The sequence below is a fragment of the Rhopalosiphum padi genome, chromosome 4 (genome assembly GCF_020882245.1).
Source record: "Rhopalosiphum padi isolate XX-2018 chromosome 4, ASM2088224v1, whole genome shotgun sequence".
NCBI lineage: Eukaryota > Metazoa > Arthropoda > Insecta > Hemiptera > Aphididae > Rhopalosiphum > Rhopalosiphum padi.
In genome coordinates this window covers 30,057,886-30,129,974 of record NC_083600.1, presented here as the reverse complement: position 1 = coordinate 30,129,974, position 72,089 = coordinate 30,057,886, and the positions used below count along the sequence as shown (strand labels likewise).

The window sequence follows — 72,089 nt, the reverse complement described above, 5'->3', positions numbered from 1 at the left end:
TCTGTTGTTTAATTTTTTTTTCTGCTTATTCTAACCACTCATACATGTATGTTTTAATATTTTAAAACCACAGAAAAACAAATAATTTACAATAATTAACAAATAAATATGAAAAATGAGAAGTCTACGTCTTCGGATGTTCTGATGACCAGATAGCATACGTATAAAAATTTTGAAAAAATAGTTAAGAACATTATCTCGAAGGTCCCGGAAAGATTTTTCGAATTTTAATTTAAAAACAAATTATAAATATTTTAAAATCATATTGTATTAAATTTTTTAATACGAAATTCATCGTAAACCGTTTTTTAAAAATTATATTTTGTGCGTTATCGTGGTGAAGAAACTAGTTTTGACTTTCATCAAAACTTCACAAACACGATTATGTTTGTTGCCGAAACAATATAGGCGTATAAAAACGTAAAAAAGTCAATTTTTTGTATCTAAATATTATCTGACAATAATTTTACATTTTACAAAAATGTTAATTTACTAAATATCTATTTTTTTATTTAAATGGGTATTTTATATTTTTACTTTTAACTTCAAAATATTAATTTATGGTACCACACGAAATGTAAACACACGTAATTTTTTGATACCTACATCTTGTTTGTCTTAAACATTAGGAAATTGCGATACAATTTTGCAAGCGAATCGAGCCATTTCTTTTTATTGCTACTGATACTGCAATCTGTTGAAAAAAAAACCCCATCAATAATATTTTTTTTTTTGGCCTGCTATTCATTTATATGATAGTCTTAGTACTATTAGAGATAGTTTATTAAATCGTTCAGATATTTACAAGGCACAAGCTGCGTTGTACTGATCAAGTATCGAAGTCTTCGGACAGACATAAGCTGGTGCCACTGGTGGACATAGATCGGTGGACTGAATTAACCGTTGACGATAATATTGCAAAACGTGGTAATTAAAAAAAAAAATGTATATTATATTATTATCTACGCAAATTCTTTTACTCAGTCAAAATTCTTGAAAATGTATTAAAAAATGTATACACCTAAATTGTTCTTACATATTATGTATAAAAACATTAAAAATGTAGAAAATATACTTACCTCGATTTTTTTTAAGTAAAACAATCTTAGTTCGTAAACTCGCAAACTCGTAAAAATAATTAAATAATTATAAAAAAAATCTGGAATTTCCGCATAATTTGCTTGTAAAAAAAAAAAATGCAAACAAGATTCATCCAGTTAGTAGTTTTATACCCTTTATCCATAACCCGTTGTCTATAATATTTACTCTATAGTACAGACTAGGGTGAATTCAATCTTAGCCCATAGTTCCTGTATAGATGTAATGAAATTGAAAAGAAAGAATATTTTATTTTTAATTAAAATAGTTCATAGGTACGCACTTATTGCTCGTGCTACATTTTAATCTTCCCAACGCCATCCGTATGTATGCAAACAAACTGAACAGTGAATGGAAAAGCCTATATTTTCTGTTATAAAAATTCTGCTGATTCGATTATGCATTTATTATCGAAATAATAAATTATATTATTTCAAAAACAAAATAAATAGAAACAAATAAGTACCCTAAAGGTTAAACAAAATAACTGAATACATGTTATTATGTTAAACCAAATTATTTTTCATACTGTAAAATATTCTTATTTGAATAATAACTATTAGCTAGTTAGTATAATTTAGGAGAATTTATTAGAATACATATTATTATTAGTACAGTAGTTATTTTAAATAGATAGATTTTTATCCGAAAAAAACCTTTTTTCGTTAATTCAAATAATAAACAATAAGCAACTAGCTTGGCATGCTAGCTTTTTAAACAATTTTTTGCATTTAATGAATATATTTGAAATAGATCAAAATTTATAAAGATCTAACTGAAAAATACTTTCTTTACAATAAACAAAACCTGTGTAAAGCTTCAGAACCTCACGCAAGTTTGACATAAAAAATCCATTATAATTCATATATATATAATATATATACTTAGACAAATTAATATTATTTGTCTGGTTATGATATGTACAATATTATTTATTGAACCCAAAACGTAGGTATAATAATATATAAGTTGAATGTACCTATGTAAGAAAAACTACATCATAATTTAACAGTGGCGTAACTAGGATTTACAATGCTTGTGGCAAAATATGCCGGTTTGGTTTTTCTAACAACCACATTTAACAATTTTTTTTTAAACATTACAACATATTATATAAAATATAATAAGATATTATTTAATTATCCCAATAAATTTTAAAATCAATTTCATCTATATTTTGACGATGTGTTCAATATAGTCGTTTGCTCGTGGATTTATCTTCAAAACATCATTACATCCCTAATATTTATATACTCAACGAGTTTTTGACGAAATTCAATTATATTCATACTTGTAGGAGTCACATTGCACCTATATTATAATTATTGTACTCATATTGCGTTGCATATAATACAGCTTTCGTATGAGTTGATAAAACCCGATGTATTATAGCTAAACTTTTATAAATTTATTCATATTTCAGAAGACAGATTAAAAAATATGGTATCACCATATTTTCTAAGCTACACCAAAACTAGAATAACGATAAAATTGTAGTTTACTTTTCATTAATTTCTAGTCTATACTATTTTTGTCCAATTATCATGATAAAGTAGCTTCTTCTTTTGGCACAGTAATAATTGCATTATTTTCATCCGTGGTTCAACATTTTGGGAAGAATATCTCAGAGCTTTGATATATTTGATATTTATTTTTATTTATGCAAATTATTTTCAAATCTTCCAACTACTGTAGTAATTATATGTTGAATAAATAAAAAATATTCTATAACTTATGTAACAATGTTTATGGACTTTATCTTTATGGAAGTTATAACAACAAATACGTTTGCGTCATTTCACTCATTGAATAATAAAAGTTTTTATTGTAATTCTACACTAATAGGTACGTGGTACCAACGCTGTAATTCAAGAAGTCCAAACAGATGTTTATATTAAATTAAATTGCTTCTATTTACAATACATTCCTCTAAATATAGATAAGTAAAAGAACGTATATTGAAAAACTAAGATACAATCCAACAATATAATGAATGAAAATTATTCAGTATAAAATATAAATCTAAATCTATGGCATTTAACTATACAAAAAAATCATTGACAAATGATTATCTAATAACAAATATTAATATAGAATATTATTATTTATTATAAACATTTAATTAACACAAACGTAATAACGTTTTAATAATAAATCCCGCCTCATGCGATGCTTACTGTTTTTATTGAACTAAATTTTCAGATAGTAAAATAAATAATTAAACAGTAATAAACGAATTTCAAACATAAATTATTTTATGATATGCTCCTCAACATTTTGAATGTAATACCATCGGGTAAGACTATAAAATTACAAATTATTGGATACAAAATTAAACTAATTAATCATATTTTTATGATGCACCCTAATTTCTGTCCAATTTATTTAAAATTTTTAAATAATATAAAAACTTACAACTTTACGAACTCTGTATAATAGGCATACATATATTGAATGAGCCAATAAAAATATCTTGAAAATATCCTTATAAGTTATAACGTATGATAATAATAATGAATAATAATCCGATATAATGTCGAATTCAATAAGAAAGCAATTGTAGGGAAATACAAGGCCCCTTCCACTATAATATATAATATTATATTATATTTATTTTATATAGCTGATAAAAAAAAAACAATGAAATTCAAAACAGCGTAATTTCCATAAGCCTATAAATTATAATTTCTAAATATTAATAACAATTAAAAAAAATTAACTAGCTGTATTATTATGTAATCAATAAGTTGAAAAAATACGACTACAATCAAATTAACATCGATTTATGAAATATTGACACAATTTCTAAATCATCTATTATAACAATTTATTCTTGCTATAATTCTATGTATATTTAACTAAAGGCAGTTAATAAATTCATACTACGTTTTGTTACGAATTCAAGTGAAACTCGTACGTTCACTCTTGTAACATAATTACAAATTTTAAATTCACTCGAATATTTATGTATTTTTAATAATTATTATAAGTCCGCCGGGTCGTAATTTGCCTGTCAGTATTTATTAATGTGTGATTTTTCATTTTCATCTTGTTTTCTTGCGGTACACGATAAATGGTTAAATTTGTGTAAATGTATAACGCGAGGGAGGTCACTGGTGACAGGATTATTCAACATCAGAAAACTTTAATCCCGTCACTTGTGTTAGAAAAAATATTATTTGAAATGTGCGTTTACGAAACACGAACTGTAATCTTGATTCGTTATAAAACGTTATGGTTTCCTTTTCACTAAATACCCTATTAAATTTTTAATAGAGCAAATATAAGATTTGTGATGAATTCAATTCGTGATTACTATAAACATTGATTAAGTGTTTAAAATTAAAATGATAGGAATACCTATTTAATATAATAATAATAAATTACGATTTCGTGCGGCCTTCGAGGCGTGCTATATCATAGTGCGCTACTGTTAATGTTCAACTCACAAGTGAACTCTTAAATTAGTTCTTTGTCATTACATAAAAACGAAAACTTGTTTAACATAGTAAATATAATTGAATTTTATTTTATATAATCCACGAAACGCTTTTCATATTTTTTAATGTATTCAATGTGTATTACGTGTGCTAACTTTTAGTTAGTTACAATATTGATGGTCCGTTCGATGGTAGATAATTAGAGTCTATTTATTCTGTTTAGAACCAGAAAGAAAACTCGTAACTAGTAATTTAAAAATGTTTAAAATTTGGAATTGATAAACGTTGAGTTATGTTAATTTATGAAGTTAAGGGTCCGTAATAGCCAATAGGTTAGATTAAGTTAGGTAAACGATAAATAATTTCATAATCATATATTTTGATCAGTTACATATTGCCTTAATATTAATTTTATTTTTTCTAGAATGTAAAAAAAAATTGAAATTATTTTCATAGTATTGCGTGTGAAAGGCTAACGTTTCATAATCATGTTTTGAGCTCGAGGAACTTCTCAATTTTACATATTATATATATTGTAAAGAAGTAAATCATCATATTATAACACTTATATTGAACTACATATTTGTTATATAGATTATAGATTGAATATGGAACACAACTAAATACAAAAATATATTTTACATACATTTGCATATTTAGTGTACTTCGTTGATTTTCTGAAATTTGCTTATGTAAATTAAATCTGTTTTAAAAACGTTGGTGCATTTTATATTAAAACTAAAAAAAAAGTATTATTTAAAACGTATCTTAAAAGCTATAAATAAAATTACAATTTATTAATATTTGAAAACCAGTTTCAAATAGTCAATATAGATCACTATACAGTCATGTCTACGTTAAAAATCATAAGTTTATATGCAAATTAGTTATTAAAATCATAATAATATAGCATATTATTCGATCGTTCATTATAATTTTGTGTTTCGTACAAATAATAGTATAGGTACGATGAGGTACTTCTCAAATAAATAATATTAATCAAATAACTACTATTTATTCTCAATTAATAACTCAGACAACATGGTTAAAATTATATACAATTTGCAATCATATGGTTGACTGTTAAATATTATTAATTTTGTATTTATAAATGTATAATATATACATATGTAACACACATTACATGCATTATTTTATTAATGTAAGTAAAAAAAAAAAATACTCATACAATTGTATAATATGTAATTCTGATGATAAAAACAAAATATTTATTAGAGCATAATATTTAAGTAATATTAATTAACAAATATTGGATGTCCACTATTTAATTTTTTTTTATAAATAACCATTTATAAATTTATAATGTTAACATTCCCTAAACACTATAATATGAGTTATAATATTTCTAGACATGTATACATTTTAGCAATAAATTTTAATTTACTTAAAATCGACACGAAATGATACCTACAGTTTATAATATTATAGTTTTATCCTCCATTCTAAAACTATTTATAAATTAAATTTAACTACTAACTAGTATAATATAAAAAATGATTTATTAAAAAATCAAACTTATATTTTTTGAATTATTTTGATGAATTAATTCAAATTCTGATTTTTAAATATATTAATATACTTCAAATCCATGTTTCAAAGTTATTGAGATTTTAATGTATATATATATAAAATACTTAAAACAATAACGTCTTGCGGAGATACAAACTTTTGTTTTTCAAATAAAAACCCGCCCTTTTTTACTATAAATTATTATACATATAGATATATTTTTTTGAAAATTTTAGTATACCAAATTCAAATTTTAAAGGAATAATTTCTGGGTTGTTAAAATGTATATAAAAAGTATAATTATAGTAGTTATAAATGTGGTTATTCTGTAATATTGAAACTTGCATTTGTTATTGAACTTGTTGTTATAATATTTTACAAACTGTAAATGATGATAGATTAATACAAATTTGAAATTACTAAAATGTCCAATTCATTATAGCAATATAGCCTCCATAATTTCAAACCCATTATCATAGATTTATTAACTATTATCCTTAGTACACAAAGTCAAATAATTCAAAAACTACTAATTGGAATATTGATTTTGATGTGTCAATATTTTTATAAAATAATCCACTAAATAATTTACTGAGAAAACATCAGTCCTCATTTGAAAAACAGACGTTTGTATCTCCGCAGGACACTTCTTAATTTGTACATGAAATCTCAAAAATTTGACTAATTTATTAAATACGGTCTTTAACTTTTAAATTTATTTAATAATCAAAACATCACATTTTAAATAATTGCATTATTATAGAAATAAATAATAATGCAGTGAGCATGCTTTTTTAAATCATCCTGTTTATACATACTTATAACTTATATATATATATATTAATCAATGCGATTATTTTTATTGTAATTAAATAAAAAATAAAAAATATTTCCATTAAGATAATTATAATATTTTATACAAATACAAAGTATTAAATAAACTAAATATTATGTATAATTTTATAATGTGGATACAAAACATAATAAAAACCACTTATAATAAATTAATATAAATTATAATATATTTTTTCAATGCAATGTTTATCGATATAAAATAATAAATTGATATAAAATACCGATATGATTTGACATCAAAACAGAATTTAATTTAATTGAACTACATTATATTAAATTAAATTATTAATGTTCACTTTGGTTGAATTTGTTACAGAAATTAAAACAAGTTTATAATTTATTTTATTTTATTGTTTAAATAAATATTACAAATTATTATATGGCATATTAATATTATGCTGCAAAACTCGGGAAATATTAAAAGTTAAATGATTCAATACAATGTATGTAAGTACATTATGCTTAATATATTAAAATATGTTTTATATTACTACACAATATTTTTTATATGAAATTTTTTATTTTCTAAAATTATAATAATAATCATCTCTTATTTGTTAAAATTATTAAAGTTTGAATTTAAATTTTCAAGTAATTATTTTAATACAAATATCTATGATATGCCTATATACACCTGTAGACTCATCGAATATTAATTACTCATATTCCAATAAAGTTTCGGCCAAAAAACTTTATGGTATAAAAAAATATGATTGATTTTTTTTTAATTTACCCAATATATATTCAAACTAAATTACTTAATTTAATTTTGCTGCACAGATATAAAGTTTTTTTTTTTGTACATAACACTTACACAAATATCTTTTCATCGAGCTATTATTAAATAAACAATATATTTTTTGTTATTCCAGACAAAACATTGTTAAATGAACGCATAATATTGGTTGATGTACCAACCAATTTGTATTATGTCATCAAAATATGTTTGTTGATCATTAACAACATTAGTGTTTATTAATATTAGGTATATTTGTTCTTATTTTCAAAAAAATAAAGGCACTTTTGTTTGCAGATAATTTAAAATGCATGTATTTGCACTATATGTTGTGTTGCCTTAACTAAACATTATATATAGTAAATACTGCACAGTACACATGACTGATATTTATAAAAATATTTGATAAAATCTATGCTTCATTTTTATATAATAAATATATTATGCATATTATATTTTTTATTATTTATCGTTCTTATAATTAAACTGTTTATTTACAAAAACCCATTAAAAACTAAAATATTCCGAGTGTGGGATACACGCATGGTTAAGTACTGTCATGCGTTTTTGTAATTACGTCATTTTATTTACGTTATTCATCTCCATTTCATTTGTAAATATTAGCATACAAACATCATCTTCATTTTATAATAACATTGTATATATATATATATATATCACTATGTTTTTTTTATTCTGACAAGCTATATAGTATATAGCATTCATCTATACCCTAGAGTCAAATAAGAATATGTGTTAACATAATATAAATATGACAGTAAATTGCTACCGTTATTTTTAAACAGCGACAGTTTATAGAAGTTTAATAAAATGCTGTTTATAGGAGTTCTATTTAAATAACAAAAAAGTGTAGTGTAGTGTAAGTATAATATTGTCAAAGTAGTTTTACAAAGATTATTTTTTATGTTTTAAGATATGAATTTGGTTTAAATAATACATTTTTTTAATACTATGGCGCCTGCTCGAAAATTGCCTAATTCATAATGGTCAACCTTTAAAAATATAAAAATAATTACAAAGTAAAACATTTTTTTTCTGTTATTACCTAAGTTATGTAATTAAGTACAAAATAAACATTTTCTGTAAGTCCCAATAGTTAACTATATTATAACATGTTTTCTAAAATTTACAATATGGTACAACAATATTGTATTATACAACATAATATTAAATTCATTATACATTCTCAGTTAACAGTTACGTGGTTTATAAAAAAAAAGAAGGGTGTTCAAGTGAATACAATTTTATTGTACAGTAGTGCACTAATTATAGAGTGGATCACTGCAATATATATATGTTATACATTTAAATTAAATTATACACCATTTTATACGATAAAATAAATTCTGAACGGAGACGGTCTGTCAGTCTACTCATACATAATATCACTAATTATAATATTTCATGATACATTTTTTGATATTGTTATTAAAATAATTTATTTTACTTTAGGTATAATACAAACGGTTGAATTAATTTTTGCCAATAACATTGCATTTTAATATCATTACGTATAGAAAAATTCATAATTTATGTCAAAATTCTAAGTCTTCTCAAATAATGCTTTTTTTTTAACTATAGTATCATAATTTATTGTTCAACTATAAATTTCGACAAAAATGTAATTTAAAATATTTATAAAAAAAACTATTGTTTATATTTTAAGATTTTTGGTTACTCTTAGAAAAACCAAAGTCCATTTTTCTAACAGAACCACTCCAAAAGTTGAAAAATAAAGCATTTTAACGGCCCCAAAAGGCAAATGATTATGACAGACACAAAATTGTTTACACATCATTATAAAAACAATACATTCTTCATTCCATTCAGAATTTAATTTATATAATATATTTTATAAAATAAAAACATCAATACAATTATATGCAACTTTTATACTTAACCCTCAAATATTTAACTCTAATAATATTATTATCACAACCGAAGTAATAGTGGTTCAATACGTTATACATGACAATAGTATATGTATGCCATATATATATTATTCATAAACAGGGCTCCCTTGTTTTCCAGTTTTCACAATAAGTCAACACAGGAAAGCATTTAGACTTAAAATTAACTTATTTTACTTACTGGTACAATGATTACACTTATTACAGCATACATTGGCTAACACAAGGTTTCTGAAACTATTGTTAATCGATAGTATTGCGTTACATTATAGATTTTAATTTCAGCAACGAGTTCATGATTGTGTTATTATTTTCTGACGGCTAATGCGGTTTTATTAATAATTATTATTATAAAGTGGTCATAATTTGAAGAAAATAAAAGTAATTCGTCAATTAGCTTCGGGATGTTATAAAAGCGACGTAAATGTGTTTCACACGTTCAAAAATACGGAGGTTTTGTTCAATAAAATTATTATTAACTATGAAATTATATAATATATTAACCAACAACTTACGAAAAGTCCATTAAACTGTGTTTTGATCTATTTTTGTGTAATATTATTAACATCGTGTTTTCTGTGAGGCTTACAAGTCATGATAGGTACCGAAAATTTAACACTTTCCGACATTAGGATAGGTAGATATATCATATTTAAAGAACAATTCTTAATACACCACGTAATTTTATCGTACATTATACAACTTTCATTATAAACAATGGGTGATGATATGCGCAATAATAACATTTTATTTTTATTGTTTTATTTCTTAAATAGAAATTACAATATAAACAATTACCTTACGGTTCTTAACTTTCTAATGTAAAATATGGAACTTTGTAACTTTATATACGTTTAAGTGTTATACAAATATTTTATGACATAAATAAAAAAAAAAGTAATTGATTTTTCGATCATAGATAAAAATAAAATTGAACTCCCTATAATTTGCAGATATTTTAAATAATTATATTTTTACCGATGATTTGATTTTTATACTTGTCTATTTTTCTAATATAACGCTATTATCAATACTCTAATACAATAATTATACCCTATATATACTATATAAAAAAAAAATCCAATTTAGTTCATTGATTTAAAACGGGTTATTTAAAGCGTTTTACAGACATTGTACAATATGGTGTCAAAACGCCAAAGACTTGTGCAAATACGTACACAAAAGTAAAAATAATAAAACTTGTTTGTCCATAAGCCAAATAATAGAATAAGAATTTATGCCTTCGCGCAGCCACAAATGGTCACTGACTTGTACTTCTTAATAAACAATGTATTTTATTGTTATAAGTACTTGTGCACCTGTGTTTCTTGAATAGCACATAATATAGTTTAAGTATAATGTTTATTTATTTTCAATTATAGTAATAAACATTTTAAGCGTCTATAGATTCTAAACGTATAAAACAATTATGTAAATATTTTTATCCAAATTAGATATAAAAGCATATCAATTTAAAATAAACTTCAAAATATACACAAAAATGTTACTAATGTATACGTATGTATGGTAAATGTCAGATACCAGTTGTTTTTGTGCTTATATTTTTCAGTTAAAATATACAAAACTATTTATTTCTGGTACTCATATCAGCAACTTACAAGAAATAATTTTACACCAATGGCTAAAAGTATACAACAAAGAAATTTATTAATTTTAAACTAAGGGTAGTGATATATCGACAGTGTTTATAAAACAATAAGCTCAACTTTAACAATTTTAAACTTGAGAAATGCAATGCATTTATCTGACTTTATAGATTCAAAATCAGTTTTTTCAATATTGATAATAACAAACAATAAAACTTTTGTTTTCCAAGTTTTCATTCGAACCAAATGCATTATATTAATAGTAGTCGAATAATCTCAAAATATTGAATATACCTCAAAAACAAATAACGGATTGGATCCATTATAACAAATCAATTATGTACATAGAAAGTATTGATGATAATATATTATTGAAAGCGTCTCTCGCGCAATGAACGACATCGCATTCCAATGACTTCATGGATCAACGAAGGCAATAATCAACATGGTACATACTAATGCTTTTATGCCATTCGGTTTGAATTCCTTCGAAAATGTGGTCGACGGAGAATGATAAAACCGTTGAAATTTCAAACAGCTATACTCCCCATTGGATGCGATTATATTATTATTTTATTTTAACAAATTTACAGGCCCTTGTTTACAATACATATATTTGGATTATAATATTTTAATTAAAACAAAGAAAATCATATTAAATACAAGTTTACAATAAATGAATATAAATAATATATATACCAATTACAATGATTCACGAATAGTCGTTATAAGCGCGAGATATTAGCCGCTTAATAGGTTCATTACACATGTAATTAGTGGTAACACGAGGAATTGAAAAGAGGACAGCAATCCTAGCTCCTGGATGTGCACTGAGGACCCTTAAAACAGAGCAGGGAAACAAAGATGAAGGACGAATCAACTTTATTACTCAGGAGACCTCTCACAAAATATATACAAAATATATAGCTGCAACACGCCTATACTCTCGGCCAAAGACGTTAAATTCAGTTTATCAGCCACAGGAGTATAGTTAAGGGGCTCGCAAGAAATGTATTATGAACGAAGTAAATGAATTCCGACATTTAGTCTGAAAATAATACATTACATTATCGAAATGTGTTAATGTTTTTTGACGTTACTCATCAAACAACAAATAATATCGTTATTTTTAAATGTACAATATCATATATTGGTATTTTTCATTTTCATTTCAAGTGAAAAATCAGGTTTAAATATTTTAATCCTGCGTAATAAACTAAATATTTAAAATGTTTTATAATTATATATTCGATAACATTGAACAATAGTAGGTAAATATATAAGATATGACTATTATGGTGATTATTATTGTGGTCGTTTGTGATCCGTATTTGAGAAAAAGACATACTTGTTCGAGTTTCTCTTAGTAATTAAATTGATTAACTTGTATTTTTTATGAATTTTATTATTTATCATAAAAAATATCACATCGAAATTTGACAACTGTCAGCATATTTAAATTAAAGTCAAAATTACATTTAATAGAATACCTGTTTATTGCTTAATGGTAGCATTTTAATGAACTATGTAAAATTTTGAATTCAAGCGTATTCCTTAATGGAGTTAATCAAAAACTGAAATATCAGTGGATAAATTGTATCCTATCATTCACTTATATGTGTTGTCTTCGTCATACAAACGTAAATGAAAAATTTTCGTGCAGTAGAACCAATTTTGTGTATTTAGCATAAATATTAGATTAAAATTACCTATTTTCAAACTTAAAGATAAGAACAGTGATTAAGCATATCGATATTTTAATTTTGTAGCAAGATAATATGTGTGTGTTCTTACCTTTAATTTTGAAATAGGTCATTTCAATATAATATTCAAACTATTTACACAAACTTGGTTCTGCAGAATGAAAATTTGCTATGTTTGTAAGACGGAGACAACACATACGAATGTGGCTGCCTCTTAACACAATTATTATAATACTATTTATTCAATCGAAAACCATCTATATTACTCATTTAATGAAAATTATATTGATGTTAAAATAGTTATACGATTTGAAGATAATAATATTGTTACTAAATCTGAAACAATTATAATGAATATCATTAATATTTTAATAACAATATTGAAAGATTATACTCGTGCGTATAACCGAACTGATAATAAACATCTTATTAAGCCTTGAACAAATACTTAAATGTTTACTAAATTTAATAAATATAAGTACAAAATGGAATCAAATGTTTTAAGTTATATCTATACTTATTATTTGTACATAAGTCATGTAAACATTTTATACGTATAATATTTGCTGCGATATAAATACAAATGCTAGAGAACAGACTTTTTGCAAATATAATTTAATTGTAATGACATCTATAGTATAATAATATTCTTACTAGCGCTTTCTACTGTACGAGTATAAATATATACAGTGAAAATCTCCAATGATGAAATTCACCAAAAAAGCTCATCTCCATGTATATAATACAAAATTAATTCAAATTTTGAATTATAGGATTTTTAAGAGTCCTGTTTCAAATTGTTCACGTTTTTTATACTACTTAAAGAGTGCATGCAAAACTGTTATTTTTAATTGTCACAAGCTTTCGGTCAACACTTTTTTTTCGATAATTTTTATAAATTTTATTTTATTTTCACTATACTTAAAAATTATATTATAATTTCATACAGATAATAAAAAAATGTGAGGTACTTACTTGCCATTAAATTCACATTGTTACGTAATTATAATATTGGTAATTAATGTATTCAATCGCATGACTTGATTTTTCTACTTTTTAGTTGTACCCAGTGGACGTTTTAATAATAATGTTTTTAGTGTAATTATGAAGTCAATAAAATTATAATATTTATTAGAATAAAAAAACTAAAACTATTATGTAATAAAAACATCTAGCATGATGTAAACATATTTTTCCCTGGGGTTCTTAGATGCTTGCTAAACCAATTTTTTAGCTACATGGCTGTTTTTGTTCATCGCATAATAAAGCACATACATAATATATTGTATGTTGTATCTAGTACTAAATATTATATTAATTTGTTTTTTAAATATGTCAACATTAAGACAAAAAACGTTTGTTTTGGTCATTAATAGTATAAATAATGGTTTGATTTATTTATTGTAGCAAGGTTTTTAATACGTTATTATTTTAATCTTATTATATTCTATAAAATATATTTATTTCTGTCCGCAACTTTAATTAACCCTAATATCTAATTAACAGAAAGATATGTATGAGATATGTATAAATATGAGAATCTTGTCAATCGGCTAAAACTTAGTTGCTAACACTCATGTGGTACGATTTTTCTCAATATATCAGTAGCGACTTATTTTGTAATTACTTATTAGAATTAGGGTGGTGTACAAAATAATAGTATATACAATGAAACGAATAATATTAATGTTAAATATTACATAACATAATATGTTTTAATGAAAAATGATTGTACTAAATAATAATTAATAATATGTATATATTAAGAATAATAATAGTATGTATAATAAAGCACGAGCTACCACTAGAATAAATAATTACGTATCATAATATAAGCTAATTGCAGTTTGGGATACATACAGATGCCTGTATCATATTTAAAGGTCAATATCAGTTATCTAATTAAAACACAGCGTCAGGTTAATTAGTAAAATCTAATTACTAAGCGTGATTTGACCAAAATTACTTGCAACGTATTATTAAGCAATATTCGTTAAGTTTATCGTGTTAATTTTTATGGAGAGAATGTCAATTCTCAAAAATAATTAAACATTATGATTTTTTTTTTTTTTTAATTGAACTCGATGCCAAGATAAAAAAAAAAGTTAAATGTTTCAATATGCTTGGTTATTTATGTTATTTTTTTAATAATTTTAATTTTAAACTCGACTTATCAGAGATTGTTTCTAAAATTATTTTAGTTTTTATACGTATATAACAATGTATACAAAATTTAGTTGTAACATGTTATAAAATTGAATATTACAACTTTTAAGTTTCTTAGAATAGCTTTTATTTTATATTAAAAACTTGTTTTGGTTCTATCAAAATACATCATAATTATTAAAATTATACTCATAAAACAAATTAAAATAGTTATAAACACGTATTTTAAGTTATAACTAATACATTTTTAAACCATGATACTAAATTGTGTTAAATATTGATCAATTGGTTGTAATTTTTTTTTTTTTTTTTTTGTTAATAAACACTCAGGGTTTGATAATATACATAGTTGTAGTTGAAGGTACTAAAATACACATTATTATGTGAACAATCAACAACCATTTTTGAATATATTTACAATATACATATATGTATTGAATCAGAAATTATTAATTGGTATAAATTACATCAATTAAAACAAATATTATTTCTATCTAAAATTTATTAGGTTGAATGTTCAGTGTTCATTGAACAACTTAATTATCTTTATTCTGTGAAAGTGTGAAGATGATTTATAATAGTATTTTTTTCTGATTTCGTACATGAGCTATGTATTGTATAAATTGTATCACGAATCCCAATCACGTGTAATGACCTATTTCGTCAAGCTCTGTTAATATGTTAACTGTTAAGTATATCTTTCTTTCTTACAAAATACTTACACTTTTATGACTCCCTTTTTTCACAATAAAGATTGAAATAGTAACTAGTGACGACACATTTTATCTATTTTCAGCCATTATGAACAAATAACTAATTTATAAAATCACTTCAATGTATCACACCATTAAATAAAACAAAATAGATCTTTAAACAGAAGGTAATAAGTATTATGAAAATTTAATTTGAATAGCACTTGAGAATTAATTATTATTGTTTTACAACAAAATAGTAATGATATAGAAGATAAATTATATTTATAACTTAAATTTGTTAAAAAAATAACCAACTTTTTATTACGTAACTTATATAATGAACTTATAAGCTAAGCTTAGTTTATCATCTGTATTTATGAGCAAATTAGTTTAAAAAATAGTATCATGTAATAAATAATATTATTAAAAATAGTAAAAACTAAATTTAGTAATTGATTAAGTTTAATAAATGCGTGTTTGGTTTATATGGCTGATGTTTATACCTGACTATATAATGCTTTGAGGACTTTGAAATAAGAAATATTACAACATAATTAAAACTAATATTCTATTGAATTAAAGACGTTAAAAATGAAATCAACGTAATAATATCATAATTTAAAATACATATTATAATGTAAATTTGTTTAATATTATTTTTTAGTATTTTATTAAGTTGTATGTTACGTTAACTATATTTAGAACTCTTATAAGTATAAATAAAAACTAGTATGTCTTAAATATTTACACAGGTACCTATGGACAAATAAAGTATATCTTTAAAAATTATATTAAATAAAATATTTTAAAAAATAACTGAATAAAATAGTAATCTTCATAAAATGATTGTATTCCTTTTCGCATAATGTATTATTCGTTTTCTGACCACATTCTTATAAACTTACTGGCTAATATTGCCAATTTCCTCTCGTCTTCTAGTTGAGTTGAGTCATTCAGATACTTGATTGACTAAAATATTATGTTAATAAAACAAAATAATATTATAATAATTAAAACAAACTTTTATGACAAATAAATTCAAAAATATAAATTTTTCCATATCCATCAAATGCAATTAACACAAGATGTTAAAGTAGATCATGATTTTGTATAGGACTGTACAGTAATTCAGTAAAAGTCAGATTCCCACAAAATATCACGCACGCGCGTATTTACAGTCCGTTATTTTTGTAGAAGAATTCTGGAAAATAATGACAGAACATTGCTTTGCTGTACCATTTAGGGATTATGTTACCATTTATCAGATTATTTATTTATTTTCCTAGGTGCGATTATTATTTTGGCCGTCCGTATTGTACCTAAATATTACTATGACGAACACTTATAATTGGTATGTTTTAATATTTTACACAATTGCAGCTGACGTACGACGGTTAGCGCAAAATTATTTTCCCACGTAATAAATCAATTAACGTATCGTTTTTACCGTGTTCAAAACCGTCTGTCGGATTAAAATATAACGTACTCGTATCTTCGTAGTAATTCTATATCTGCGTGATAAATACGCACGCAAACTCCACGGCCGAACGGCAGTCATTATACGTATCATAAATCGTCCATTATCCGACCCGCTCGATTTCATTAAACCCGCGATAGTGGATACTGTCTCGTTTGGGTTACACATTGCTCTCTACTCGTTGCATGAGAATAAAATATCTATACTTACGTATTATAATACGCGTGCAAGGATTCAATGTCTTCGTTTGTCGGTGTTTTATCGCAAGATATCTAGAACAGGCTTGCAGTAAACTGGCGGCGGCGGCGGGGGGTAGCTGGTAAACGTATAATATACGTCATATGATGCCCGACGTAATGGGTGCTCACTGCTCAACATTGTTTCGAGAAACGCAGAAAGTAACAGAATAATAATATATAATATATAGTTACACGTACAATATAATATTGTTATAGTACTGTAGCTAGGGGGAGGCAGTAGGAAACGCCGAGCACGTGCACTTCCCACCTATTCGACATTTTTGTTTTTAATTATTCATTATATTGCTATTTTTATTGTAATAATAACTATAACATAAACTAAAATTATAATAACAATATCAGGAAAAACTATAATAAATAATAAGTAAATTATCACCTCATCCGCGTTCGTAGGTAACATAAAATATAATAACTACAACAGAGATTCCGTTTGTTTATACATATACCACATTTATATGATGCACAATATTCTTTTAATAAACAGTTTAAATGTAATTCAGACATTTTAACTTCACTCCCTTGCTTGTTACTTATTAAAGTATACAAATACAATGGTATAGTATATTTGATAATATATTATGGTTTTAAAAAGAGGATTTAAATGAAATTATATATACATCATATATTCATATTAAAAGGAATATCTGGGTTAAGTACCTTTTACTACAAATTAAGTGGAAAAGAGAAAAGGTAGCAGCAGCTAATTCTCTAGAATGCACTAAAATGTTATCTTGAAAATATATTTCCTAATCCTAATGTTAAAAAATTATTAAAAATATAAGAAGATACTTAATTTTAAATGTGACAACAGTTTCAAGTGAAAGAAACTTCATTAATGTGAAGTGTGTCAAAATATATTTGAGAAATTCTTTAAGTTAAAATAGATTGAATGATTTTACACTACTTAATTAATATGCTAAATAATAGAAAAAATATTGATTCACTTGCCTCAACTAATGATTAAGAAAAAAACGTTTATGGATTTAATTTGATTATTATTATTGTTGTTCTTCTTATAATTTATTCAATTTTACTCTAATTTCTGGTGTTGAGTGATTTTTTTTATATAATAAACCTATTTTGATTATTATATTATATTCAATACCTAATATTGTTATATTACTTTCTTAAACATGAGTCTTATGGTTCTAAAAATGATTAGTAAGCAATAAAATAAAAATAATAATAAAAATCATGAAAAGTAGTCTCATTTTATACAAAAATAAAAAAAGATTTTTTTTTCATGCAGTAGTGTTTTGAAACTGGGTGCCGTGTGCATTCTCTAGGTATCCTGCGATATTTGTTTAAAAAATTAAATATTGAACAAAAAAAAAAATCGTTAAGTAGTTAGTTTAACATGCATATTTTATTTTAAATTGTTGTGAGGAGCACAGTGTTTAGTTTAAAAACTACTGTTATAAAGTGTACAAAACTAATATGCATAAAGTATATGGGGCATGGATGAAAACGATAATCCATTTTGTGTACAAAAAAATATTTAATATACAATATAATTATATATGGTTACTGTTCGTAAATTAAACATACGCACTTCGTTTAAAGAACGATTTGAATCTGAATAATATGTGAAACCAGGGTAAATGTTAGGTACGCGCGATTATCGAAGTGCATAAATGTTACCCTCCTAATGCCTTATTAATTTATTATATTATATTGCCATTTATCGGTTCGTATGCTTACCAGTTGGCCTAACTGCATGTGTATACTACAGTGGTATTATGATTAAGAAATTAGAACAAAATATGAACCGTTTCAAAACGCAAATCCGCGTTATGCGCACTAGACACTACAACAATATAATAATGATACTATTATATTATTATAGTTATACATCCACACCCCTATATATTGTACCGTTACGTAAACGTCGATATAAGTACGTACGTCGACCAGTAAGTCATATGTGTACCTATATAATATACTCGTATTCGTATATAATACGTATTTATAACACTGCACACGTTCTCCGGCCGTGTATTAATAACAGTTGTTAGTAGTAATAGTTGTAATGGTCGTTGTAATAATGATAATACAATAAGTAATAACGAAACGCGTGCGAGTTTACAGAGTAGAATACCAAATCGGACCGCGACTCGCGACTGTCTCCTTCGGGCTTCGGCGGCTGTCGTCATATTTAAAATGCACGCGGCGTATTGTCCAATCGACGAGAACGCGACAACAACTACGATAATAATTTGTCGGGCACGTATAGTCGTGTTTTTTTTTCTAATGTGTAATAATAATAATATATACGTATAACCTATCGCAATAGGTCATTTATTTATATAATAATTGACGTATGTTGTGTACAGAGTGATTCACCAGTCATGCTCGCCCCTCCCCTTTTTCTTCAATAATTCAGTTGTTCAAAATCTGATTTTTGGATTTTCAACTCTATTTGTACTATCTTTTAAAAAAAATACCACATTTTCAAATTCTTGAGGTTTTTTTCGTACTACTCAGAAAGTTTTCTGTACTCTTATGCTTTTAAGTACCTACAACAGTTTTAATATTATATTATTATACGAATTGGACGAATAGTAAAAATAAAATAAAACGGAAACCTCATATACTATTGGTATACAATTAGACAACTTTGACTATTTGTTTTAAAAAAAAAAAAATACCTTATATTATATAATATTTATTTTCGTAATCACGATATATTATTATTGATCCAGTGGAATAATTTAATCATCTTAAAAATTATTTATTTACATTACATTTTTTCAAAGAACTGTAAATAAATAATGACTCACTGGAATTATCTTTTGGCTTGCGAATGGAATATTGATCCTTTTGAGGCTCCGCGTGTAATAATTGTCAACACAAAAATAAAGACAAGTAGCCGAGTACTTATTTTCTTGAGACAGATAACGTTATAAATAAATTGGAAAATATCCTCTCCCCACCATTATATTTATCGTGTAACGTCGTTATCAATAAATTTCTGTTCGTTTTTCTTTATTATTTATTTTACTTGAATTTTATGAGGCACACAGTTTAGATATTAATGTGTATGATTAATTAACACATTCGTGTTGATAGTGTTTTATACTTTTCTATATTATATTTTACTTTGATTACTCCTATTTAATTTAAAATAGAATCCAGTATCTACGCAATATTATTAAAATAGGTATGGTGACATAGTATATTATGTGATATGCCAGTGTGCCAAATTACATTACGTATATTCGGAGGATCGAAGATACACTGCAGTGGGATGCACTTTAACGACGTGGTCAAATCACTTTTTGTTAAAGAGTGGGCTTAAAGATAAAATCATTGACATTATAAGAAACTTGTTTTCAAAAAAATAATAAATTCCCGAAATTATAAATTTTTGTGTAACAAATTAATGATCGCGTATTGCAATATTCTTTTAAATTAATTTTAATACCATATATAAACATAATATCAAGTATGAAAAATCACCTGTTTTTCAAAATTAAATTTTTTAACATATTAAAAACAAAACATTCATCTTACAAAATTGATCATATTTTTTTTTTTGTATATTCTGCATTTATCTAGTGAAAGTAGCCTATAATGATCGTATTTTTTGCTCTATTTCGAAACGACTGTAAACAGTAAGAACGAATTTATTTTAAAAACAATAACGGATTTTCGGAACAAGTTCTTTTTTATGGTAAAATAAGACTTTAACGTATGGATTTCAAATAAAAAAAATCGTAATAAGAGCTAATGATATTAATATAATATGTCTAATTACATAATAAACATCATATTATATTGCCAACATCGTTTGATGAGTTATTTTTGTCCGGTCATCCGCCCCAGGCCTATCGTAACCCTACGTCTTCGGCGAGGTTATGACATAATAGGCATCGTCGGGTTGGCGTGCTTACCATAGTAAACCACAACGATATTTTAGGCATGGGTCTGACTGTCTCGGCGAACGAATTGGAAATTTTGTAAAGGGTACTGATTTTTTAAAAGTGTTTAACTACTTGGTTAAAAAACTAAAAAAATATTTGAGTAGAAATATAAATACTTAAAAAAGTATATAATATTTATATATATAGACACTTTAAAATACCAATTTTTTTAACATTTTTATGTTATATATTAATTTTGTAGAGTATTTAACTGCATATTATTCGGTGCAACTATAAATTATTCATCTACTTTCTCTGTCAAAGTATTTGAATTTTCTGTTGGTCATAAGTCACATAAAAAATATGAGTGTATATTATTACATTATCGATATTTTTTTTTATTCTACGTGATTAAATTTAAATTAAGAAATATATAGGTACATACTAAAAAGAAAAAGTTTTTGAATTTAAATATGCAGATATTTTTATGAAGTATTTAAAATACGTATCGGAGTACTTAAAAAGTATTTGAAAACTTTTACTCAAGTACTTAACAAGACTGCGAATGAGGAGTGGTCGTACCCGACATAATATTATTACATGGCATGCACATTTTGTCTGCGTGACATTACTCGAGCAATTGGTAACCCCACACCGCGCCAGTCTGTGGACATCTCGATGACGGTCGAAAACTTCGTTACGCGTTTCGAAACGCAGTGGTTAATTTTTACAGATTTTTGACGGTGTGAGGTGCTTGACCGAAATATATTTTCAGTCCCTGCAGGCAAACGTCAGCGGATTTTCGCCTAAGGGTCCACTATATAACCATACAGACGGTAAACCATAAATGTTACGTATATGATAAAATATTATACAGGGTGATTCAATAAGCATGCTCCCCACCATTTTTTATTATTAAATTATTTATTTATTCAAATTTTTAAATATACTTATACCATATTTTAAAATCCGAGGAATTGTTCGTAATACTTGCAGAGGAATGTGTTATATTGATACAAATTTCTGTTTTTCAAACGAGAAAACCCCCCTCTTTTACTGTATACCACAATATTTTTTTTTAATTGTAATATACTATATACCTAATTCAAAATTCAAACATTTCAAACTAGTATAGTTGTTCAGTTATTAATGTAATTAAATATTAAGGACGGCAGTCCTTAAAATTGGATTTACAAAAACATAAAATATTATGTGTATTATCGGATCTAATGCATATAATACTTGCAGGACATATTATAATGTCTCCCAAACCCATTATCGCGGATCTACATTGTCCTATATACACGCACATTGTGTATACACAAAATAGTATACGCGTTTAAAACCACCACTTATAATAGGTAAGTACTCGTCGGAATCACGATTTTTGACACGCGGACGTTTTCAGAAAAATTATCCACCAAATAATTTACAGCCCGTAAATGTGGTGGGGAGGGTGGTTGTCGCGCGCACTGCACGCGTCGTCGAAGAAGAACGCCCGGCAAGTCACCCTGTATAGGAAGGTGCCGCCACCGTCACCACCACCACCACGTAACAACGCCGTGACGTTTACGTCGTGTAGACAGTCAGACGGACAGACGAACGGACGGACAGACGGCGTCCACTGCCGCCGGACGAATCGCAATAACGTACACACTGCCGCCTCTTATAACCGCACGTAGTGTGCGTGCGCTGTGCCGGGCGCGTGTCACACGCTAAGCCGCTCAGTCCGATTCGCCGCAGTCCGTTACAATATCACGTCTGGACAATAGCTCCTCGCCGGTCGCGAATACCATCGACGCTACTTTAACAGGAAAATAAAAAAAGCGTCGTCGTCATCGTCTTTTCGCCGGCGCGCGCGCGCACACACACACACACACGCCGAATACCGCCCACACACGCACACGCGCGCGTTGTACGCAAGTCTCGACTCGATACTCAAAAGTAAGTGTGGCCGCCGAGCCGTTTCGGAATTTCTATAGCGGTTTTTTTTTTTTTTTTTTTTGGTTTTTCATAATACATAATATAATAATAATAATAATATTATATATATATATATATATGCCGCAGTCGGTCGGGTTGTGCGTATTGTTATATTATTATTATCGTTATTGAAACGGCAAAAAACACGGGTCAGCGGACAAGGGTCGTACAATTATAATGTATTTGTCAGTGGTATATGAGATTTGAGATACCTTTATTGTTATATTGTATTGTACAATCGAGTTAATATAATATTATATGTGTATTATATCGATACACGCGTCTCAGGCCCATTGTAACGTGTGCCTGTGTTCCCCTATAACATCGAGTATTATATTATACGGCAATAGGCTCAAATCGCCGAGGTATATCAAGTGCGCTTAGCACTCTGGATTTTAGAGCTGCTAACATACCGTGATTCCGATAACAGAATTAATATATCATATTAATGTATCGTTGTTATTGTATCGGTCGATTATATATTTTCAGTTTGCGACGACAAATATTTCGCGAACCGTCAACTATTTATCACTATACGCTTGTAACATATTTTTTGAAAATTATGAGTTACGGGCAATTCGTATATAGTTCGTATTATTATCCAGATTATCCCACATATCATCTGTTTACTTTTAGATGATCATACAGTCTATATTTTTGATTCCGTTGTCTAAACTCTAAATACTTTTCGGCGTACAAAATATAGTATAAATGAAAATATAAAATTGTACCAATAGTTTTTTTTTTTATGAATAAGCATTTAAAATTCAGATATACTTAAGCTCGAACATGTTACTTGCTCCTTAAACATACATTTATAAACGGTTTGCATCTATGGGTGTAGTCGGTATAGGTATATATTAGTACCGTATTATACGTACTTAATGTGTTATCATTTTGTATTATATATCATTTTCTGCTATCTTCACTTTTTCGAATGGAAGGTGTGCTCTGAAAATTTATCAAGGTCCAACAATATTACAAAATAAATAAATTGGATTCTATTGTCTGTTCATTTAAGTGTAGTATTCGATTTTTCAATAATTTTGTTATGCGCGAAGAAAAACGATAACTACGTTGGAAGGTTTTTGAAAAAAAATTTCGTTAAGTCCTCCGAGATCCATTCGAAATTATTTTTTCATTTATTAAAGTAATAAGAAGTAATATTTATGATTATCCGAGTAAGACACTGTAATAGGAAACTATGAATTATTATTTTATCATATTACAAATACTAGTATGCGGCGTATGAGTGTTTACAAGAAATAACAATAAACATTTAGGTAATACGATGTGTACTATGCAATATTACTGCAGGATCGGGTTAGGTGGTTTTGATACGTGATACGCTGCAGTTATTTCAAAATTAATTTATTAAAAAGCATACGAATATTACGAATACATTTGAGTTATCCAAGTTCCCAGTTATTCAAGCACAAAATTATGTTGAAGATATTTTAATTTCGTGTTTTCTAAATTTAATTAACAAAATTCATATAATTATACAGTACTAGTTACTATACAGTTAAACTAGATCACGATGTCTATGATTATATGTACTGTTTTAGTCTAATTCAATCAGTATTTCTTTACATCAGCAAAACACATCGTATCGAACGTAGTGTTATTGTTTGGCTCGGACATTGGTATGACCGTTACATTGTATTATTATTATTATTATTATATTTTGATTTTTGATCAATAGTAACTATAGTGAGAGTCTACGTTTCGTAAATTATAATATAACATACTGTTTGCATACTAATCCTTATTATGTAATAACTTATAATAATATATTATAAGTAGTTTACTTTACCATAGTATTATATTATGTGTGCGGTGCACCTATGGCCACTATGACTGAATAATGAATATCATATTTAAGTAGATTATGAATGTATATTATATATTCTTTTTTTCCGTGTTTAAATAATTATTTAGAAAATTATTGTAAAATTACATAAATAAAAAATGTTCTAATCGTATTTAACTAAAATATTACATGTTGACACGAACAACTTTTTTAATCAAATGTTAATTAAATAGAATATTGAACATTTTTGAGTTTTTACGTTTATATTTTAATACCAAAATAATATTATTTGAAAATAATATAAACCTCTGTTACTTTTTTATATAAATGTGAGGCAGTCAAATATTGAAATATATTAAGCATTTTTATATTATGTATATACGTATTAAAATTGAAAAAAGTTTTCATCGATTGATTTTATCACTTATTAATTATGTACTTAAGTCATTGTTTATTTTTGTATATTATATAATGTATATTACTTGTTTATTATTTTTGCATAGACATTTATTATGAATAAATAAAAATATAAAATATTTATTATTAATAGCTATAATTTATAATATAACTATTAACTAATTTTAAATAATAATAAATATAATTAGTATAAAAGCCCTAAACAGACTAGCTGTAATTACACTTAATTTTTAATTTATTTTTACATTTTATTATGAATAATTGCATTGTTAGGTTTGGATTTATACACGTTGTGATTGACATGAAATAACTTTTTTTTCTTAAGAACTATAAAATATATATCCCATAAGTACATACCTACATTTAACACTATTACGGAACAATAAGTATGTCAACTCGTAGAAAGGGTAAAGGGTATAATGATATAACTTTATTTCATTAAAAAATATCTTGTCATTCACTATAATATTTGAGTCCAATTAGCTTATTCAAATTTTATTTAAGCTTAAAACCATATTATTATTTTTATTACATATTTTCTTGTTTGAAATATGTAGCTCATTCTTTATGTTTGATGCTGCAATCTAATGTCTTCTATGTATACGAACAGTTAACTTAACTATAATATTTACTTTAATATACCAACTACTATACTAGGACTTAAAAATGAAACCACAAAACGTGTTTAAAAATACAGAATAATGTACAGCATTCGAGATTTTTATTTCGAAATTTCGAAGAAAAAACTACTTATAATACATTTATTAATCTTATAATATAACATATTATAATAAAATATATACGATACGTATACGTTTTAAGCGTGAATAATTTAAATAATGTTTTGAATTATATAATTTATTATATATCTAACTCTTTCATGTACCTAGTTGTTGTAGGAGGTTATACAATTTTTGGCTAATAATTTATGTTGTCAAAATAATAAATAAGTAATATATTTTAAAATGAAAATTTATTTACGATTTTATATAGGTACTTGTATAATAATTTACAACATATTTATAACAAATAACGATGGACGACTTTCATCAAATCGTTTATGAGTTATATAAGATTATCTCAATAATTTTGTGCACGAATTTGACAGAGCATGTTTTTGTTATCTGAAACGTTGTTTCTCAATAGGTACATATTGAGTAAATATTCTCCGGATAGTTATCTATTTATTAATATCATACGTTCCGTTTACGAAGTGCTTCATTGAAGTATAATTAATTAAATAACACGAATATATTTATATTATTATACACTAATATACAAAATATATAATATGGAGTTTACTACGGATTTAGTTCCCTTCTATAATTTTATGTCTATAGGTACATAAATGTTGGAAACATACATTAAATCTCCCGATACTGTTGTGTGAAACAAAAAATTATTACATAAGCTGTAAGAACGATTAAGATTGATACACGCGATTTATGAATTCGTTTAGACCTCCGTGTAAAATAATAATTGTGTGAATACTTTTTAAGGTAATAGACATCACTGATTCTCGTTAAGTAAAAATCCCTTGACCTCGGTCCATACGTTGATGTACTGAATGACCATAATATTATATGTTATCAGTGGCCTGAATCATCCATATTCCCTCGTATTCCCTTGACGAGCGGTCACTGCAAGTTTAGTAAACGTATGTAATTTAGTTTAACATCAACACCTTGAGTACAGAGGTCTTGAGAACCTTGTGCTGACAGCCGTAGCATTATCGTAATTTATTTTACGCCCAAGTAATTAATAGGTAATAATAATATTGTTAAAAAATAATAATTATTATAATTTTCATCAAATAAACACAATACAATTTGATAAACATTTATATATCAAACACGATTATTCTCTCTATAAGTTTTTCTTAGTATCTTAAATTATATAATAATTTCTAAACGACTTTATAATAAATCAGCTGCAGTCTGGCCAGTGGCCAAGGCAGACGGACCACAAAGGTACAGTTAGGATTCCTGCAGCTATCTTTTTTGTTATGGGCCCATCGTTTTTATTAATATTAAGCAAATACAACTTTGACTGCAATTTAATTGGTATATCTTAAAAAAATCTTATTTCAGTTCAATACTTATTAGAATATCAACCAAAATTCTTATAATGCAAGTCATTCCACCAATCAGTATAAAATAAATCTAAGATTCCTAAAAATATAACATAAGCTTTATATATTTTACTTTAATTTACTTATTTAATAATATATAGTATTACACTCGATGAAAATATATTTTAATAATGTATTGCTGGTGCATTCTGTTTTTATTTATTTATTTTTTAATACAAATGTATATTTTTTTTTTCATTATATGGGAACATTGCATTGGGGTACAATTGAGTCGGTAATGGTAAAGGATTATTATTTAGATGTCCTTAACAAATAGCTTATTCAGGCACCTTATATACAAGTATTTATTCATATCGTCTTTACATGTAATTTGTTCACATTGTTATATATAACATGTAGGAATTATATGACTGTCTTAGTGTTATCCTCATATTGTGCGATAATCAAGAATGGGTCAAGTGTTCATGTTAATCTCACTTTACGATTATCACTATTGTCATATACTTGCAATTCACTAAACAATGATCAGTTCGTTGTGTTGTATTGTTTTATTTACGATGATCCTCTTCAAACGTATTTAAAGACAATACACATCAGCATCGTTCAAAAGTGTGCATAATACTCAAAAAAAAAATAATAATCATAGCGATATTTAGATAAGTCACGATAAAACCTTTTCCAACTCGTCCTTATGGACTTAAGTTATATTATTATTAAGTCCATATTTTTCTGAATGCACGAATTTTATTGTAATGAATCCGACGTATCTATCGTGACTTGTTGACGGTTTTATGCCCCAAACAAGTTGTAATTTAATAATCATTACCCACGTGTTTGTTTCTGAAACTCGGATAAACATCTCCAGTAGAACACATGACCGTATAGCTTTATACAAGTGACAATTAACCGTATTTTTGCCATGAGAAATATGCGTATAAAATTGTGAGTATGTCCTACTGTACACCAATAGAGTACAAGGCAGTAGAGTATGCATAGAGTCAGTCAAGCGGGGGAGTTAACTTGTTGTCGGAAGTTTATTTTCAAACCTGATTATTGCGTAAACACTACATTGCTTTTAAACTACTTACTAAATTTACTAGGCATATATTATGTACAATGTAATAAACATACATTTTATGTATTATGCTGTAAGAAATTGACATATTTTATTTTTACATAATAAAATTAATGTTCATAAAATCATCTTAAAAACGTTACTATAAATGGAAAACTTTTATTATATTTGTTTAGTTTACTATACAGAAAATATTTGTAAATAATCTATTTACATACATATTATTATTATTATTATTATTATTATGTGGATTTATTTATGACAATTTGATAAAATGTTCACATTTTCTTGTTACAATTACGCTAACTAAATCAGCAAAAGTAATTATTCTTTATAAATTTAACCTCGAAAATCTACAAGGTATGCAATGTTCGTAATTTAATGAAGAACAATGTGTACAATTATTTTCATAAATAAATAACAAACAAACCAGACGGTTAAAACACTGTTGTGTATGTGTGTAAAATGTAGAGTATATACTAACTACTTTCTCCCATTGAAAAATATTAACGATGTTTAAATATATATTACAATACTATAATAATGATACATCTAATATTGATTATAATTAAGATATTTCATGCTAATGCTTAACATTTAATAAGCTTACTACAGAAAAAAATAATTGTAAAAAATAATATAATAAAATATATAACTTATTTAGGTTATATTTAAACATGCTATTCTCGTTAATTAATAAATTTTAATGTATTAACACAAATAATTTTAAAATATTTAGGTATGAAATATATTTTAGTAATTATAACTAAGCAAATATTGAATAATACGTACTTTGTTATGAACTTATGTTTAAGCGTGAATTTTATTATTAATAATGCCTTGATTCAAAATCTATTTATTTATAACTAACAATAGGCTAAAACAATAGTATACCTCATATGTGGATTATATTCTCAGTGTTTATATTATGTGTAGGTAGTATTAATTTTTGTTTATATATACCAAGCATTGTGTTGCTTATTTATTTTCTATCTTTTGTCGAAATCTTTATTTTGTTGTTGTTTCAAATTTTACTACCAAACAACATTTAAGTAAGAGGATGCTACACTCCGTCTTACAAACTGTCTTAGTAATGACTAAGAAACAGTATTTTCACCACCTAAAAAGGAAAACTTTTGCTGGAAAATTTCGTCTTTATTTATCAAAACTACAAAAAAGAATTATTCAAGTTTGAAAAACACAAAAATATTGGATAAAAACTTTTTTTCTATAAATGATTTCTAAAAAATAAAAACAATATTTCACATATTATAATGTTCTTAGCTATATTGTATATTGATTTGAAATCTTAATTATCACTACAGCCTGAGTGGTTACCACGCAAAGCAATGTTTTACAATTTTAAGACGGAGACAACAAAGGTATGTGTAGCATCCTGTTAAGTACAAATTAAATTGCGTGTACTTTATAGTTAGGTATTTCAATATTTCAGTAGATAAAATTGTGCGTGGTTAACTTAAGAAACACATTCGAATTATGCTCCTGCTTTTTTTTTTAATAATTATAAATAATTTGATTGAATTTTTTTTTAATTATTAACATTTTATAAATTCTTATAAAATATAATATAATGAATACAATAATATACGTAATATAGGTAATTTTCAGAATTTTAATTGAAAATTGTAATTAAAATTTCGCATACCAACATTTCAACAATTCGAACCATGTTTTGACGTAGGTATCACTTAACTTATTTAGGTATAGGCGGCATATATAGGCGGTATAGTCTTTTATAAAAATTGTTTTCAATATATTTCTATCGTTCATTTGTTCAACTTGAAATGTCCATTTTGAAAATCTTTTTAAAATAAATGCATGATATAATAAAAGCCAAGGCTACCTCCCTTGCCTGCCGTAACAAATATATTAATATATTAACCATTTTATATAATCTATAACTAAACAAGTACATAACTGGTTTCTATTTGATAGATTAATAAGTTTGCAACTAGGTTGTGACAAAATAGTATGCTTATTTTTTTTTCTTAACTAACCTAATTTAGATGTAGTCGTTTAATAATTACTTAAAATTCCGTTAAAATACGATTTTAATTGAATACTTTTTAAATACAATTCTGTGATAAAATACTCACTATTATTATATAATAAAATAAATTAATAATTTGTTTTGTGTAACTTATATGCATCATTATGTATACCTCTATAATATCTAATTGTGGATTCCACCAAAGTGTCACTATATGTATTCTGAAAATAAATCAAATTTATTTTAAACACTATAATATTATGATTATTATGTATAATACAACATTTTGTGTATGTTATTACGTTTAGGTTATTCATGATTTATTAAATAAATAATAATTTCCTAGTGGTGATTATTAAGTTACAGTGCTTTAGAATTAAAAAACTAAAGCCAAAAATATGTGCAAAAGCGGTCAATTTTGTTCTTACATTTTTATAAAGTTATAACATAAGTTGCGCACTATAAAAATCAGTGTAATTTTTAATAATAAGTAATAACTAATGGTACTCTAGTTAAATTAAATTTTTATGATTTTAAATACTAGATTGTTAAAAAAATAAAAAGTTAATATTTTTTGCGCATTGTGTACATCACTAAATTACTGATAAATGATTAAATTATGAAAGACGACTCGAATTTCAAACATATTATCTATATACCTATGTTGTAATTATTAAATCCAAAAGACGATTTCCTCAATAAGTATCAGTAAAATTAACTTAAAAATTATATGATAAAATCACATTGGTATATATTAAATTTTTTGGAAATTATTTAACATTTTAAATTTTTAACTATGAGAGTGAAAAAAATACTAAAGACAATGATACTAAACTAGTACACATATGAATGCGACAGTACCGAATGTCTACTATACATATAAATAAATTATAAATGAATAAACAATATTTTTTTTAACTTAAATATTTTTAGAGATTATAACTATTTATTGTTAATAAAATCTCTCTATATAACACTATAGGTTAATTAATAATTTCATTATTGCATTTTTATAAGCCATGGAGATTATAAAAATATTATAACAACAATTTTACTTCAATTTTTTACAAGATTATAAGTTTGATCACATGAAAAATAATAAATGTATCTAGTTATGAATATTATTTAATTTCGAAATTTAACTTTTAGCTATAAATAATTACTATTACTATCGATGTCCGCCACCATTGTTCAGTATTATACGGACCAAACCGTCATAATATAGTAATTCCTCATATTCAATAGATTTTTAACTATGAGCCGTTTCCTTGATATCTGAATGCCATCTAAAACCGAACCCATATATTATCCTACACAATAATCTCCAATGAGCCTCATTGTTCTGGTGCATAATAGTATTAGCATCCAGTATGTCGAAAAATACTCATGGTTTTAAGTATCCTAGACACAGGGCCGCACAGCGGTTGTATAAAAATTATACATAAATATTATGCTCTGTTCAACTAGGTAGGTACATCATAATACAAGTCAAAGTTTATTAAAATATATCCGTATCATAAACACTTATACAATTATTATAATAGTTTTTTAGTATTGATTAAATTTTATTCATTTATTTTATCTTAAAATTTGTTAAATGTAAATAACTATATTCTTATATGCTTTGTATATTACACTTTATTTTATTTTTCAAGACAATATTTAAAATATATATTGTATTTTTTATTAAATGTATATACATAGCTTGTACAAAAATACTAGAGATGTTTCATTTTCTACCTCATTTTAAAACTTATAGACTTCATTAGATTGTTTTTAATATATAATATTTAAATTATTTAAAAAATTATATTCTCTGAACAAGGATATGCTTATTAAAATTAATAGTTATTCTTATTACAATTATATCAGTATAAAATATAGACTTCCGTTTTTACATCAAAACAATACGACATCGTTATATAATTTATAAGTCAGCTATTTAAATGAATGTTCGTTTATACTTATTTTTCTATTTATGATATTGTTGGTACCTACTATATACTTCGTTATATAATAGTATTTTTTTTACGTCATATAGTTGAAATGTAATTTAATTTTGTCTTTTATAGTATATTTACACTTATTGTAAGTAATGGAAAAATAATAGGAACACTATACACATTTGTTGTTAAACGATAGGAAAAAGTTATAAAAAAATATATATATATATACAAAAATGTGTGCTAAAAAACCGGGCAATAAAGCCAATACAGTAATCTAATCGGAATGTCCTTTTACATATTATATAGTGCCTACATTGTACAAAATATATAAACTGGTCTTCATTTCTTCAATACAAAGTGAAAAATAACATAGATAAACATATCACAATATTGTCTGAATATACGTGTTTAATACACACATGAGTAGAATAATTCTAATAAGATTTCGCAATATTGTAGTTACGATATCTTACATCTAAATACGCGCAAACGATGGTTCCGAGACGGTCGATCATGTTATTTCTATCCACTAGTTAATGCGACACACATAATATTGAATGTGCGAGAATAATTTCTCGCAGTTGGTTCAACACACAAGTGTTTGCGTGTTAAAATCGCTAAGTATTATGCGGTCGAACGCCAGTTACACGAGAATATGGATGGTACAGTAATTATAGGTACTTACATGTATTTATATTTAAATAGTATAAACATTAAAAAATTAAGAATAATAATTAAAACATTAAAATACAAAGTATAAAAATTAATATGAAATACAAAAAATAAAAATATATTATACACATATTATAAGAAAAAAGAAAAAAATCTATAGATTGTTATTATAATTTAATTTAAGTTAATTAGATTCACATCATATACACTATGCTTCAAATATTTGGTTATAAATTTATTAACCAAATTTTAACATGCTTTTTGTATTGATTATAGGATTTACAATTTATGATATGTAATGGTGCTTTATTCAATAGGTTAAGACCTACATGGGAAAAACATAGACTTGCTTTATTCGAGCGGGTAATAAGGATCTCTACATTTTATTCTTACCTTGTACTAATTGTAGTAAGTTGGTTTTAAATTAATTAGATTCATTTTTTATACGAAATAAAGGGAATTTTTTTGGAATAATTTTTGTACTGACAAAACGTTAAATTCTTTAAATAATTGTGTTGAAGGATATGTCTTAGGTTTGTTTAATATTATTTTTATTATGCTTTTTTAAGCTCCAAGTATTTTATTGCTTGCAACAATACCTAAACCACCCCACGCAGATATACCATATTGAAAGATTGACTGTGTCATGGCAAGATAGATCATGCGTAGTGTTTGTATATTTAATAATTTTCTCGCATTAATATATAGGTATTGTAATATTTGTAATTTCATGATTATGGTGCTGATATGTATGTCCCATTTTAAGTGTTGGTCAATAATTATTCCTAAGTAGGTATTTCGTATATTCTGTTTTATTAATGATATTGCAAGAACAATTATTTATTTTACAATTTGAAATGGATATATATATATATATATATATATATATATATATATATATTTAATTGCTTATAATTTTAATACGAATGTTTTTAAGTCATAAATATTTAAAAAATCTAGTATTGTTTTATAATTGGAATCCATTAGTAGTCATTATTTATTGTTTTATTTATTTTATACGAATAAATAATAATATATTAAAATGAAACTAAGCAATTAAAATTATAATTGATAAGGTCGATATAACGACACCGAGTAACTTGATAAAATACAAGATGGAAGAGACGTAAAGATATCTATTATTATATGCTATCGCACAAGCACTAAAACATTTTAGATTTGAATAGAAGTTATATATATAATATATACAAAGTATAATGAAAATTCTAACGTTAATATTTTTATTTTGTTAATTTGTCATTGCATGAGATCTATTCCCAGATAAAAATGTATTTATTACCTTTTTATCAATTGTATGTGATCTATAAAACTAGTTGTTTTTACGTTGCTATTCTGCGTGTTATTATTTAGAGTTTCGCGCATACAACGAGAAACGTGAATTATTTGTTAACAAAATTTTCATCTAATCCCATAGTAAATATATTTACATCAATGAGTTTGTTAGTCAATATAAGTTAGTTTTTTTTTCTATATATATATATAATATAAGAGTTGTTAGTAGAGATAAAACTACAAAAGTAAATGTCAATATTTCATTAATCAATAAATGTAACAATGACAACTCCCTTTCTTTAAAATAAATTGTAGAAACATATATTGCACATATTATATTTTAAATTTGTCAATAAAATATAACATTATATAATTAATCTTATTATTTTAATCCTATTTTTTTTTTCATCGTTATCCGGGATATATATTAAAAATTGAACATGCCCTATGATATTTTACACATTATATTACATTATTAATATTTTACAGAAGGAAAATAAAAAATTATATAAATTATAATAACATTAAATATTAATATAGAAGATATAAAATTAAAAAGTACAAAGTGAATGTTATATTTTATTAAGTTCTAACATCTCATATGACAATACGCATATATGTATATAAACACACATATTGTCATTTTCATTTATATTGTAATTGAAATTTATTTCCGTAGGTAAATAAAAAAATTATTATTATTATACTACGTAACCGTAACGTCTCTGATTTTATTTTAGTATATAAATATTAATGATTTGAGATAAAGTGTGATATTAATTAAAAAGTATATTCTTATTAGTCATAAGCGACAATATTAATATTAGAAGAACAAAGTTTGTACGTAATGTTTTCAATTTTATTTTATTGAATATTATTTAATGTTATTATGTTAACTTTTTTTTTGAATTTAAAATATATATTTTTCATTATTGATCAACTGAGCTTTGAAATTATGAACAATATTGTAATTGGTTACCTAATCAAAACAATTACGTATAAATGTAAGATGCTACTCTGGGAGCATTTAACATTAGGTCTTTTATCTATTATTCAGTCAAATTGCATATACAAACAGCTTGTACAATTCTACAAAATATTTATGTTTTATTCGCAATATGTGTTATTGAACAAAATAATGGTTGTAAAAATACAAAAAAATAAATTGATTTTTACCCAAAAATCTATGTTTGAATTCGTTGATGATTGTTAAGATTAAATACACATGAATAATATAAAAAGACTATCTTTTTTAAAAAAACAAGAGAGCAAGAGAGAGAGAGAATAAGACCGTCCAAGACAAATTATTTTTATAAAATACAATAAAAGATAATATAAATGGATAATAAAGTAACTAAATATATATTATACATGTTATGCATTTGAATAAAAAGTACAGCAATTAAATTTGAATAAAAAAAAAACAAACAAAAAAAAAATCGTTCGCAAGCAATTTTTAAGTGCTCAAATTTTTTAAATGTATTATTCCTATATTCCGTATTATAGTTATAATTTATAGTATAAATGTGATGTTCAATTGATATATTAATACACCATATATTGGTGTAATGATACACCTTGTTCTCAACTTCTTGCTATCACTATGATGCCATTAATTAATGATTTTTTGAGAATATTAAAATAATTTCACACGTTCAGCCGGTTGACAGTTCTGAACATAATATTTTTCATCGTAATAATGTAGTTGCATTGTGTCCGAACATAATATACCTAGGTATGCGTCATTATTTATTATACATGCTTACAGGTGTACCTACTTATAGCCATAAATATACAACCATCGAATTATTGCAAATTACAGTACATTCAAACATATAATACATGGGCATAGATGCATACGTGAATTAATACGGTGCTAGAAATGGATATTAGAACGTAATATTTTCGAACTATCATTATACCAACGGGCGTGTGTGTTGATATTAAAATTTACATTATATATGTATTTATACATAACTTAATAATAATAATAATATGTATCATAATATGGTATGGTGTATTTTATATGCTATCCTCGTGGAATACAATGTGACATTTATTCAAGAACGCTCATGGGATTGGCAGCCGAAATTGGATAGCTAGCTATTGTAGGGAAGAGACTGTGCAGGCCCAATGTCATATTATCAACAGTTATCATTATTATTAAAATTTAAATGACGAAAATCGTTAGATGTATAACTTGTTTATGTATATTTCTCAATGTCTTTGTTGTGACTGAATATAATATAATACAACCGACATTATTATTATAACGAATGCGTTTTAAATATTGTGCTATTTTTAATACATATAAAACGAAGTAAATTTCCATGAGATACGTTTCAATGGTCCCTAACCGATCGATATTTCAGCTAAATGTTTAGATAAATAAATTTAACGAGTAAATAATAAATTGACAACACGTATATGATCTATTATAACCAACAATTTAAGTAATTTTCTTCGAAGTTTATGTTACTTATTATTACAATTATTTATATTATAATGGTTGCGTTATTTTATAATTTTTCTATTATAGATCAAAAAAAAAAATTATAAATTTCAGATTATGATTAGGTTCGAGTATAAAATAATGAATTCTTTGCTTAAAAATCCTAAATTAAAATTGCAATATCTATAACATTTATTCTTAGACATTTGTTCATCCTCAATAGTTATACAACGATTTTACTAAAAATATACACCAAACACATTATTCATAGATATTAATCTTTGAAGTGATTTATAATCATAGTGTTACTATAATATTAGATAGTTGTTCCCTGATTATAGTAGTTATACTAGTTCGCAGTTAGCTCATATACTTATTATCAGCAAATTAAATATTGAAAATGCAAAACAATATCCCTGTTACTAAGTAAAGTGGAATATTGTTAAAATATATCATCGTATAATAGGTACCTAGTTGAAATAATAAATATACTATTTTACTTGTATTTTAAAAACTAATAATACCATATAATTTTGTTTTTCTAAAAAAATTTTATAGATATTTACTGCGAGTATTAGGTATTGCAGAATAACCTGACTCTAAATACATAAAAAAAAAACTATTATGTGTAATATAAGCAATATTATATACAAATATAATATTAATCTTTTCAATACTCTAACGTTGACATAAAGAATTATTTGAAATATATTTAACTAGCTCGCGACTTGCCATTACTGAAATATCAAATAATTCCTTCACAACTTTCTCCTCCATAGTTTATAATTTATAATTTCAAGAAAGATAAATGAACAATGATCTATTTATTACACGTCATGACCAATATTATATCACTATATTGATTTTATAACTTAGGTATAATGAATATTTTATTCATATCAATACTAGCGAGTAGTGGCATTGCAATAATGACAAATTCTATTCAAGTTTAACCATTTAAATTTTAATCGTTTTTGATTTAAAAAATATTTCATACATACACGATAACTCATGATTCAATTAAATATTTTCAAGTTTTTAACAAAAATGCACTTTTTTATATAACCGTGTCAAAAATAATTAGCATTATGTGCAAAATATTATTTGTACATATTTATTTTAATCATAAAAAGTCAAATATTTATGATGTAGATAATAATTGTTTATAATAGCTAAAATAAGTTATGATAAACTTTGATCTTCTAACGGTTTCAAAAAATTAAAAAATGTAAACATGCGAATAAAAAATATTGTAACTGCAGATAAAGGTTTGCAGACTTAAACAGTTCACTAAGATTTATCTTTAAGAAAAAAATAAAATTTGAATTTGTAGTGAATTAAAATTTTAATAAGCTAATTTATAGAATAAAAAATTTCAACAAAATATACGCCGTTAAATAGTGGATGTCAAAAACGTATAGACACATTATAAAAAACTAAAAAGAATATATATTAAACTATATGTTAAAAAACCAACAATGCTTTCTTAAACAATTTGACATCGAATATTGTTAGTTAAAATTCTCTCAGTTATTTTTAAAAAAAATTCACGATGTTTAATACATTCAGCAACGCGAATGCGAAACAATAATATCGATTATGGGTCCATGTCTAAGCTATAATAGTAAATAAATGTTATATACACTTATTTGTGTTCATCATTTTTTTTTATGTTACGTGTTACCCCTCGGAGCACAAATAATGAAAAATAATAAAATGAAAGTAAGCCACCGGCGGTCATGTATATAAATATAAAAGTATATTATTGTTCTCTGTATTAGTATAAACAAGATTCTATCGGTGTGAAACTTTGACCGATTTACTGACCAGGAGGAAACAAATGATTCGTCCATTCTATTAATCATCGCATCAATCATTATTCATTTAAAATACATATTATACAATATATTTTGACATAGGTAATATCATGTCCTAGGGCAGTTCTGTGGCTTACGATTTTTTTTTATAAAACATCGATAATAATAATGCCACTGTTATTGCTGAGTCGTAAACACTCTAAATTGCATATGCAAGTATTTTTCAGATATCAAATCGATTTATTATGATTGTTTGGTCGATAGCAAAAATACGTGATATGATTGATATTATGTTCAGCGTTGTACAACTAAACTCAAATAGAGTAATTGATGTTGAAAAATATTATATAAATTTATAATAATCGTTTCTAACAATAACGCTTATATATTAATCAAAAATATTCATCTAAATACCAAATACGTCAAATATTTATATAATATTAAATTGTAATATCACTTTGAAAATATTTTTATTTTTTTTGATTTGGCACAGTACACATTTGAAAGTATCAAAATGTCATGTTCATATAAAAATATATAGTTTTTACTTGTTAGGATTAGATATTTTAGTGTTTATAATAAATATACAAATGGATATTATTAATAAATCAAACCATTATATTAATATATTATATTAATTTCCAAGCTATCACATTTTGAATGCATATTATAATATGTATAATAATATATATTCGGAAGTTATCAAGGATTTACAGTAGATATGTTAATACTGAAGGATGAATATTTGCTTTCCTTAAATTTACAGTTGTATTAATGTATCTTGTATATCATAAATAATTACTATCGTTAAATGAATCGCAATAAAGATCTGCCTTACTTTAAATTACAACCGTGATTTTCACGATTACACGAAAAACAGTTTAGGCTGACTGAAGACAGCAATTAATTTCAATTAAACGCAATAATTTCTCATAAATCGAAGGTATCCGTCACAAGGATAATTTAAAGCATAATTCGTGGTTATATTATTGTAGTCTGCTCTAAAAAACAGTCACGTTTGTGGATATACTGAAGATCATTTCTGAATAACTAAAACCGATATAGAAGTCACGAAAACACGAGGCAATTTATACAAAACAAAGTTTACACATTAATAAATCCTCGGAGAGCACCTGTGATTATATTTATTTTAACATACACGTACTAGTATATTGTATTCCTTTGGAAGCGCATTTATTATTTCAAATTAATTAATAATTTATCAAAGTATCAGTATTTTCTTTACCAAGTTGAAAAATTATAAGTAATTTAAAGATAATTGACTTAAATTATTAACGAAGTCGTAACAGCTGTTATTGTGTAATATTTATATTTTACATTTTTTTACATACGTAGTTGTAAGTATTTTCATACTTTTGATATTTATTATTCGGTAATCTATTTTTCAAGATGGAAATTTTTTAGCTTTTAAACTTAATCAGTAGTTATTTATAAACTAAATTTTTATTAAGCAAAAACAAAATATTTTGATTTTTAAAATTTTGCATAACGTTTGATACAATTTATATTATTATGTTTCAATGAATTCTATGTATTTTATTAAGCAAGAAAATTATGAATTGATGAAACCTATTTAGATAATATCTTATTAACTGCAAAAATGCAAAAATATATTATTTTGTGGACTATGTAATGTATATAACATATATGTATGTAAAAATAGGTACATTTGTTTTTATTTAATAATAACTTTATTGATATATTATAATAATTAATAAACCAATCAATAAAACTTTTGAAAAAAAACAAAATTATTATTCCAAACATTTATGAACATAAACACTAGGTATTTACACATTTTGATAATGGAAAAATATACTTACAATTTTTATTATTTTCGTAGTAATATTGTATGTGTAGGTGAATACTTTTATCTTATTTTCTTTTCAGATTTTTAAATATTTTTTCAATTTATAATTTGAATACTACAACTCATATTATAATCAAATTATCGGTGAACTTTAAGAATTTCAATATGAAATAACTTATAATAACTTGTGAATAGAATAACATTAAAAAATATTCTCTATTTACATTGAATTTTACAATATTTTTAAATACCTATTACAACTATACAGTGTAAAATACCTACTATGATATACTGTAGGTATCATGATTCTTAATCGGAACAAGCCTACTACATCATTTAATAATTAATTCTTTAAGATTCTAATAATGTTATGCTGTATTATATTATATTTTGCAATCTGGCACGATACTCGTCCTTGAAGAGAAAGTGTCCACTCGTGATTGCCAACCAGCTATTGTTTGATTCTCTTCTTGATCGTATTATTTGTATTGTGCTACTCGTGTCAACAATCCATAATCTACAAATTATTGTTTTCTTTACATTATGATGACTCATGTCACGATTACTAACTTACACCACCGTTATAAGTATTTTGTATCTTATGAGTGTTTTTAAATTATAATATTTTAATAAATAACAGAACAATATAAACATTTTTTCAATAGTAAATTCACAACGACATTTTTTACCTAAATTACTCGATCCCATATGAATCATATATTTTTTTTAACTTGTTTATAAACTATACTCGTGAATCATAATAACTTTTTTAATTATGATTTTGTAAAATTAATGTAATATATTTATATATTATATTGATAAAATAATTGTACGACGATTACTATTGTATAACATTATTCCTTAGTAATAAAAATAACAGTTAAATTATATTTATCTTTGCCTTACGTGATTTATTTTTGAATTTATTATGATGACCAATTCACATGACTGCCTATTATCTATATTATATTATTTAAGATAAATTATAGTTTGTAAAACTTTATGGAATAACAAATCATATTAAAAATAATAATGCCCTTCACATTAAAATAACTTAAAAATGTAAACTTTTGATCAATGGCCATGTCACGATAGTTCAATGACCTATTTATTTTCATAAATATATTAAGATGTTACCAAGGGTAATCTATTTTTATATTATTTAATCGATTTCAAAAGGTAGTATTTATTTCACGAATCAAACATTTTCAAAACTTCAAACGGTTAGCTTATTCTTTACATATGTTTTATTTTGTTACCTACTCAAAAACTTAAAAATTTAGCTGTACTTAAATATATTTAAACAAATAAATTGTTTTTTCGTTTTAAAAATTATCAATGTTGGGAAAATTAACGTAATCTAAAAATTAGTGTTTTGTAGTACCCCTTCCACCTACCCAATCAACGTTTTAATTCATTTGTACAACATGAGATTGTAACTAAAAAATACTTAAAAGTATTAATTAAAAATTCATTATTTTAAATTAGATTAAAAAATAATAATAATCAATTAATATGAGATTGATTAATAGCGTAGCGTATTTGTGATTTTTTAATAAAGTGGCTGTTATATTTTTTTTTTCTTACCAGAAAATCATCGAAATTAAATAATATTAATGTATACAGCGGCGCAATTGAAAAAATCTTGCGAAACCCGTTCCGGGATGGTTCTCTTTCGCTGGTTCGGACGGTATTGACTCGTGCCTACAAAATTCGCTGAACGTCGAGCCTGGGGCGCAGCTAACTGGTTTGACTATGCAATTAACAGATTGGCGCCAGCAACGACAAATTTTTATACATTACTTTTTTGTCTATATTGTCGGCTTATCAAAAACATAACCTACTTATCAAAATTCAAGAACAAAAATTACGACTATCACAATTTCGGATAGAATGAATATTTTAATTTATAACTATATGCACATTGTAAGGTTGATCGTAGTCGACTTATAACAACAGTGTACTTATACAATTTCGCCAATCTCGGATATCCATCGAATATTTTAATTGATTTTCTAGGCAAACAAACTTATAAGTTATTACTATTATTAACAGAATCAACATTTGTGTAATATAATGATACATATTGACAGGTAGTGTTTTGGAATATTACACTAATTATTATTGATTCATGATCGGTCTAGTAAAAACGAAATACATTATATTAATAAATTCTATGATTTACCCTAATAATTTCTGAATTTGTAATAAATACTTCATCAAGTGGGAAAATTAGTCCCCAATAGACGATTTGAAACCCCAACTTATAGCATTTAAACCAAGCTCTGGAAAAAAAAACACTTGTCATAAATTTAATATCCACAAGTATATAAAATAATAATATAATATCAATAGTTATATCAATATTTTAAATACTTCTAAGTTATGAAAATTATTGGTTATTAGCCTGTTAATCGTTGATCGTAGATGGAGATAACTACTAGTTTTGTAAGACTTTACTGAAAAAAAACAAACTTCCAATTAACTTCACTTTAACTAATGTACAGATTTTTAGTCTGTTGGACACAAAAAAAATCACCCTTAGTTACTTCTATGATGCTGGTAAATGGTGATCTAAATTCATTCGATGTCATTTTCAGATTCCATAGACTGTTAGCGAATTACCAATTGCCAATGGACTTCTAGATATATTCATGCCAACAGGTGCTATACAAAAATGTGAACCATCAATTAATTAAAAATCATCATAGCTCCTCATGGTGTATTATCGTATAATATTATGATTGCCAATGTAAAAAGAACCTTTTTTAAAAACTACGATATTTGTGTAGAAAGTCAAAATCAACTTTTTTTTAGTTTAATGTCGCAATAAAATATTATTCGAGTATCGTCTTGAGCAACTGCAGTCTGCAATACATAATATTATACCTTTATTTAGCCATTAAATACCCATCATCACTGTTGCTGAAAGCTTATTAAGCACTTAACAATCTATTTCATGCACGATGCAAAATTACTATCGTTGCGTTCTTACAAACTGGTTTAAATTATACAATTATTAATAATAACGTATTTCTGCCCTTTCATTACTTGATGATTGCTATTACCTTCCATTTTTTAAAAACCATAATTATATATTATCTATATTAACAAGTTTTTAGTGAGTATTAGTTATAACGCAATTAATAGAATGTATATTATAGGTATTTAAAAAAATAAATGAAACAATAATAAGTTATCTAAAATAATGTTCATTATTTTAATATGATTTTTTTTTTTTAATGTAATACACCTTATTATAATGTTATGGTTTTTTTTCTGCCGCGAGACCATACTTACCTATCTATGTATATTGTGTAGTCACGATTCGAAAGTATCACATCCAAACAAGAACGGCTTCTGTTGTTAGGTACGTTGATTTAAAACACTTTTTAGGACTTTTTTAAATTATTAAAAACAGTTTTGGTTTCATTTCTTCGGACAATCTTACAACCTACGCTCTTTAGATTTAAAATTTACATCGTTACAGTTTTATCAATCTAGACTAGATTTCATAATATTACCTACTATCTTTCTCTCGAAAGTAGTCACGATTCTCTTGATGTAATAAGTAAACGATTTTTGTTCCCATAGTATGGTTTACTCGCTTTCTATTTCATGGACAATATAAGGTCCATCACTAACACAGCAAAAGTCAATAAACAATGTGTTAGGTATATTAATAATTTGCATAGGAAGCGGTGCGTACGGCATGTTATGTAGCAAAGTAGTGGGACACATCAAACAATTTTAATTTGATTAAAAACCAATTAGCTATCCGTTGCATAAAGAAGTAGAGTAAAGTACTATTATATAGTACAGGTAAAAAGTGTACATTTGCGATTCATTAGGAATTTCGAAAAATTATCATTTTATATTATTATTATCATATCACGTAAGTGATATTCATAAACAGTGAAATTACTAAAACAACGGTAGGTATAGTTGCGTATTATTCGTGAAATACCTGCAGTCACAATACAAAACACTATGACACTATATATTATGTATAAAATGATTTTGATGATAACAACTCTTAAAAAAAAGACGCACACACACACACAGCCATTCACATTTATCACTAAACTTATAAAATATAAGACATGTAGGCTTCTTATTTATACAACAATAGCAATTATAAATTCAATAATAATTTTAATTTTGTAAATGTTATTGCAAGTACTAAAGGTATTTGTGTAAAAAGTTGTTTGGTACTTATAGAAATATTAATTATTAATCTTAAATATATTAATATAACAATTCTAAATACTTTTCTTTACAATACATATATATATAAAGATAAAATATGTAAAACAAAAAAAAAGATAAACTTAAAAAATACATCTTTTTTATAAAAATCAAATGTTTTTAGGCTATACAGTACCAATTATATCGTTAATTCTTGGTACAGATATAATAATTACTAGTTATAAATAATTTGAATTAAATACTATATGTTAAAATGTATAACTCATAAAACATTTTATTTAAAATACTTAATAAATCAACATTACTTACAACATACTGATCCATAAAAAGGTTTATAAAAAAAAATTAAATGACTTGTTAATGATTGTTATAAGTTATTTTTGTGCTATATATTTTACTCTGTTAAGTGTAATTTTATTATAAATATTTAATATAACCTATATTTTCTACATACATTAAATATAATTTATTATAAGACTAATTTACATAAAATCAATGAAAAAAATTTCTTCCAAATGCAAATTAACATTATGAATTTTAATTAATTGTATTTAATTCCCAATAACAAATTATTTTACTATTGTGTTTAAAATATTAAATCCATTAAATAACGAAGACTCGTTTATCCATTTTTAGTTTAGAATATTTTTTTCATACCTTATTATGGATACGATTTTAAACAAAAATATTAATCCCATTAATAATTGAAAATAAATAATACAATATTATATTTATAGTCGTATAAATGCGGTTTTTGTTGTGATGTGCAGTATTCGATACATATTGGTGATACTAATAAATGGGTTAATTATGTCGTTTTTTTGTAGGTAGGTACCTAAGCAATTTTTTAAAACCGGTTCACTATAAATGTTAACTATATTATGTATCTATTAGGTACTATAAAAATTAAATAACCTTTAAAAATGATGATGTTACGACGCAGAGCTATTATTATCAAACTAAATCGTTGGTAAAAATAAAAAATAAATAAATAAATGTAATGATAATTATAATAATTGCCGAAAGCATTTAATGTATAATAAAAGTGCGATGTCTAATTTAAAACTATTATTGTGCAATTTATATGTTTCGTGGATAGTGGTCGGACGACCGGAATAACGTCTCGTGACACTGACGGATTGTAATTTTATTTCAAAATATTATATGTATAATCATAAGAAACGTTGGTGTTTATAACCGTTCAAAAACGCACTGGACATCGCGTATTACGCACGCGATTGATCCTCTATCCATTATAAAATGACATTACAGGTGCTTGTAACAGTAAATTATACAGATTTCAAGTATAATATATTTGGGATCGCCATTAACATTATGCGTGCCTATACTGTTATATACTTACATAAAACTATTTAATCACGAGTAAATAAGTACCTTTCACGGAAAATAAATAAATGAAAACCAGTAGGTACGGCTGCTAGTGTGTGTATATATATATATTTAATATTTATTGTCTTCAGAAAATAGGTTTTAGCGACACACACACACACAAATACCGGTTTTACGTATAGGTGTTGTATAATTGTCGATATTACGTTGTTATATATATATGTGTGTGTGTGTGTGTGTATTATACAGACATTTAATATTATCATTGCAGTTTTTGATTTTTCGAGAATTATATATTTGGTTATGCCTACTCGACTTGTGTATTACACAATAGTGTAAACAATATTTTTTATTAATTTGTCACTTCTCAGTTTCAGTCGGACACACGAATACAACGGAAAATATGTAATAACATAATAATATATAATATTATTTGTATTGTACTATAGAATACTTTTCATATGTATATTATATTATACATTCTGTATTTAAATTATAATAATATGTATGTATATGCACTCACGTCTCATACGTTAAATGTAGGTACGTAACTGTATATAAAGCATGAATGTCGAATTTTTTTTTTAATAATTTTTAAATTGTCACTTCTATAATACTGAATACATAGGTAGGTAGCTATTATGTAGTAGACAATGGTACACACTACACATTATTACATTATATTATTGTAATCTATACCATATATTTCTGAACATATGCAAATAATATTATATCGCATTAATCGTAACAGAAATAGGTATACCTATTGACTATTATGTTACCTACCGAGTGGTTGGAGATTGGTAAATAGTTTAAATTTCGTGTTTAAATAACGACAGCAAGTACAATATTAGTTAAAATCAAAGTGCGATCGTAATAGTATATTATAACTTTATAAGAATTTAATAAATTATAAAAACAATTTCGCTCTCCCTTTAAAATCTAATGGATAATCGGACCTTATTATAGTTACTTATACATTGTGTGCTATGGCCGGTATTAGCATTGAACAATCAATCATTAATTGTACTACTAAAGTACGGTATGTGTGTAGTGTATACCACTAAAATGCATACGAACGTATACTATAGGTATAGATATACATTTAAAATGTAGGTAACTACTTATACGTGTACTACGAGCTTTTAATTTAATAAACAATTTGTATAACGATATATTTTTATGATGACTATGGAAGTCCGTGCCTACTTAGCTAAAATAAATTATTTAAACATATCTATTTATAAATATACATTTAGGTAATTATTAATTAAAAACTATATAATTTAAATATTTGATATTCCGAGTGAATGCATTAATAATTTAACATTTTTTGTTTTTATTATATTTATGTTTGACAATGAACAAAATTTCGGCATTAACTATTCTTCAGTAATAAATAATATTTAAATAATGACTTTTCATAATGTATTCCATAATTTAAAATTTTGAATATTTTTTACAGTGGTGCCAGTAGTATAATATACTGTTCAAATATTTAGCAACAATGTAACATAATATACTTACAGAGTTGTACGTATTAAATAATATAAATTGGTCTTCGTTTTATAAATATAGAGCAGAATAAAAGTATTTTTGTACGTAATATCATAATATTATGTTTTTTATTATTATTACGAGCACTTTATAACTAATAACTAATTAATTAATGTGCATTAGATATTTGAACAGTAATTATTCGCTCTCATCGTCTTATACAATGTTATATTCTGAATCGTAGTATAGAATGAATTGACCATATTTGTACGTATAACTATGTTCAGTGTATGCGTCCTACATCATCAGCATATTGTACGTAGGTATCTTTAATACCTATAATAACAACAATAATATGTATAAGTGGGCGTAAGAATGACGTGAATCCATTTCGTCACACGCGGTTCGTGAATATAAACAAAAACGAATTACTTGCTCCATTTTAAATTTCACATTTAGCTTATCATCATAATAATATAGAGTGAATGAAAACCGAACGAAAATTTTCCATAATATATTATATTCATATAATATTTATATGCTAATCGATGATAAATTATCTATCAAGGTGCGCGTCAAACATTTCAGTAGGTATAAAATATGGCTTATATTTATGTGCTGTTGAAAAGTCATGTGTTTACGACACTATTATTAACAACAGATTGATACTATAACTTATGAACTATAATCTATATAGGTGACTATAGGAGCACTCCCATAAATTTAATCCAAATTGCGCCTATGTAAGATTCGTAATTTAAATTTTTGCACAACAGAACAAGACATAATTTGAGTGTTTTAAAGATAGGTAGGTACTTTAATTTACTTTGTAACACTCCTCCGGAGAATTTGTCAACATGACCTACGAAAAATATAATTACATTTCTTCTCATATTCGTATACAATAGTATTATAAATATTCAATATACTCTTAGAGTTTAATTAAAAAAACACCGTCATTGAGGTTAAGAGATCGTGCAATCGTGTATAATTGCAGCTTACCGGTTGTCCTGTGATCATTCCCCATTATGTTTAGCGCATTATATTAAAATATGTCTATGAGCCCCGCATCCCCGATGAATGCACAACTAAAGACCAATGCTTTTTTTTTCAAATATATACTCTGGGCCTGCATTCATACAGACCATTTTGAGGGTCTTCCGATTCTTCAAATCTATGCCCGATAATAATAAGTGATCCCGCAAAGAAGAAAATTACTGTTTTTCATTTCTATACACGCATTTTTGATTCTTCTGACTTCCTTTTCGCCATTTATCTTCCATTCATAATATATGTTATTAATAATATCTAAATACCAGTATTAGTCCTTTATGTTTTATACTATTTTTTTCACCGTTTTGCACAAACTCCTTTCCAAATACAATGTTTCTTCATTTGTAAACATCGCATTACACTTTACTCAATTCTCGAGTTTCATGCTTATAATAATATAACAGTATTATATAATTATTATTTCAAACAAACTAAACCTCGCAAATATATAATTTTTGGTTGCATTATGTTACACGAGTACAACGCAATTCGACAATACACACGGCGTTTTAAATACAGTATCATAGTCAAAGTAAAACCTGAACCTATATGCTACTCAATGTTGTATAATATTATATATTATAATATATAATTTATAATATAATGCGCCATACTATCCTATCGAAATATACTCTTTAACGCCATCATATATATTATTACTTATAAGGTCTATGGGTTATTGTAATCATCGTGAACGTGAACGAAAGCTAAAAGCATTTATTTTCACAATATACTTATGAAGACATATATATATATAACTTAAAGCCAGTAATTTTTTTTTTTAAAGATTTTTTTTAGGATAATAACTGGACTTAGTTATGCCAAATATTATATGAATAACTAAAACATATATAATTACATCATAATATATTATTTAAACAAAAGATCACTTTCCTTTTTTTATCGGGATTTAAAATAATAATTAAGTACCTATAGAATATACATATTAAAAAACTATTAATACATCCTTGTGTTGTATTAAATTTTTATTACGGTAAACTGTTCAACTAATAAAAAATACTAAATAACTTTAATTATTATTAAAATATCAAATTACTTTTTAATTTTTAAAAAAAGTAGAAAATCGTGATAAATATTTTCTAAGAGTAACGGTCTTCGAATAATTTAATTCATCAAGTTAAAGGTGCTATTTAGTGACTATACTGTTTACATATACAAATATTACATTCAATAAATCATTGAATATCTTTGAAACTAAAAATTAATAATACTATTGTATTTATTTCTAATAGCTAGCATAGGTACAGTTTGAAATACGTTTTATTATGACAAGTTCAAAAATTGACAGGATATAATGTGTCATTTACACTAACACGTATAGGTATTCAAGGACACCGTATTATCCTATAAGTATATTCTATATAATACCTTATAGTATGTACTTTTTGATATTCAATGGTTCAAATTGTAATATTTGCTTTAATCTATAATATGAAATCGATAAGAAAACAATACCTATATCAAATTAATCATCTATTATAATTATTACAATAACACTATTAATCAATGTCGAAAAGCTAGACTCGTGATGACTCTAATAAACATTATCATCAAGTCAACCATTACCCATAATAATATGTTATATAATATTAAGTATATTCATTGTTTCTTTTATTTGGTAATAATTACAATAGTTTAATTTGTAAATAAATTAGTCTTATAAATATATTTAACTTGATAAAGTTCTAATTGCCTACTGTTTTTTTTGTAATTAACATATAATGATGCTAATTAAACAAATAATATTCATGTTTAATTCATTAAAATAATTTTTTCAACTAATCATTATGCTTCGACAACAAAAATTAAATAAATAATTATTAAATATGAATACATATAATAATCTTATATAATTATAATAATAGGATGGTGATAATATTTAAAACAACGGAATTAAAAAAAAAAATTTTCCTCAATAGTTTCAATAATAATTGTGAAAATGTTTAAGGAATTAAAAATGTGAAGCTGTTACCTATAATGTTAAATAATAATTTCATGTGAGTCCAAGTACGCAGTTTCTTAAACAACTCCAATAATAATAATAATAATAATAATAATAATATTATTATTATATTGTGTTGTGTACATTGTTAAGTGTCTGTTTAATATCATCGGTCTTGTAAAAAATATGTAATATATTAGCACAAAATTAAATTGTGCAAATAATCATGATGCGAAACTTAACATACAGCTTTTATAATTAAAAAAAAATATGAAATACGTAATTTAAAGGAGTTTTACAAATAATTTTCAATCAATATTTAACTTGCAATAATTAAAGTAAAAAAATGATAGATTAACTGTATAAAATAAAAATATATGGTAAATTAATTTTTTTAATAATAACTTCTTTAATAAATCGAAAAATATTGAGTATTTTTTACCCAGCATGTAATATTTTTTCAGATAAATAATAGTAGCATAAACATTAATTATTTTCTTTTTGATTTCGCAGAATTTTAATACAGATCAGAGATCAGTGCATTAGTTTTATGTTCATTTTTCAATTTCAAGGATATTAAAAACTAAAAATAAATTGGAAAATTTAATCACACCCACGCTAATAATAAATAATATCAATTTATTTATTTTTTCTGCGAATTGAATCGTAAAAATAAACCTTCTCAAATTTAAGGATTCTGTAAGCGAATAATATAATAATATATAATATACTATGAATTATGTACATATTCTAAACCTGTAAATATATGTATCATGTATGTATGTATGCATGATACAAGTGTAAACAAAAACAAAAATATTATTTTGGTTATATAATATTATTAATTTACTGCTGTTAATTTAAATTATAAGATATATTGTGTTTAAAATAAGATATTACATATTAAACGAGTATTGGGATTGAAATATACCAAATAAACACAATGCAGCAGCAGACGTGCTTACTGTTCTGCCAAGGGCTATATAGTTTGTCCCCTCCTCCAGTGTAGTCACTGATGTTTTTCAATTTTTGCTTGATCGAGTTGAAGGTCGACAGTTAACGGCCTTGAGTTATACGTTCTTTTGATGCACACAAACACATTGTCACAATCTTCTTCTATGATGTTATTTTTTTCATTATTTTTTCCAGTTCAAACGTTCAGGAACCTCTGCGCGAGCAATATAACATATTAAATATAAATATAAGCAATAAGTGTTGGTTTTGAACATCGTACTAATTTTTTTTTTCATGACTTAAACTCTATTGATTATTATTTTTTTTTTTTTTTTATATAATCACAGGTAACGTAAAGTAACAATATCAAAGATCAAACGCGCCCTTGCAAAATGTTGATGCTTCTGACTACCGTCATATCTGTAAGTACCCATCTCTAATTATTATTTGAGATACATAAAATATCTTAGTAAAACTAATACAAAAATTAAAAATAATATTTTTAATTATTCTAATTATCTAATACAGTCGACTAAAATAGTTTTAATTGGCTAAATTATCATTACATTGTGTCGAATTTAATATATTTTGATATTTCAAACAAAGTAAATATTTCAAGTATCTTTCAAAAACAACGTACTTATTATAATTAAATACATTTCGTATTATAATCGCATAAGTTTTTAATTATAAAATTATTTTCAAACTTGTATTATAACTAACGGTCTGAATAAATTACTATTTATCATAATAAAAGTAATTTGAAATAAATTATGTGGTAATTACTAATTTTATCAAATTCTCTTAGTATTTTATCACTCGGGTTACACAAGTAAAAACATCAAACACTTAGTTATTAAATTCACACGATACTTTTGAACATTAGTAGCACTAGTACAGTAAGTTGTATTTCTTTGTATTTTGACGTTTCAATGCTAAATATGATTACATTACAAATGTATTGAATCAAAAACTCACATGTATAATATTGTAATTGAAGCAGTAAATACTACGTAGAACATAAGTCTAAGAAAGCGTCATGTTTCATATATTTGCAACTAATGTCATGCTCTGTTAGACAAACTATCTGATATAGATTTAAAATGCATACCCACATCCTAAATAATATATTTTATGTGGGTTTAGCAATTGTGATTTTTTCCAAACCAAGTCTTGTCAGGATATTAAAATCCCTTGTTTATTTTACTTCAACAGCTTTTTAAATATTTGTATACACATTCGGGATAAGTAAAACGCTGCAAAACGCATGTTTACGGAACGGTAAACATATTGTTGAAGAGTATATAATATCAATACATACAAATCTGACCTTACTCGGATACTTATCGATTATGTCGAAATACAATTTCTTATTCATAATTACTAAATTTCGAAACGAAACAGCAATTACCTATACTAATATTAAAACTTTAGTTCAGAGGTATCCTTTGGGGCATTTCCTATTGGATATGATGATGATATTATACATTTTAAAATGTTAAGTAAATCTTTCATATATAGGCAGTTAAACCTAATCATTACTCCAGCAATTTCGCACAAAACATGTCGGTTTATATTAAAATAAAATACAAATGCATTTTAAACTAAAACTTCCATAAATATCCAGTTAAAGCTTATCATTACTCCGCAGTCGTTTTGCACAGAACATATTATCAGCTTAACTACCATGCTGCAGAATTCCCTTCACTAACGCACTACACAAATATTACCTATATTTTATATTTTTATAAATACATAGACGGGAAAAACATTAACAATTTTAGTTATTGTTCATAAAAAGTTCATAATACATTAACTTCAATAAACAAATAAATATTAATAAAATAAGAAAAATCAAAAATGTTGTCTTTAATGTTTGTCCCATATTGCAATATGGCTTTAGTATAAGTCCACAAAATTAGAAATCTAAAGTAAATATTTGTATTCACCTTACGCAATTAATATTTTTTTATTATTATTATATCATTTTATTTTTCATTTTTTTCTTGACGTACCATTGAGTTCAATTATATATCATATGTCCATAAAACATAATACTGCAGATTAGACGATTTTTAATTTACTTTAACATTAATGATTGAATTAAAAATAAATAAGTAGCTACTACAAGTATCAAGGGTGATTATTTAGTTAAGTATAAAGTTAAGTAATTATATTAATTGGCTAATTAATACAACGAAACCACAGCTCGATAAAATATCGATTGATTCAGCCTTACTATTATAATTTGTTTTATTAATTAGTTCCATGATACGTATACTTACCGTAATAATTATTTAGCACGTGTTAATAGTTGTATTTTGTATAGATGAACACTTTCATTTATTAATTATTAGTTATTACACAATACACATCTCTCATCTCTACATCTCATCATCGTTTTTCCTTTAAATCCCAATCTTTTAGTTCTTACACATGTATTACAATTCTACGTTAAAAATGTATGAAACGTTAAGTGACCTTTCAGAAGTCTTACTGTTAAATTTAAAAACTATTCACGGTGCAGTAAACATAAAATCATAAAATAACCATCGAGGTCTACAAGTCACCGTGGTAAATTTTGTATAATTGAACCGTGTGAGATTGTTTCTTACTCTCTTGTAAAATTATATTATTTGTTGACACGTAAATAATGATTACAATTTTTTCATTTTTTTTTTTACAACTATAAAAATAAACAAATACTTAAAATATTTCAATACCTAAGTCTCAAAAATCTGAATGATATATTATTGAATGTGAAAAACGATTCTAAGCGTAAAAAGTCTATATCAGCCTATATCACTTGGGGTGATATGTTTTTTTTTAGATATAGTTATTAGTCATTTATTTTACTTTTAATATTATAATAGGTTGATATAATAATTTTTTTATATCTATTAAAGATAATAGTCTTTATAATTCTTTTAGATTTTATAGTTTTAATGCAAACTACTTATAACTTTAAAAGCAGTTCATTATAATAACGAATCTTGTATTAAATTTTTAAAAACTTAAATACAAAAATAAAAAATTTATGATTTTTTAGCTGTAAAATAGTTTGTGATATTTTGTGATTTTAAGGATTTCGTTAAAAATCTAAATTGAAATGTGTATAAAAAGAAATGAAGCATATTATTATGTATTTGTATATAGGTGAAAGAATAACTTTTGTTAGATCTTGTACTAAATGTTCAAGAATTTTTTCTCATAGGTACTTACAAACAACTCAAAAATAATCGAAATATTTTGAAAATGTTTTTATAAATAAAAAACGATAATATAAACATTTGACAAAAATTTAAAGTACCAACGGTTATTCGTTTTCGAGTTACATAAAAAAAAATTTAAAAATAAGAACTGGGAATTTTTATGTTTAATCTGTCAAAAGTACAAGCCAATCACCAGATCCAATTTTGTATCCAAAACCACCTTAGCTTTTAAAATCAACGCATTTTATCGACAACTTATCTTGTACTCATCCACGAAAAACACATCATGATAAAATCAATACGTTTATTGCTCCTCTCAGAGTCTAAAAATAGTATATATATTTATTGGCAATCCGGAAATAATCATTACATAACTAAAATACAATAATACAAATGTGCTAAAAATAAAAATAATACAATGTTTGTTTAAAACAATAATTATTATTACTCTTACGAGCAAACACGATAGATTTTTTAACAGTCATTATCTTGAAAAGTATTTATTTAGGTTCTTTAAAATATTAAAAATTATTACGAAAAATTAAATTTTAGAATACATTTTTAATTTCATATACCAATACAAAATATCTTTCTAAAACCTCCAATACATACAAATTTAATTTCTAATAATTTTTAGTTTTTGAGTGTTGATTTTTAAAAGAATCACATTTGTGTATTATAACGCAAAAATATTAAATTTGAAAAATTAGCTTACCCAGTATTAATTTTCTATTGCGATATTGTGATATCTTATGATATTTTTTTATGATTGTTTTCTTCTCCGATTCAGAAAAATAATTAAAGTAAATGTGCCGACCTTTAATATTCTGAAGGTACTCACACGTACGGATTTTTTTTTATGAGGTTAATAAGGATTACCTTAGACTTATGTAACTATAAAATCATGAGGATTTTCTAGCAGTCACGAGGATTTTGATAGACAATACAATAGAATAGTATAATATCACATAATTTATATATAATAACAATAATTTACGCTAAACTATAGACATAATATTATGTTCATGGACTCTAGAAGACGTTAAAAATCAGCATTAACTCTTCGGGATGACTAAATTCATAGTTTTATCCGTTGACCATAAAAAAAACAACGTGATGTACAAAATCACAAATAGATACACGATTTCAGTTGTGCATACAATGCACACCTGTGTAGGTACATTATACTCACGATATTGGTTAGTACGAGTATATATAAGTATATTTATATAATATAATGAGCTACGGAAGTTCTGACTGGAAGATATTAATACGTTCCGGTATGTGATGTACACGACCTCGTCATCGTTGTCGTGACCTCTCCGGTGGAAACGAATTTATGATAGGTACTTAAGGGAAAACATATTACACACAAGTGTGGTGTCGATGATATGAATAAGCCGAGAGGAGATAATAATACACATGTTATTATTTTTACAATATTAATAATAGTATTATTATCGTTATTAATGATATTTATGTTTATATAGTGATAGACGCACTAGCGCTATCATACCGGCCTTGCTTCTGCGATATTTAATAGTCATAATTTCTTTATGAAGTTCTCGTTCTGCTTTAATTCTATTGGGCATAAAACGTCAAATTATTATTATAGATACCTACTCGATATCGGAAGAGAATGCGTAAACGTGAATGTAAGATTAAGGATAAAGACATGACATCATTATATTCTAAACATTTTATATTATTTATCATATAGAGAACAATATAATGAATAATGATATTTTTACTTGTTAAATAATTAATAATTTATTATATAACAATCATTACACATAATACATAATTTAAATTCAAAATCAAGTAGGTGTAGTATACAACAACGATTATGTACATTTTTGGGTAAACTAATAGCTACGTGTTTCCATACAATTTGATAATTGAATATCTCTTCATCACATGAAAATTATTTTATTTTATTCACCTACTCTATTCAGGCTTAGAATAATAAGATATAACAATTTTAACATAATACATTTTTTTCTAAAATGTATAGCACCACAACTTTTTTTTGTTGCATATTGACATATTGTAACGTGCTGATAGAAATTCTATAACTAAGTTAAAATATGATAAAAGCTTTTTTTTATTATTTTTGAAATATAAAAATTACAATCTGTATAAAATATACAACGCGCACAATAATTACATTTCACGAGAGAAGGAATCGCTCAGTGGCGACACCTCAAATAATAAAAGTTGAAAAAAACATGTACCAGGTGTCCAGGTTCACTGTACCTATTTAACTTACCTAAACAACAATTTAAGCAAGTATTGATAGATTAATATTGTGATAAATTATGAAAATAGAATATAAATTTCAGATTTAAATTATACATACTGTATACTGTCTGTACTTAAAATTATATATTATACTCGCTCAATCGAAGGTAATAATGAAATTTAATGTAAAAATTAAAATCAAAATAATATATTAAATATTATTAATATAATACAATCATTAGTGGAGTAATTGTCTATTCCACAACGACTGTTATCAAAATAATAATGATAATTATTATCATAAAATAAAAACTTTGTATATATTTTATATTTAATAATGTAGGATAAAATGTAATGTCTATTAATAGGATAGTAAATAGTTAATACTAATGATAAACCTAATAAAACTAAAAATTTATTTAATATTTTGCAAAAAAACAATACAGAAATAATCCTCTTTTATTTTACATTTAACATATCATTGGCTTATTAAGCACAAATGGTATTTTACACTTTAATTCAAGTATGATTTGACCTATTTTTCAAATTCGTAAAATATTTTTTATAAAACAATATTATGATTAAAATAAAGGAGATCTCAGATTTGTTACGTAGTAGCAGTCCTTCATAGGCACGTAATAAATTGATAAATAATGATAGAACTTGTTATTGGGGTTTTAGCAGTTCAAATAGTCGTCAATGTCAGTTATAATTAAATTCACTGTAATCGGCTGATAGAAAAGAGATTCTAAAACTGTAACAGGAAACGTTTTATATTCAAGAATGAAGGTAAAAACCAAAATATTGAAAACTGTGTACAATGTACATAGTACATGCAGTGTAAGCACTTGAAGACTTATAATAACAGTTCATGATACGTGATAAAATAACACTGTAAAATGTGTAAGTACTCGAAATAGTGTTGATCACTCACATATTGAAATTTAAAAGTGAGATAGAAATATAGAATTCAAGAAGACAAAAAATTGTGACACATCTCGAAACACGTTTGGTAGGTTAAAAATAAACGAATAGCTGATATTTAATATATGGTCAACAAGTCGAAACTGTATACATTAATAATAATCCAAGTGCATGTCGGCAATGTATCCAAGCGTATAGCTCGACACACGATTTAGAGCTTAAAGTATAAACTTATTTTTTATATTTTTTACCGACAATAATAATACGATGGAATGCCTGATGTGATTCAAATCTCCAAATCCATTGTTGCAAGTCGTAAAGTAATTTCGCGCGATTAGTTATAGTGAAAATTGTATAACCGAGCAGTTTGTAGTTAGTACTATTAGACTGATGTTACACGCTGACTCGAATGATTCAGTATAGCCATGTTCAACGTTGATACATAAACGTCGTTCCATTCAAGTTTACCGTTGTCATTATGTCAGTATAGGAAAAATGTACCATTCATATTATATTTCTGGAGGCATATTGACATCAATAAATTGTAAACAGTCGTACGTATTTAGTGATTACATTTAATTGTATAGTTATTTGTAACCACACGATATCAATGTGTTTACTATAGGTATATACATATAATATACACATATATTGTATATTTGTATACTATACAATTACGTGTACTACTTATAACATTTAATAACTGTTAACTAATTATTTTTCTTTTTGACATTCCGTCGTATTAACACGTCGTATACTGCCTACCTGTATAAAGTGTCAGTCTTAATAACATTCACATCGGTTATTTATTACGACAATTTTTTATTTTATATACATGTGAACATAGTATATATAAAAATGTATTTTTCTTTTTTGCGTTGAATATTGGTTTCGTGTATTTTTCCTTAAAATCTAAAACAATCATATTGTCTAAATTATCATAAGTAATAGTGATAACTACTGTTGTGTTATATCTAAAAATCCAATTACCATGTACTGCACATTACACATGGTGTGTATTGGTGTGGCTGATTAGTCTCCTTTTTATAGTGACTTCTTAGTTTTCTTGAGAGGATATTACAAACATTTTATTTTTTTTTTATTATTTTTTTGTAGTTTGTACGTTTCAAAATGCTCATAATTCGTTTTAAATTTAAATATAAAAAAAAATATATAAGATTCACTAGATGATATTCTTCATTTAAAATGTTGTAATAAGTCAATTCACTCTAATATTAAATATAACAAAGTTAAATGGACTATATTATAGAACGTAAAATTTACCATGTTATACGTTTGTAAGACAAATACAACGAACGTAAGTGAAGCGTCCTCTAAAGGAGTTCAGAATTCCACAACACGTTGTGTATTTTAAATATGCAAATTATAACTAAATAATTTGATAAAAAATGTAAATGTATTATTTTGAAATTAAATTACTCGTCTATATTCAAATATTTATTTTATATTAGTATACAATTCATAATAGTAGGTACTTTGTACCTATAGTATCTGGGTTATTTTCTAAGTAACAACTGCCAGACAAAATGTATGTATGGCGCCTACATATACATACACTAACAAATCAGACGGAATACAATTTAATAGGTTTTAGTATATATTATAGAAAATAAATTAAATATTTTTAGGTATATATTGCTCCAGACAAAAACGATATTCACGAATACTTAATGAAGAATACTTAATTTTCGACTATTGGTTAGGTACACGAAAATTATTATATCGCCGAAATTCGGAGAAAATATATCAACTGTTACCTTCAATACATAATAATTATTGTTGAAATCACGCAAATTTATTCAGGCACGCATGCGATCACAAACGAGACGTCTGTATTTACAATGACCTGCCATAATTATTAATTAATATTGTGATATTATTATTAATGATGACATGAAATAGACATATTATTATATCGATAAACACATAGTTATACCAAGTTAAATAATGTATATACCAAGGCATTTATAATTACTTCAAGTTTTAATACCTAATTACTGTTTGAAATGTCAACAACTCAATAGTTAATCGCATACACTAAAATGTATAATAGACACTATTAAAATGTATAGCTTACCGGTAACCACTGTAGATATAAAAATGCTCTACTAATTTTTCACATTTTGTATCAATAATCATACCAGAAATGTTAAGTAATGCAAATAAAATCTGATCCCACATTTTCATCATAACTTACAACACCGCCTTAGATTGTCGTTTAGTTATTAAATATTTTACTACAATAAACCGGGAGTAACGATAAACAAATTTTTGATGTTCCATAATGACGTATTAAAAAAAAAAAAAATCAGTTATTATCAGACTATTTTAAAAAAAATTATTGAAATTTAAACAACCTATGTCCACGACAAAATATTGCATAGTGTATTTTAATAGTTATACCATCAACCATGCCAAACCATTGCTACATATAAAAAATGCATGGACATTTATGAATAGGTAGTACATTTTTATTTGGCGCACTATTTAAATGTTTATATATTTACAGCGTTTACACTATCTATACCTTACCTAGACATAATAATAATATAATGTAATATAATGTAACATCTATTGAACAATATACAATAAATTAACCTTGCCAATTAATGCAGAAATCATTTTTGTACACAAAGTGTGTGCACGCTTGTGAGTGTGTATGTGTGTGTGTGTGTGCGTATGCACGCGCTCGTGTCTTATTTAATGTATAAATTAATACCATCGATAAAATAATATATTATGTTGACTACAGTTTAACGTTATTGGTGATGAATACAAATATTATCTAGATTGCCCAACGACCGTGATTACCAATAAGTAGGTGCGACCGTCAACACCACACGAGAATAATATTTTACAGCATCATAAACAGACAATTTAACGCATTTTAGTATTTTTACCGAGTACATCCAAAATACGAAATTAAAAAAAAAATGATTCGTGAAAAGCATAAATATCTTAAATACGCCATTCTTACACAATCACAAAATGTTAATAATAATGTTAACTTGCATTTTTGTGAATAGAAAAATTGTATATTTTGGAAATGAGAGTTACTTTAAGTCCTATAGCCCCAAGTACAACCATACAAATTGACAATAGTGTTGATGAAGACGTATTAGGTTCAACAACTCTAATGTATTATACTATTATCTATTGTCTAGTTATTAAACAAAAAACTTCTTATACCTAAATAGATCTTCATAGACAGCACAGGCAGTACATATTATTATTATTCAATGTTATATTGACAACTGTCCCAAAAATATTGGTTACATATATACCTATACTATTTTACTATTTGAATTGGATATCAAATGATAATTAATATCGTTGTCAAAAAGAAATCACAAGAACATTATTATATTATGCATAGCCGTTAGGTATACGTATATTGCATAAAAAACAAAATATTTTAATGTCTATTTTTGTCTCCATTATAATAAGTTTATGTACAATCTGTGTAAAAAAAATACATGAAGTTAAATTTGAACACATATTGTTTATATATCAATTGTTTGCTATATATCAATCCTATATGAGAAACATTTTTTATTTGTTTCATTAACTATTGTTAATTTAGAACAATTATTAAAAACACGAAGAAATTGAAACGAAAAATGTTGTTTTTAAATTCTCATTTTATATATTTTCTTAATATGACACACCAATCACTAGCACTATAAAGAACTCTTATTATAAAAAAATAGTTTACATTAAAACTTCATTTTAAACTTATACTTTCAACCACAAATATTTATTAAAACTATACTATCATTATAAACCGTAATATATATACCTAATATATTAAATACCTATACATATATCAACTTTCAAACACATTTTGTTAAACTCAATTAAAACTACATATTACATTCTTAATTAGTTTACAAAAAAAGTTGATTGTATAGTTAGTACAAAAAACTATATTCAATGTTTTTATTGACCTTGCTTATTTGCGTGCTATTTTCAACTTTGGGCATAAATAAATAATTAAATGCGTCATGGATAAACCAAACGTATTATTAATTTACACTTTACTTTGAAAACATGTACCTATAAGTAGTTCAGCGGATAACAATTTTCTTGGAATCGCATATTTTTAACGATAAAAACAATGAATAAATATCAACTCAAAAATCACTCATATTTCATACGAATTCAACAACATAAGTTTACCATACAAATAAAATGAATTATAAAAAAACCGGTATTTTTAAAATAATTGTAGGCGTCTGTTGCTTGCTTCAACGGCAGCATTATGCGAACAAGAAGATCTCTCGAGGAACGTTGACCATTTTCAGACAGCTACCGTTTAAATCGCACTGTTCTCGGAAAGTAGGGTTTTTTAGCGCTCTCTATAGATACTTAATTACAATTATATTAAGTTTATGGTGTTAAATTATTTTACTTGTGTTTGTAAATAAGTTGTGTATAAGAATAAATTACACCCCGTGACAACACTTCTTGATTAGGGATTTTTCCATTTCATTATAAGTCTAGGACAACATGACGTACAGGACATATTTTTTTTTTATTATTTCTATACTATATTTTAAATTATATTCCAATATTTTATTGCACACAGTGCCTGTGCATGATGGATTTGGGAACGGCGATATCAGTGCCAACGGGCAAGACGACGCCCATTGAACCCGCTGTGCCCGAGCCAAAAATAATTCCGGTGCCTGGTTCCTATCTCGCGCCACCGGCTCCCGTACATGAGTATTCGGAAGAAAGACCCGAACCACCGCCGTTGGATCCGTCTTATGTGCCAATCCCATACAACTTCATCGAGTATTTGGCACCTCAAAGTCTTCAACTGGTAATGATAATTAATAACTATTTTATTTTACAGCGATACATGGTAATGCAATAATTAATTTAGAGCAGTTTGAAAACGTTTTGACATATAATTGATTACGATTGATTATAATGATCTTATAGCGACTTGTTTATGAATTTTCAATCAATACCTATGATAATATTGCACAATAACAAAGTTAACCAACTTATCTATATATTATAATAGATACTACACACCTATTTTAGATGCAAATTTATTTATCACACGCTTACGGTTAAATTTTTCCCATTAGGAAGTACCATCAAACCTAATTAGCCGGATAAAAAAAATCTTATGGAAAAAATTTTAGGATACGATTTAAAGCTGAAAAAAATTAACCTAAAGACGCCTTAAATCGCCTATTATCCTTTATTTTTTTCTACAATATTACCTAGTTTTAGATATAATTAGTAATTACTAATGAATATAATTTCCTTTCACCTACATCCTTACAACTATTTTTTTTTACTTTTTCAATCTCTTTTATCAGATTTACTTTTATTTACTACGATATTAAATATATGTTGTAAATATATAAAAATGGACTAGCTTTATATTACAAATAATAAAAAAATTCAACTAATTACAATAGTTTTAATGAATTGGTTACCAAAAATTATACAGAAATAATAATTTTAAATTCACCGCATAAGGTTAATGAAATGAAGCTCATTAAACACTGACAGTTTATTTTAAATAAAAACAAATAGCCATAACTTTAATTTAAGTAAAAAATAAACAGTTATAAGAAAGTGTCCACTTTAGGAAAGATAATTTTACAAGCGACTTTTATTATTTTATTATATTTTTAAATGTGTCCATTTTAGAGAGTATTTTGGTATTCTAATTTTTCTGTAAATATAGAAATGTCATTAATATTATGTAACCTATTATTTTTCTTATTATCATTATTATAATTAATTCAAGTATAGTTAAATAGTATTTATTAAATAGTATAGTATTCGACCTTTATCTTATGTACTTACCTACAATAATAATCACGTATTAGAAGAATTTTACTATGACCCAGCGGCCAATTTTATTAATATTTCTACCTTTCAACTAATTTTAAATTCTATACTTACTATTTAAAACTAACTAAAGATATTGATTACAATACAAGTACCTACTTCCTTATAAAAATTCATCTTTTATTACATTATACATACTTACCTAATGGCTAATGTAATATGTACATACTTTTCAGGTACCAATGAAAATTAAGTTCCAAAAACCTTATTCGAAGTATGAAAAATACCCACTCACAGCAACTAAGTATCAGAAACTTATCAAAAATGAAAATATGAGACGGAAATATTATTCAAATATCCCACAGCCAAATTATATTCCATTGAACTGATGAGTGTTCTAATTCTCTCATCGTCAAAAATGTTTGCCATGTCATATATATACATATATTATATGTAATTAAAAATAAAATGTTATACATTTTTTACCTCTTAAAAATAATTGTTTTTATCTCTACTATAACCAATATTGTTTTGTAATATAATTTATATGTAATATTTTAATATAATAATATAATAATGTGTAATAAATGTCATATTTTTGTATTATAAACATATTGTTAATTATTGAATATATAATTACGTAATCCTTATCAAAAATCTAATGGTGTGGTCTATTCCATATGTATTCTTCACCACTACTGATCATAATGATCAACAATATTTTCACTTGATCTGCAAGAAAATACCTAATTCAGTAATATGTCGTTACAGCTGATACATCAGAGACAATAAATTCCGATGATAGAACTTTAAGTTATAATCTATAATAATATATTAATATGGCGAAACAATATTTCTGCAATAATTATAATCATTGGTCGCGTGAACACCTCTTTTATATTATAGTTTTAATTTTAAACACTCTTGTTACACACTACGTTTATACCAATCACCAATCATATATTTACCATGTTCGTCGTAACTTGAGGGTAAACAATAAAGTATTTTTAATGTGACATATTTATGTATATTGACATATAGTACCTATATAGTAACTCGACCGACGAGTACGTTTGTGATTTAAGAGTTGTACAATATGTTACCAGTAATGTTATCAATGAAATAATATTGATGTTAGCCATGGACTTTGACTAATACGATTATAGCAACATAGTTTTAAAATTTACATCGTTCATGCAGGTATTAACTAATTATAAGACAGCAAGTCCGAACACGGGAAAAAATTTCGGGGGGGGGGGGGATTGAAAAATGTACATAAATATCATACCATTCATTTGTAGGTCAGGTAATTTATTTTCTGTTCCTGATATTTCGGAGGGGGTTTAAACACCTTTGGGTTTTGACCCCCCTGCGTTTGCGCCTGTAAAACAGTATTGCAACAGGGAATGATGAAAATCTTTTATTAAGAAGTTTCGGGTTCGTGGACTTGTACTTCCTTAGGTTTGCGGCGTTGGTAAATAACGACGTATCAACACGTGAAGAGTATATTTTTGTTCAAATTTTAGTAGGTGTAAACATAATGTGTTATATTTGTGTAATAATAAATCATTATTATGCTTTTTATAATTTAAAATATTAGTTAGTACAGATTAGTGAAAACTGAAAATTTGATAAAGAATTTAAGTATAGTGTATACTTACATGTAATGTAAAATATTTCTTTACATGTATTTAAGAGTCTGATACTGAGAATTTAACATAAATGTAAATATTTGATTGGTAATTAATTAATTTCCATTAATTATTCAAATTGTTGTGTAAGTTTCAAGTTTTATCAGGAGGTAAATTAGAAGGATTTATATTTTGTAATAATAAGCATAAAGCATGACAAAACAAGGAAACACCCAACATTTTAAAAATTTAAAATTTCGTTCACAAATATTTTCTCATTTTCTGAAGTTCTTAAGCAATAAATATAGGTAATAACATTAATAAAACAAAAATCTAAAATTAATCAAGGAACATAAAGGTGATAATAACAGCTAATAAGCAAACAGGCTAATCAACTGACTCGTCACCGAGCTGCTTGCAATGGTTGACAGTTTGTCATACATGATATCATCGGAAATGAACCGGAAATTAGCTGCCGGAAAAGAATATGAATATACAAAGAATGACGAGCGAATCGAGTTCAGTTCAGTGGCGAAGGTCAAGAATTCTCCGAAGGTGGTGCACATAAGTTATACTCAAAGTATAGTCTATACTGTCTATAGTATAGACAAACATTCTAAATAACGTTCAAAGTTAATTTAAAACAAATACAAAAAAAATGTTGTAACTCGTGAACTCTATACTCTATATACCTAAATTCAAACATGTTTCATTAACTTGAAAAAATCGCAATGAAAATTTAACAACGAATGATTGGATGATGCGATGAATAATTTCAAGTAGTATACATATTATATTATGTCCAATAAATGAAATATATGTTCGTAATGTTTTTGTTTAACGTAGTTAATTTTAGTTTTGATTTTGAGATAATGAAAAAAAGTAGTAAGTATGTTATGTTGCAAGATCGAAAAAAATACTAAAGATAAAAAACAACATCGTGTATTTATGTTATTAAAGACGTCGTCCTCCAAAATGCACGCATTTTTTTTTATCGCCCAGCGAAATGTCGGATGAAACCTGTACTTGAGTATCATCCTATTAGGTAATATTATACACATTATACTTTAAATATCAATGTAAATGAAAATCATACAAATAATGTTCATTTTTTTCAGAAATAAATTAAATTTATTCAGTAAGAATATTATATAACAAAATCGATTTTAAATTATTGTAAACGTATTTTTTTAAAAACCAGAGACTCACATGTTTCGTCACAATAAACAACTAATAGCTATTGTTAGTGTAGGTAGAGAAAAAATAATGCTATTCTGTCATATCTTTACTGACACAGCCACAAAGGTACCGTGAAATGATTAAATAAACACAATAGAAGACCTCGGAAATATTATAATAATTATGTAACTAGCAGGAAATCAATAATTATTATTAGCTTAAATATGAATAAAGGTGTCAGATTTATAAATATCAAAAAACATAAGACGAACCGTGTAGGAATTTGTTAAGTGTTGAACACTCTTCGGAATTCGTCTAGTCGTCATTAAAAATTAAAATTCTATATAATATATATTCATATTAATATCATTCGAAAGAATAAGTTTTATTCTGAGATTGTATATACTTATGATTGTTTATAATCGCATTTGAATAAAAACAAAACCACTTGGAGAGCTACTTTTATGTCAATCATAATAAACTATAATTAAAGACGTAATCGTATTATAGAATTAATCCAACATTATAAAATAGATATATATTACACAATAAAATTTAATTTGATCCATTCCTTCACAAAAAAATATTTATTATATTATATTTTTATATAGGTCACATTAATATAGAATAAGGTTTTAAATTTACATTTTATAATTTATTATTCAATTTTAATTTCAAAATACTAATAATGCTACCGCACCTTTACCATTTTGAATTGTAACTGCATATTATTATGTATATCAAAATAAAAATTGGCTAATCGAAAATTCAAGTGATTGAGTAAGTTATACTTTTTTAGTCAAACAATAAATTGAGCATGTGCTTAAAATTTCACAAAAAACTCGGCGCATACCCAAAAAACTAATAGGAAAGTCTGAGCACAATATGTAGTACAACGTTGCCATACAATTTATGAAAATGTCACAGGTCAAACTTTATCAATTTATGAAGAATCTTTTTATTTATATTTTTGGTTTACAATAAGCGGTAATGAGCATATTAATCAATTAGCTTTAACTAGTTAAAAGTTACAATACCTTTACTGTAACTTGGAAATTTGTAATTGATTACAAGTGGCAGTTACTCACTAAAATAGTCAGTAATTTAGTCACATCTAAAGTTACAAGTTACTTAATTATTTAAGTTTATTCTAAGAAAATAATAACTCTGCTATTCGAATGCAATGTTTAATGAGAAAAATGTATATTATGCGAATCGTAACTAAAATTCAAAAGTATGAACATTGAAATGTATTAAAATGTTGGTTTAAAAATATTATTTAATGTACAATAATTAATGTATACAGTAAGATAATATTATTATATGCATAAATTATACAAAAACAAAAATAAACTTCAAATGGCAAACTATAACATATTATTATGTTGACATGAAATATAGACATACTATACATAGTCACGTGTAAGCCTGAATTTCTGGAAATGCCTATTACATCATTTTTAGCACTCTTTATTTATTTAAGACTTCTTATACAAAGTTAAGTAAATTATTATAAATATTTAGATATTAATAATTTAATTGTTTTTCAATTTATATTAATATACATAAACCAGGCAACCTATAGCAACCCTCCCACTCCCGTGCACATAAAAATTCGTATTCATCAGTAAAACAAATCCTCTTTAATTTATATTATAAAAAATATTGAATTAACTAGCGTTAAAAAAGAGTAGTCAATCAAAATACTAAAAATAGAGCTCCAATAACTAATAAGGACCCGTGCTCGATCGTATTTTACCAAATACATTGTAATATATTTTAAAATGGTTTTAATCCACCTCAAAATAAAGTTATCCTTTTTTGATAAGTGTTACGTGGTTTTTTGTTTATTTAGTTACTCGTGATTGTAGATAGGATATCCTAATTTTTCAATAAAACAGTGGCCAAATAATACGATTTTAGAAACAACTAACTGAACCAACCATATTATCAACATACAACTATGCAGTTGTAATCTTAAGTGTGTATAATTGATTTTATTTATAATTATTCAAGTACAACTTATTAATTATATTTACATTTGAGATTTGAGAAATTATTAAAATGTAGTTAAAAGTTTAAAACCTGCATTTAGCGTTAATGGCTTCGTCGTTGAGACTAGATTATAACACCATTATAAAGATTTTCAATAAAATATTACACAATTTATATAAACATCGAGTGCACATTATTACTAACCTCTTTTAAAGCCTAAAAATTATACCTGTTTCTGAAACACAAATACAATTACACAAAGAGTCTCGTCACAACTGTCTCCGCAGTCAATCAGTCAATACATTTTTATCCAATTTATATTTATGAAATATTATTTCGTAAAATTATTACTATATTGGATACTAATAATTATAACTTTTCATATTATTTTTGGTGTGCTTGTTGTTGTTTCAAAGTTGAGTATCTTATTTCCATTAAATGTTGAAATAACGAGATAAGTTTTAGTTAGATGTTGGTCAAGGAATATATTAGACAGAATGATTCAGTGATCACATTATAGTATTATACCCTTATTTTTTATTTAATCTGTCATCTATTTAAATATTTATAATTTTTAAATATACTTAAATGCCATATTATATACAGTATACATCACTTGTTATTTACAAATGAATAACCGCCCATTTTTACTGTAAATTGTTAGGCATATGTTTTTATTTTTTAAATTTATATACATTTAAATTGAAATTTTAAAGAATAGTTTTGAAGATATTTTGTGTACGCGTGTACATACTAAGAATAACAAATGACAATAATACATAAAATGTTAAGAAAACGTGTGGGCTATAATAGTTTGAATATTATAGTTATTGACTATATTTTATTTTATTTAACTATATTGATATTTTTTTAATTTATAAAATGTATTTAAATATGATTAATTGGTATACTGGATTAAATATTACATAGTCACATTTTATATTTTATAGAAAACCGTTATTAAAAACTATTATCCTTACCTATAATATGTATACAAAGTTTAATAACTCGAAGATCACGGCAATTACCCGTTTCCGTCAATTAAAAAGAAAAAGGTTTGATTTCCATTTCTACCTATATTCCTGCTATGGTAAAATTATAATACTTTTATATTTTTAAAGGAAAATTTATATTTACATAAGTGTAATGTGTATATTTGATATAATAATAATTATTATTTTGTAGTATTTGGAATTTTAAAAATAATATTATTTCTAAGCTAGATATATTAAATTTTAAAATTATAAAGTTTAAATATATTATATGAACAATATACTTTGTATAGGTATAATATATGTATACATATATATATCGATATATAATCCATTAAACGTTAGACTCTTGTTGATGAGTGTCTTACAGTAATTTCAATATTATTAATTTATATAATTATACGATAATTCAATATTAAGTTATATAATTATGATACATTATAATACATATTTTTTTTAAATCCAAAATACAGCTAAATAATAATAATATTATCAAATATACACTTATGTAAATGAAAGTACAAAATATTCTCTAAAAATATATAAGTATTATAATTTTATCATACCAAGTATATTAGAGAAAACAGGAACTGAACCTTTTTTAAATTGGTGGAAACAAGGGTACATGCCCGAGATTGTTTGTTTAAATTTCCATTTAGATTCATCCCATTCAAAAAAAAAAAACTATCTGCTTAACAATTTACTGTAGAAAAGGGCAGTGCTCATTTGAAAAAAAAGAAGTTTGTATCACCACAGAACACACTCCTTAAATAATCTAAGACATTTAAATATGGTCATCAAATAAATTTTAAAATTTTAAAAAGTATAATTTAAATGAATATATTACTAAAGTAATAAAGAATATAAAAGAGGTGAGTAAACTTGGCGAATTATTCCATAAAGTACGCAGATAGAATGTAGGGAATAAACACGGTGAAACACCTTGTGGTCTGTAAGACCGTATAAAACATGCGTACCTATATAATGCGTTAATATTAAATATTTAACTTCTACGTTTTGAATTATATTCAATAAAAATAATATTAAGTAAAACTATTTTAAAAGGTATACTTTGGTTATTTAAAATAATCAACAAGCAATTAACAACGAATTTTGTAAATCAAAATTCTATAGTACCTACACCAATAAAATTATTTTAAGTCGTATTAAATAGAATATCCAAAAATTTTAAAAAAAATAACAGATATCCTATGTACTATTTCAAAAACAACGCGTAAAAACAGGTAACTTTCAGCCAATTATCCTATACCTTTCATACATTAAATTTATCGTATGGCAAAAATCTACAAAATTCCCGATCAAAAAATAATCACACGTAGTGCGGAATATTAAGAGACCGCCTGGTGCCTATAAACCATGAAAACGAAATACGAGTAGTACCAAACAAATCGGATCCGTGTATAATAATATTATAAATGCGATCCGATCTACGACGTCCTTAAAACTTTTATCACATTTACCTTTCGGCTTTCACACGCTTTACATGGAAACCATCTATAGAATAATTGTAACTATATACCAAATAATTATTATAACCAAACAAACAAAAATCCTTACTAATTCACCGTACTATGTTATTGTTATAAGATAATATTAGCGCATCAGTGAATCCAAATGTGTATTTTATATACAACACACACACACATATATATTATATATAATATATATAGATAGATACTATTGGCATACTAGGTACCCAACTTATAAGCACCGAGTGTACAGATTAAAACATAGCATAATTGTATGTACATAATAGTATTACAATACAGGTAGCTGCTACATGCTTTACACTAAAGAGGTTTAAATATCGACTGACGAAACTTTCTCTTTCGACTTTCAGAAGAGATATTTTATAGATATTATTATTGTGTTTAATGAATCGCCAATGATAAATACTACTCGGTATTGTTAGAGCGATTCGCGTTATTGCTAAAATTGTATATCTGTGCGCGTCAATACGTGTATTTACACTGTTTGTGTACATAAATATACGTGTGCCTATTATGGTTGCGTGCGAATATACGTTTACGTATGTGCAATCTCAGAGCTATATTATGTCTGTATTGCGCATACCCATACGGAGCGCCATCAAATACAAATGTGACCACACACGTGGGTTCAAATGTAAAATTACCTTTATATATAGGTTGATCGATTGTGCAGTTCGTATACATCTATATCGTAGGTCGTAGGTGTACGCGTATATGCACAATTTTTGACGCAACACGCGCATAATAATAAAAATGCAGTCGAACGTGTGCTGTGTG

At 25.4% G+C, this 72,089-nt stretch overlaps 1 protein-coding gene across 3 annotated transcripts; it reads left to right on the top strand.

Annotated features, from left to right (window-relative positions):
* The first annotated feature begins 22,989 nt into the window (after nucleotides 1-22,989).
* LOC132930469 (uncharacterized) lies at nucleotides 22,990-64,614 on the top strand. Of its 3 annotated transcripts, none has more exons than XM_060996358.1 (4): nucleotides 22,990-23,305; nucleotides 52,137-52,211; nucleotides 62,776-63,012; nucleotides 64,241-64,614. In XM_060996358.1, the coding sequence occupies exons 2-4, from the start codon at nucleotides 52,182-52,184 to the stop codon at nucleotides 64,391-64,393; spliced, it is 420 nt and encodes a 139-aa protein (XP_060852341.1). In that variant the 5' UTR covers nucleotides 22,990-23,305; nucleotides 52,137-52,181; the 3' UTR covers nucleotides 64,394-64,614. The 3 variants fall into 3 exon arrangements, with proteins under 3 accessions (XP_060852341.1, XP_060852342.1, XP_060852340.1); XM_060996359.1 differs by lacking the exon at nucleotides 22,990-23,305 and adding an exon at nucleotides 51,901-52,049; XM_060996357.1 differs by lacking the exon at nucleotides 22,990-23,305 and having other exon boundaries at nucleotides 51,972-52,211.
* Nucleotides 64,615-72,089: the final 7,475 nt, after the last annotated feature.

Excerpts from the sequence above, each read along its gene's own strand:
- LOC132930469 (XM_060996358.1), top strand. The coding sequence starts at position 52,182 with ATGTTGATGCTTCTGACTACCGTCATATCT. Across the intron at positions 52,212-62,775 it reads TTCTGACTACCGTCATATCT|TGCCTGTGCATGATGGATTT; the intron begins GTAAGTACCCAT and ends TATTGCACACAG. Across the intron at positions 63,013-64,240 it reads CACCTCAAAGTCTTCAACTG|GTACCAATGAAAATTAAGTT; the intron begins GTAATGATAATT and ends CATACTTTTCAG.